Source organism: Rhinoraja longicauda, chromosome 10, assembly GCF_053455715.1.
Source record: "Rhinoraja longicauda isolate Sanriku21f chromosome 10, sRhiLon1.1, whole genome shotgun sequence".
NCBI classification, from domain to species: domain Eukaryota; kingdom Metazoa; phylum Chordata; class Chondrichthyes; order Rajiformes; family Arhynchobatidae; genus Rhinoraja; species Rhinoraja longicauda.
In genome coordinates, this window is record NC_135962.1 from 40,675,649 (window position 1) to 40,747,737 (window position 72,089).

Sequence of the window (72,089 nt, forward strand, 5' to 3'; positions counted from 1 at the left end):
GGGGAGGGAGAGTGGAGAAATCAGTGCAAGTCTAGGTGGGTCATGGGGAGGAGGGGAAAAGAGGGGGAGTGTGGGAGAGAAAGGGGAGGAGGGTTTGTTAGAGATTAACTAACATTGGAGAATTCAATGTTCATAACGCTGAGTTGTAAGCTACCCAGGTGAAATATGAGGTTCTGCTCCTGCAGTTTGCTTGTGACCTCTGTCAGGAAGTGGAGAAGGCCCAGGACAATAAGGTCAGTATGGTAATGGGAAGGGGAGTTAAAGTGGCTAGCAACAGGGAGATCCGGTAAGCCTAGGTGGATCGAGCCAAAGTGTTCAGCGAAACAGTTCGTTGAGTCTACACTTGGTGTCGCCAATGTACAGAGGCCACATCAGGAACACCCGATGCAGGAGATGGGGTTAGAGGAGGCACAGGTGAACATTTATCACACCTGGAAGGACTGCTGGGGACCGTGGATGGAGGTGAGGGAGGAGGTATAGGAACAGGCGTTGCATCTCTTGTGGTTGCAGAGGAAAGTAACTGGGGAGGGGGTGGTTTGGGTGGGAAGGGATGAGTGAACAAAGGAGTTGTAGAGGGAGTGGTCTCTGCACAAGGCAGAAAGGGGTGTAGATGGGAAGATGTGATTAGTCGTGGGATCACGTTGGAGGTGACGGAAAGGTCGGAGGATGATGCGTTGGATGCGGAGGCTGGTGGGGTGAAAGGTGAGGACCAGGGAAACTCTATCTTTGTTCCGTCTGCAGGAATGGGGGAGCGAAAGGAGAATTACAGGACACATCGGAAACAGGGGTGAGAGATTCATCTACAACAGCACAAGGGAAACCACATTTACTAAAGAAAGACATCTTGGGTGTCCTAGAATGGAAAGCCTCATATTGAGTCGGTAGTCCTGGCCTGGCTGTGAAGGTCAGTAGGCCCGGCCTGGAAATGGATGACTGCCTAGAACTTGAAATAGGATCCTGCAGGTTGGTTCAAGAAACTGATGACTCTGGAAAGTAGCTGTTCCTCAACCTGGTGATGTGCAACTTCAGGCTTCTGTACCTCGTGTCCGATGATTACTGCTTTAGAAATCAGAAAAATCATTAAATGTTCCCGTTGGCATTTCTCCCATTGTTGAGATAGCTGATTTAGGAACCTGAAAACTTCGAAGGAATATTGGTTTGGATTATAGATAAAAGGACAATAAGTGAACCCAAATCTTAATCTATATAATCTATCTCAAAAGTCTAATACTTCACCAATTTTAATATATATTAATATTTATACAAAGTCAAAGATGCTGCATCTATGAAAATGCATGAGTTGTACGTGTTGTAAATGAATATATATTGAAATGTGTATTAAGGTGTTTAAACTTTTGAGTCATATCTCACTGAGGTTGCAATAAATTCATAAAATAAAATGTAAAATGTGAATTCTATTTTTGTAAAAATTAAAGCTCATCTTTTAATGAATGCTCTCCTGTGAATTATTATATCATTTATTTTTATTTAATGGACGCTTTATTGAGAATAGTTTGTCAGGAAAGTTAATCATTGTCTATACATTTAGCCTGTAGTTTAGTGGTTCATCCGTGATTTGCAAATATCTGTGAGCACAATACATTCAGTTTAATGATTTTCTTTTGTGTAGGAAGGAACTGCAGATGCTTGTTTAAACTGAAGATGGAAACAAAAAGCTGGAGTAATTCAGTGGGACTGGCAGCATCTCTGTAGAGAAGGAATGGGTGACGTTTCGGGTCGAGATCCTTCTTCTGTTGGTTTTAAATCAAAGATGTCTTGCCTTGACTCCTGAGGTTTGCATTTAATTTAGTGGCATTTATCTGGACCGCTTTAAGGTGCATAGGAACTGTATGACAATTCTGTTTTTTTGTTTTTTTTGCTGCAGTGGTTAGTTCACTCCCTGCAGGCTGATACAGGAGCATGAGAGACACATTGGCTGATGTCACTGTGTTGGTGTCAAAGTGAATTAGCTTTGGGTAAAGATATGAATACTGCTCTACAGCACAGTTCCCTCAGCATGGTAAAGGCTGTTCATCAGAGGTGAAATTGGAAATAAGCAAGTCTTTTTCAAACAGTAAAATGCCAGCTCCCCAGTCTTTTTCAAACAGTAAAATGCCAGCTCCCCAGTCTTTTTCTACTGGTGTCTGCGTGCTTGGGAGTAGTTTTGCTGACGTAACTTCAAATTGTTAGCCAGGCTCACAACAGCTGGCATAGTAGAATTGTATTAGCGCAATGAACGAAAAAATGTAATTATTTTTGAGTAATCAGAAACATGAAAATCCAAACATGAGTTTTGTTCATTTTGTTAGATTATTCATAGGATTATTCATAGATTTTTCAATTTACATTTGGTCAAATATATTTGTTTCCTGGAACATTAATGTTAAAAATGCTATCTATGATATAGAACACCGAACATGGAACCACTGAATGGAAGGGAGGTGGGGAGGGGGTGTTAAACTAGAGAGGTGGGAGGTTGGAATCTCATCTTTCCATCTCATGAGTCATGTCCGGAGCAAAATGTCATACTGTCCATTTGCCTAGAATACGGCTTCAACAGTGATCAATCGGACACCATCCAAGCCAAAGCTGCCGACTTGAGCAATGCACTACCTACCACTTTAAATATCTCCCCACCATCAGTACAAGACACATTTAGTTTGAACCAGTTAGATGGTGCACTACAACAACTCATCAAGCACCTTCGAAAACTACAATGTCTTCCACATAGGACAAAGATAACATGAATATGGTAATGCAATCATCTGTAAAATTATGACCATAAGGCATAGGAGCAGAAATAGGCCAATCGCCCCAAGCAGTTTACTCTACCATTCAATCATGGCTGGTCTATTTGCTCTCTCTCAACCCCATTCTCCTCCCTTCTCCCCGTAATCTTTGATGCCTTTACTGATCAAGAACTTGTCAATCTCCCCTTTACAAATACCCAAAGACTTGGCCTCCACTGCCATCTGTGGCAATGAACTCCACAGACTCTCCACCCTCTGGCTAAAGAGATTCCTCCTCGTCTCCATTCTAAAAGTATGGCCATTTATTCTGAGGCTGTGCCCTCCAAGCCATGTGCCTTTCTGACTTTGAGGGATATCGCTCACCATTCAGTCATCACTGGCTCACTGGAATTCTCTGCCTACCTGCCCCTTGGGACTGCCTTCACTATAAAGCAGTGGTTTATGAAGTAAGTTCATTACCTCAACAGCAACAATAAATTCTAGCCTTGCCAGCAATGATCGCATCCCACAAAAGAATTTAGATAGAAATATTACTTCCAGCAGTGCCATCTGGATATCTATTCCAATATTGCATGTCTAAAGAAATGCACACGAAAATAAACGGGTAGACAGCATGTACCTTTATCTACATGCCTTGTGAAGTCAGCACAGCTTTGTTGATGGTTCCCTCCAGGCAGAACCAGATGGACAATTTCAGCTCCGTTGTTCCAGATGTTTTAAATTATCTGATTTCCCCATTATCTGGTTCCCTTGAAATGTGTTGGGTTCTTCCTTTAATAATCATAACAATCTCTAGATAACATTCTCGACTTCACAAAAAAGATCTCGGGTCCCAGAAGAAGTTGAGGGATTTCCCTACCACACTCTCCAAGAGCCACTTGCTTCCACTTTTTCCTCAAGTGAGATAAAGCTCCATCTGATGCTAGCCATGCCTCCACATGGACTTTCGAGATGTTCAGCGACACTAATTTTTTGCACACACTGCTGGATCCATAAGAGACTGGTACCTACTTGAGGAGATATTCCATCATTTATTCTCTTGTTGCCAGTTCACAAAAATGAGTTAAATCCTACCACAGTTTAACTGTTGCCAACTAAATATATAAACCATTACGGCTGCCTCATGATATACTTTATCACAGCAGAATGCACGCATTATTACTTTCAGCAGGTATACGACAACTTTAGATATTCTATCCAGCAATTCTTTCTAAAGCTTGTACAACAACTAAACTTAGTTGTCGTACAGTCTGAAGAAGGGTCTCGTCCCGAAACATCACCCATTCCTTCTCTCAATAGACAATAGACAATAGACAATAGGTGCAGGAGGAGGCCATTTGGCCCTTCGAGCCAGCACCGCCATTCAATGTGATCATGGCTGATCATTCTCATTCAGTACCACGTTCCTGCCTTCTCCCCATACCCCCTGACTCCGCTATCCTTAAGAGCTCTATCTAGCTCTCTCTTGAATGCATTCAGAGAATTGGCCTCCACTGTCTTCTGAGGCAGAGAATTCCGCAGATTCACAACTCTCTGACTGAAAAAGGTTTTCCTCATCTCAGTTCTAAATGGTCTACCCCTTATTCGTAAACTGTGGCACCTTGTTCTGGACTCCCCCAACATTGGGAACATGTTTCCTGCCTCTAACGTGTCCAACCCCTTAATAATCTTATACGTTTCGATAAGATCCCCTCTCATCCTTCTAAATTCCAGTGTATACAAGCCCAGTCGCTCCAGTCTTTCAACATATGACAGTCCCGCCATTCCGGAGATGCTGCCTGTCCTGCTGAGTGACTCCAGCATTTTGTGTCTAGCTTCAGTGTAAACCAGCATCTGCCGTTCTTCCTATACAACTAAACTTAATTGTTGGGTTAACTGATAAATTCAAGCCTTGCCAGCAATGATTGTGACCCACAAAATAATTTAAATTGCATTACATATGATTACGGCAGCAGAAATATTACTGAGGGGTGGCACAGTGGCGCAGAGACTGTAGACAGTAGACAGTAGACAGTAGACCTGGTGCCTCACAGCACCAGAGACCCGGGTTTGACCCTGACCATGTCAATGTGAAGTTTTCTCCAGGTGCTCTGGTTTCCACCTACATGCCAAGATGTGCAAGTTTATAGGTTAATTGGCTTCAGTAAATTCCCCTTGGTGTATAGGATGCAAAAGTGGGATAACATAGAATTAATATACAGGTGATCAATGATCGGCATGGATTCGGTGGGCCAAAGGGCTTATTTCTACACTGTATCTCTAAACTTAAGGAGGACATTATTTCATGACATATATGGGATTGGAATACAAAAGGGGAAAAAACACTTTACACCTTGCACCCAGGAAATATAGTTTATCTTACCACTGGTCATTCTTACTGATTTGAACAAAAGAGAAGATGTTAACATTATTCTTTATCACAAAGTAATTTAATCAGCAGGTGGAATCATTAGCTATTTGAAGGAATTATTAGCGCAGAATTGGAAACTTAACAATGCCTACCTTGTTATTGGTGTATATATACGCTAAAATATGCCAAGGGAAGGATATATCATGAGCTATGAATCAGTAGATCTTCCCAAACAACCATAAACTTTCAACAACCATCAACCATGTAACGAGTGCTAGATTCACATGGAGAAATAAAACTCATGGCAATATCCATTGATTCATTGTCAACTTCAGAGATCAATTGAAACTGTGGTGTCTACCTGGCCAGTGGACACCCTTTCCTAATTTTTTTTTATTATTAAAAATTATAAATATTTCTTATCTACATGCTATTCCTTTAAGCTTCATTTTGCTCTATTAATCCAATTTATTTCCCTTTTCACTTCATTGGTGCTTCATTTGGCACATCTCACTGTTCTTCCATCTTCATTGTTCCTTACGTTTCTTCTTCCATTGGTATTGTTTAGGGAGATGGAGTGTTGGCCCTGTCATTCACTAGGCTGCCAGGTGACTTGTTGAGCTTACGACACCATTATTATCTCACAGCACCAACAGCTTGTGGTAGAAACTTTCTCGGGGGCGATTGGAAAGGGGAGAAGAAAATCTAACATAAGCATCATGGAGAAATGTCTCACACCATTGAATTCAGACCAAGGCAACATCATCTCTTTGGGTTTCCACTACAGGTGCATGAGCGAGATAAACTTCATTCTGCTTTCTCGGACCCACTGCAATGGGAGATGATAGTGCAGCAACACATTCGGTATCGTTCCCTTCCCTTTTTACAGCCATTCAGCTTATGGTTGAAACATGTTCCTTAAAGCAAAAGTTAATTTGCTCTGCATAATGAAAGCAGCGTTTTTTTATCAACTTGGGGATCCCACTTACGTTGAGGGACTTCATTTGAATTAAAGAACAATCTTGAAAATGCTGCACTCTTCTCTAAGATGAAACCTCTAAACAGAATAATATTAAAAGGTATCTACTGTACTGTAGATTGTCTCTTTGAAACTCGAGGCAAATCCCAGAAGGATCTCAAGCAAATTCAGTCCAAAGAATACAATCCAATATTTTACTTTGCTGGCATATAATTCTGTTAAAAATGATTTGCACATGATGTTGGAAAATCCGTCAGTATTCTCCCATGCTGTTGATTTTCCTGTCTTGAATGCTAATGATAGTATGGATCTTTCATTTCTTTCCACTGTTTCGGTGCCTTGGGGAGGGGGTAATTTAATGGATTTTTGTGTGTGGTTTTAGAAATGCATCTGCTTTATTATCATACCGTATATATTAAACCACTTAGGGGTTTTGTATTTTCACTGAAGCTTACAAAATGCACTTGATTAAATAATTTCTGAGGCTTCAGAATGGACAATTCCTTTTAAACAAATTTTTCCAGCAAACATGCATTTATCAATTATTAATAATTATCTGATCTTTTATAGATACAGTGGTCACCGGATTCGCAGATACGTAGAATCTTGTAGGTGATAGAACCATCTCTAATAAAGGAGCAGGCAGGGTACCAGCCTTGGAAGTCCTGCACAGGTCAGCTTCTCAATCGCACCCAACACATGGAGGACGGCTTTCACGAAGGTGTTATCACAGGCGCTGTTTTTGTAGACCATTCAGCCGCCTATGATACAGTAAACCATCGCTGACTGTTACACAAAGTACTTAATTTGACACACAACTTGCATCTAACCAACCTGGTGAAGACTCTGGTCGAAAGCAGACGCTTCTTTGTTGAGCTGTCAGGAAAGAAAAGTCGCTGGCACAGGCAGAAACACAGCCTCCCTCAAGGAAGTGTCCTGGCGCCCACCTTGTTCAATATCTATGTTAACGACCAGCCTATCCATCCCAACACCAGGAGTTTCATTTATGCAGATGACCTGGGTATTACAACCCAAAGTGCTGACTTCCTTGAGGCAGAAGCTACTCTGTGTGAGGCTTCCTCATACTACAGAATCACCTGAGAGCCGATCCATCCAAAACCCATCTGTGCCTTCCACTTGTAGAACAAGTATGCAAATCGAAGGTTGAAGATCATATGGAATGAATCAGATTGGAGCACTGTGACAGTCATATCATATCATATCATATATATACAGCCGGAAACAGGCCTTTTCGGCCCACCAAGTCCGCGCCGCCCAGCGATCCCCGCACACCAACTAGGGACAATTTTTACATTTACCCAGCCAATTAACCTACATACCTACAGTCCAGTCTACCTCGGTGTGACTCTTGATCGATCTTTGACCTACAAAGCACATATCACCAAGCTTAAAGGAAAAGTCAGTTCCAGAAATGCTCTTCTTAGCAAACTGAGCACCTCAAAATGGGGAACAAATTCTAAAACCATTCGATCAACACCTCTGGCTCTCTGCTTCTCCATTGCCAAGTATGCCTGCGCAGTATGGGAGCACTCAGCTCATGCAAGGAAGATTGATCCTGTGCTAAACACAAGCTGTCGCTGCATCAGTGGATGCATGAAACCTACCAAGACTGACAACATCTACCTACTCTCTGGCATTGCACCTCCTGGAATCAGAAGAACTGTAGCCAGTCAAAAAGAACGCCTCAGACAATCAGAGGATGATAGACACCCCCTACATGACCACCCTTTGCGTCTGAAATCACACAGAAGTTTCTTCTCTTCTGTCCATCCCCTGGACTGCAGTGCATCATTCAGAAGGCTCAAACTCTGGGAAGAGAGACTAGAGAAATCTCCGGAAGACATTCACATGGCAATCGATCCCTCTGAGAAACTCCCACCAGCTTCCGGCCAAACATGAATAACCTGGCGCAGTCTCAACGGACTGCGGACAGGCATGGGGAGGAGCAAATCGAACATGCTGAAGTGGGGATGTACTGAAGATGCGGCAGACTGTGAGTGCGGACGGGGCCTCCAGACTATGGAACACCTCCTGAGCTGTGACATATAATGCATGACACATGCACTGTAAAGGATCTTGCAGAGCCCAACGACGTGGCGCTAAAATTTGCTCGCTATTGGCAAACGGATGTTGTGCTGACACAGATAAATAAATAAATCTTATCTTTTAATTTTGGATTCGACTCCATTACAATTTTGTATTCTAGTGGAAAGGTGATTCAAAAATTTAATCCATCACCTACTTAACCAGAAAGGCTGTTATGGACACATTCCATAAATGATAAAATACTCCTGAAGAATGCTTGAAATAAGTGCTTTCAAAATATTCTCAACTGAGGTACAGGCAGTAGATATTTTGACAAAATTTATTTCTGAAAGTTTTGAATTGTTGCACATTAATTATTGTACCTCCTAGTAATTAGGAGCACCACATTATTGCAAGCCGACAAGCTATCATTAAAAGTGTTTGGCCAGAAGAGCTAAGACTCAAATTATTCTTAACATACTGCTACCCTTTCATCATGAATTTTTCCTCTTGCTTTCTCATGGGCAATCAGAAGACACTTAATTGTCTACATTTTTGTAGTCCAGAGCCCAACCATGTTATGATTAATTCAGCTAATTAGAACGTACCTGAAATAAAGCAGTTTAACAATCCACGAATGTCTTAATAAAGCCCTATATTAGCTAAATATATCAGTGACTGCAGCCTGAGAAAAAAAATCATTGGACGTGAAAGCTATTGAGATGTTCTGGAATTTTTTTGTGCAATAATGTTGTGTTGTTAATTCTCCAAGTACCCGTCCACCATAGTGGTGGAGCTCCATCTATGTTGCTGAGCTTATATATATGATATGATGATATGATAATTGTAAAAGTTATTGCCTGTTCTGCTAATCCCTCAATTCTGCCCAGCTGCTCACGTTCCTTCTCTGCATCTCAGGACAATGTTAAATTAATGCAAGATGTGAACCAATCAAAGCTTGTGTAAATCTGCACATCAACTGCTCTTTCCTGTTTCCGACTAGTCAGGTCAGAATGTCGCTCAGAGTTACATGTAATACCTCCCAGGATCTCACACACACAACACCAGGAGAAAGGTTACTGTGAAGTCCGCAAATGCTAATTGAAAACCAAAAGTAAAACTAACTATTTAACGACCAAAGGAAACGTGAATGAGCATGCAACTTCTGTCACAGACTTCATCAGCGAGTGTGTAGAGGAATGCGCACAAAGAAGATAATACAAGTGTGTTCCCCACCTGGAAACCATGGATGAACCATGAAGTGCACTCCCGGGTGATGTCCAAGTCTGCCGTGTTCAAGTCAAATGATCATGAGCTCTACAAGAAATCTATGTACGACCTTTGTAAAGCTATCAAGGATGCCAAGAGGTAATTCCAGACCAAGGTACAGTCCCAGAATAACTACATGGACACCCGTTGATTGTGGCAAGGCTTGCATCTTATAACGGGCTACAAAGTGAAGTCGGGCATCGGTGCCGACGATGCATCCCTTCCCATCATGCTCAATGCATTCCATGTGTTGGAAAGAACTGCAGATGCTGGTTTAAATCGAAGGTAGACACAAACTGCTGGAGTAACTCAGTGGGACAGGCAGCATCTCTGGGGAGAAGGAATGGGTGAAGCAGGGTCTCGACCCGAAATGTCACCCATTCCTTCTCTCCTGAGACGCTGCCTGTCCCGCTGAGCTACTCAATGCATTCCCTGTTCTGTTTGAATGAAAGTCCCGTGGAATGATGTCATCTGGCCCCAAACCCCATGGTGAACCTGCACAACAGTCACCGTTGCAGAAGTCTGAGTGAACCCATGGAAAACAACTTGTCCAGATAGAGTCCCCAGTGACATCCTCAGAACCCATGCAGACCAGCTGGCATGAGCATTCATGGACATCTTTAATCTCTCCCTATTCCATTCTGAGGTTCCCACATGCTTTAAGAAGACCACTATAATCACGGTACCACAGAAAAGAAAAGCAGCATGCCTTAATGACAACTGTCCAGTTTACATCCTGAATGAAAAACAGATTATTACCTTAGAGGGTGATTAATCTGTGGATTGAGTTTCACAAGTCCATTTCCAAATTCCATTGGAAAATGCTTTCTGCACGATAAGAATAAACTCAACTTATTATATTGAGAATCAGTTATTAGTTATATAGTGTCATATGTGTAATCTCTAATGATAAGATAAGAAGGCATTGCTGACACTTTCACAATTCACTCTTCAGCTTCAGGGAAAAAATATAATGTGAAAAAATAGAAAACAAAGCATAATGAGATTTATATTCATTCCTCGAATCTAAAATATTTCTCAGGGACACTATCGTAAATTGATATGTCTTCTGACTTTGGTCTTTGTAGTGTTTTGTATTCATACAATAAATAAGTTAAGGTTAACAGATTGTTATTGTCCATTGCCAGAATAATTGAATAATTGATTCATGCAGCATAGAAACAGGCCATTCAGCACAACCCGCTCACACCAATATCATGCAAGTGTTAAACATGAAGCCTAAAAGTTACATTAGTTTCCTTAGCTAAGGGAGGATTGTCTGTGGAAAAGGAAAAAAAAAACAACAGAAAGTAAGGCATCACGTAACCAAATATAGTCAGCCACAAAAGTTCACCTTAATGGCTGTATGGTCAAGTTCAAATTACACAGAAGGCATTTTCTGGCATTTGTGTTACTAGTCGTCCAAATGTAGTTTCACCTTTATTATGAATGTTGATGATGGACTTTAGGCTTTTTTGCACTAATATTGAGGTTACTAATTTATTGATGTTTTTGCTTATTGCATGTTATCTATGTGTATTGTGAGAGCGGGGCCTGGGGTATAGGGGGAGTGGGGGGGGAGAGCGGGGCCTGGGGTATAGGGGGAGTGGGGGGGAGAGCGGGGCCTGGGGTGTAGGGGGAGAGTGGGGCCTGGGGTATAGGGGGAGAGTGGGGCCTGGGGTATAGGGGGAGAGCGGGGCTTGGGGTATAGGGGGAGAGTGGGGCCTGGGGTATAGGGGGAGAGTGGGGCCTGGGGTATAGGGGGAGAGCGGGGCTTGGGGTATAGGGGGAGAGCGGGGCCTGGGGTCTAGGGGGAGTGGGGGGAGAGCGGGGCCTGGGGTATAGGGTGAGAGCGGGGCCTGGGGTATAGGGGGAGAGCGGGGCTTGGGGTATAGGGGGAGAGCGGGGCCTGGGGTCTAGGAGGAGTGGGGGGAGAGCGGGGCCTGGGGTATAGGGCGAGAGCGGGGCCTGGGGTATAGGGGGAGAGCGGGGCCTGGGGTATAGGGGAGAGCGGGGCGTGGGGTCGGGGCAGTGGACTGGGACAGTGGGCAAGTCCTAAATGGGACTTGTACGGGAGTTGGACGACCCCGCCCCCACGATGTCTCCACTATCTTGTGTGCATGCCACAAGTACAGTCGGCAAGTCGTTGGTTCCAGCGGCTTTGGGGCTTATCTACCTAGCATGTGAAGCCTGGGTTCGGCAGATTGCGCGGAGGAAACCACCAGAAGGTTCAACGGGCAGAAAGACATTCCCAGCAAAGCGTTGTGGAGCGCAAACAGGGCAGAGTGAGATACGTAGGACACTTCTGACCATCCACTGCATTATGACCTGTCCCCAGCCGTCTCGACTATGTCTTGCTGCTGGAACCCGATAGGCCAGGACGAGAGAGTGAGGCCGATGATCTGCGCAACTCCCCCTCACTTAAATCCAAGTCAAGCGCAAGTCATGACTTCAACCTCGGCCAGCGTACCACGGCTGGCGGGGATCCCAATCAGCGGTCGAAAAGTGAAGTCATGGTCATCTACGAACCCGAAGGATGAACAACAACAACAACAACATGTGTATTGTGTTACAAGCCTTTTATACTGTTGCAAGTAACAATTTCCTTGTTTCATTGTCCTTTTTGTCTCTTTTTGTTATTATTAGTGAGTTTTAAAAGTATGCGTTAATGTTCTCTGGTTTGTTTTATGTGGGGGGTGGGCGGGGGGGGGGAGTGCAGGGAAATTCTTTTTTCAATCTCTTACCTTGCCGGAGATGCGATTGTTTTCCGGATCGTATCTCCGGCCGCTCTGCGGCCTAACATCGTGGAGCTGGAGGCTTTGCTCTGGACTGACTTTTAGCCATCAGAGCGTACGATCCCTTGCCTGGTGTCGACGCTCCAACTGCGGCCTGTGGACTTACACATCAAGGAGCTAGCAGTCTCGGGTTGAGACCAACGTCGGGAAGCTCCAAAAGTCGCACGACGTTCGATAGCCCCGACCCAGGGTCAGAGCGCCCAGAGCGGGGAAGCTGAGATTTCCCCCCCCCCGATGCAGGAGCTTGATCGCCCGGATGAGTAAGGCCCGCCTCCAGCTACGGGTGTATGATCGTCCTGCCAACGGAAGGTTAGAGGCCCCCGACTGTTGGAGGACAAAGAAGGGAGAGGTTGAACTTCTTTTCGCCTTCCATCACAGTGAGGAATGTGGAGGAGTCACTGTGGTGGATGTTCATGTTAAAATGTATTTTGTGTGTTCTGTTGCTTTTTATTGGTATGACTGTATGGCAAATGAAATTCCTCGTATGTTGCAAAACATACTTAGCTAATAAAGTATGATTATGATTATGATGATGATTGTCGGTACATATGACAATTAAACACTGTCTTAACTTAAACACTGCCTTAGCTTAAACACTGCCTTAACTCTTTTCACACCTAGTCAAACTGTGGACCTGATTTGAGATCAATGTGTGCTTTGGACCAGTGCATGGCATCAGGTCTCAGTCACACCATTGACTCCACACCATTTCACAATCAGGTCAAAACAGAGCTCTGCACAGGCATGTGGCCAAATGCTCTGAAGTGCAATGTGAGGAGTCTCTTGCGATCAGAAATAGTGAAGTATAAGACAGAGTACTGAATGGGAGCATATAAAAGTGGTTTTATGGAGGAAAAAAAAATTCTCACAGTTGCTCTTATATCGAGGTGTTGTCATTGTTCTCTCCAAGAGTGTGTTATGTATCGGCCACAAATTTAATGATGGTTCCTCATGAATTTCACGTTAAGCTGCAGTAAAATCTTTTGTGCGGATGACGCAATAAGGTCAGCATTGAAACCTTCCTGAGTTAATGGAATATGTAAATCTGCTTTCTAACATATGCAGTGATAGAAGGAAGTGGAGCAAATGCAATGGATTCTGAAATTTATGGTAATTTCTGAATGAAGTAGCTATTAATTTCCTTCATAGAGTTTTAATGGCTCCCAAGCAACTGATCAATGGCCAAGATATTGCAGGGAAATGCTGGCAGTTCCACACACAGATGCTGGCATTTTTCCATATAAATGCCCAGTAAGTTTGGCATTCCCATGTGAACAAAAGTGGAAATCAAAAACTCAACTCCGGCTTTCTGGAGTTTTGCAAGGGAGCACAAAGCTGGAGACATTCTCAAGGATTTACACTGGATATCTGCCTGAAAACATGCTGCCTCTTCTGGGAACATTGTCTTTGTTTGTTTGAACGCAGGGGAATGGTTCAGAAGGAATAGGTACTAGTTAATACTATTTAGTTTAGTTTAGTTTAGTTTAGAGATAAAGCTCGGAAACAGGCCCTTCAGCCCACTGGGTCCGCGCCGACCAGCGATCCCCGCACATTAACACTATCCTACACACACGAGAGACAGGTTTTTTTTACATTTACCAAGCCAATTTACCTACATACCTGTACGTCTTTGGAGTGTGGGAGGAAACCGAAGATCTCAGAGAAAACCCACGCAGTCACAGAGAGAACGTACAAACTCCATACAAACAGCACCCGTAGTCGGGATCGAACCTGGGTCTCCGGCACTGTAAGCGCTGTGAGGCAGCAACTCTACCGCTACACCACTTTGGAATGAATTCAATGTTGTTAAATGGATTTGTTTTTATTTAAATACTTCAATAGATTTTAAAGACATTGTAACTGATTAATTTTTAATAGCTTTTGCATATGTTCTAATATTTATGAATGCCAGAGACAGTCAGAAATGCTTTCGTTTGATAGGTACGGCAGCTAGGGACATGTTTACTCATAATGTCCGAAGCAGGATAATGTTTCACAAAGACTACTGCTACGTCCACAGTTAGTCAATGTTAACACAAACAACTTGGGTTCAGGAATCAGAAGCATCATATCTAAATTTTCAGATGACACCAAATTGGGACTATGCTTAATACTGAGGAAGGCTACTTCAAAGAAAATCAAGTAGACATTAGAAATTAAAAAGAGACACAGAAGTAGACTCCATGGAGTTTCAAGCCAACACCTCATTCAATAAAGTCACAATTGAAAGTCCCACTATCCAGTCGTTTTTTTATATCCACTGTTTCTCTTAATATCCAAATATTTACTGATCTCCACCTTAAATGACTTCATTGCCCCCAGGGTGGACATCTATAGTTCTCGGCATCAGGGAGAGCATCTACATCACCCTGGGGCGGAAAATTCCCAAGATTTTCAATTCTCTAATCCTAAATGGCTGTTCCTTAATTCTGAGACAGTGCCACCTAGTGCTAGGCTCATCGGCAAGGGGAAACGGTTTTCAGCATCTAGTCAATCATATCCTCCAAGACAATAGACAATAGACATAGGTGCAGGAGTAGGCCATTCGGCCCTCGGAGCCAGCACCGCCATTCAATGTGATCATGGCTGATCATTCACAATCAGTACCCCGTTCCTGTCTTCTCCCCATATCCCTTGACTCTGCTATCTTTAAGAACTCTATCTAGCTCTCTCTTGAAAGAATCCAGAGAATTGGCCTCCACTGCCTCCTGAGGCAGAGAATTCCACAGATTTGCAACTCTCTGACTGAAAAGTTTTTCCTCATCTCTGTTCTAAATGGCCTACCCTTTATTCTTAATCTGTGGCCCCTGGTTCTGGACACCCCCAACATTGGGAACATGTTTCCTGCCTCTAACATGTCCAATCCCTTAATAATCTTATATGTTTCCATAAGATCCCCTCTCATCCTTCCAAATTCCAGCGTATACAAGCCTAGTCGCTCCAATCTTTCAACATACGACAGGCCCGCCATTCCGTGAATTAACCTAGTGAACCTACGCTGCACGCCCTCAATAGCAAGAATGGCCTTCCTCAAATTTGGAGACCAAAACTCCACACAGTACTCCAGGTTCAGTCTCACTAGGGCCCTGTACAACTGCAGAAGAACCTCTTTGCTCCTATACTCAACTCCTCTTGTCATAAAGGCCAACAAACCATTAGCAAAGAGTTTTGTGGTCAGATCATGAGAGAATATCAGCCTATTCTACCTGATTTCACCCAATAGTGCTACAATCTTATCCTAAGATTCATCCAGGTACATTTTCTTTGCACCTTTTTGGTGGATAAAAAACAACTCAAAGCATATTAGGTGTATTCTCACAATACTCAATATCATTGTTGCAAGACTTCATTCTTCTTTGTGAATTTGTGGAATTCTCTGCCACAGAGGGCAGTGGAAGCCAAATCATTGGATGGGAGGAAACCAGAGCACCTGGAGAAAACCCAGGCAGTCACAAGGAGAACTAACAAACTCTATACAGACAACAACCGTAGTCAGGATTGAATCTGGCTCTATTGCAGCAACACTATTGCTGTGCCGCCTGTTTTTAATTTTTAAAATAGTCAATTTCACACCTCCTGGCTCTCGTGACTTTTTAGTCTCACATTACTGGAAATATTTTGCTTTTCCATTCTTCCACATAAATTGGATAATTTCACATTTCCCAACATTACATCCCATACAGTATCTTCTTGCTGAAACAAGTAATTGGTGACACTCAACTCTGTCTACATCTTCCACACAGCTTATTTTATATATTTTTCTGAAAACTTGGATATATTGTACATAGTCTCTCCATCTAAAACATTGATATAGGTTGTAAATAACTGAGGTCCAGGTATTGGTCCTAGTGGCATCGTAAATGGTTATCCTGACAATAACTCCATTATTCCAACACTTTGATTTCTGTCTGTTAACTAATAATTGGTTTATGTTAATATATTATCACCTAATTCTTTGAGCTCTAATCTTGAGTTTTAACATCTTGTCGGGCACATTGTCAAAAATCTTCTGAAATTATATTAATAAAACATTTATCAATTGACCCCTATTCTCATAAAACACACAATCTTTTTTCATAAAAACTTGTTGACTTGTTTAGGTGTCACAAGTCCTGTTGTCCTTAAAACGAATGCTAACAACTTGAATTCCAGCCTACTTCTGATGTCAGGATAGCTGGGCTACAGTCCCTGTTTTATCACTTGTTCTCTTCTCAAGCAACAGCCTATGATCCTTGGTGACTCTTTTAGAATCCATGAAATTTCAGAAAATCAAAATTACTGCAAATCTTATGACCACCTCTTCTAAAAACACCAGTATCCTGATGATTTGATCCCAATGATCCAGTTGGCATTTAATCACATTAATTTCTACCATACTACTCTCATCTTATTTTATTTAACTTCCTCATTTCAGTAGTTCTGTGATTACGCACAATTTCCAACATATTTTTATGGTTTTCTATTATGATGACAATCACAATCATAATCATAATCATAATCAAATCATACTTTATTAGCCAAGTATGCTTTGCAACATATGAGGAATTTCATTTTCCATACAGTCATACCAATAAAAAGCAACAGAACACACAAAATACATTTTAACATGAACATCCACCACAGTGACTCCTCCGCATTCCTCACAGTGATGGAAGGCAAATAAAGTTCAATCTCTTCCCTTTTTTGTCCTCCAGCGGTCGGGGGCCTCTAACCTTCCGTTGCCGGGTCAATCTTGACTCCCGTAGCCTTCCTCGTCGGGGCGATCAAGTTCCTGCATCGGGGGGTGAATCTTAGCTCCCCAGCGCCGGACGATCTATCCAGGGTCGGGGCTTGTCGAACCTCGTGCGGCTTTGGAGCTTCCCGATCTCGGTCTCAACCCGAGACTGTGAGCTCCTTGATGTTAAAGTCCGCACGCCCCGCGAGGGAGGCTCAAAGTCAGTCCCGAGCAAGGCCTCCAGCTCCACAATGTTAGGCCGCAGAGTGACCGGAGATACGATCCGAAAAACAATTGCATCTCCAGCAAGGTAAAAGATTGAAAAAAAGTTTCCCCCGACCCCCACATAAAACAAACCAGAGAACATTAACACATACTTTTTAAACACACCAAAAATAACAAAAAAAAAGACGAAAAGGACAGACAGACTGTAGGCAAGGCTGCCATCGAAGCGCCACCCTGTGGAATGAACAGTTTACTAGATACTCCATTGAAATTTCTGTTATCTCTACTTCCTTTTAAATCAATAGACAATAGACAATAGACAATAGGTGCAGGAGTAGGCCATTCAGCCCTACGAGCCAGCACCGCCATTCAATGCGATCACGGCTGACCACTCTCAATCAGTACCCCGTTCCTGCCTTCTCCCCATACCCCCTCACTCCGCTATCCTTAAGAGCTCTATCCAGCTCTCTCTTGAAAGCATCCAACGAACTGGCCTCCACTGCCTTCTGAGGCAGAGAATTCCACACCTTCACCACTCTCTGACTGAAAAAGTTCTTCCTCATCTCCGTTCTAAATGGCCTACCCCTTATTCTTAAACTGTGGCCCCTTGTTCTGGACTCCCCCAACATTGGGAACATGTTTCCTGCCTCTAATGTGTCCAATCCCCTAATTATCTTATATGTTTCAATAAGATCCCCCCTCATCCTTCTAAATTCCAGTGTATACAAGCCTAATTGCTCCAGCCTTTCAACATACGACAGTCCCGCCATTCCGGGAATTAACCTATTGAACCTACGCTGCACGCCCTCAATAGCAAGAATATCCTTCCTCAAATTTGGAGACCAAAACTGCACACAGTACTCCAGGTGTGGTCTCACCAGGGCCCGGTACAACTGCAGAAGGACCTCTTTGCTCCTATACTCAACTCCTCTTGTTATGAAGGCCAACATTCCATTGGCTTTCTTCACTGCCTGCTGTACCTGCATGCTTCCTTTCAGTGACTGATGCACTAGGGCACCCAGATCTCATTGAACATCCCCTCTTCTTAACTTGACACCATTCAGATAATAATCTGCCTTTCTATTCTTACTTCCAAAGTGAATAACCTCACACTTATCTACATTAAACTGCATCTGCCATTTATCCGCCCACTCACACAACCTGTCCAAGTCACCCTGCAGCCTTATTGCATCTTCCTCACAATTCACACTACCCCCCAGCTTAGTATCATCTGCAAATTTGCTAATGGTACTTTTAATCCCTTCATCTAAGTCATTAATGTATATCGTAAATAGCTGGGGTCCCAGCACCGAACCTTGCGGTACCCCACTGGTCACTGCCTGCCATTCCGAAAGGGACCCATTTATCCCCACTCTTTGCTTTCTGTCTGTCAACCAATTTTCTATCCATGTCAGTACCCTACCCCCAATATCATGTGCTCTAATTTTGCCCACTAATCTCCTATGTGGGACCTTGTCGAAGGCTTTCTGAAAGTCGAGGTACACCACATCCACCGACTCTCCGCTGTCAATTTTCCTAGTTACATCCTCAAAAAATTCCAGTAGATTTGTCAAGCATGATTTCCCCTTCGTAAATCTATGCTGACTCGGAATGATCCTGTTACTGCTATCCAAATGCTCAGCAATTTCGTCTTTTATAATTGACTCCAGCATCTTCCCCACCACTGATGTCAGACTAACTGGTCTATAATTACCCGTTTTCTCTCTCCCTCCTTTCTTAAAAAGTGGGATAACATTTGCTATCCTCCAATCCACATGAACTGATCCTGAATCTATAGAACATTGAAAAATGATCTCCAATGCTTCCACTATTTCTAGAGCCACCTCCTTAAGTACCCTGGGATGCAGACCATCAGGCCCTGGGGATTTATCAGCCTTCAGTCCCATCAGTCTACCCAAAACCATTTCCTGCCTAATGTGGATTTCCTTCAGTTCCTCCATCACCCTAGGTTCTCCGGCCCCTAGAACATTTGGGAGATTGTGTGTATCTTCCTCAGTGAAGACAGATCCAAAGTAACGATTTAACTCGTCTGCCATTTCTTTGTTCCCCATAATAAATTCCCCTGCTTCTGTCTTCAAGGGACCCATATTTGCCTTGACTATTTTTTTCCTCTTCACGTACCTAAAAAAACTTTTGCTATCCTCCTTTATATTATTGGCTAGTTTACCCTCGTACCTCATCTTTTCTCCCCGTATTGCCTTTTTAGTTAACTTTTGTTGCTCTTTAAAAGAGTCCCAATCCTCTGTCTTCCCACTCTTCTTTGCTATGTTATACTTCCTCTCCTTAATTTTTATGCTGTCCTTGACTTCCCTCGACAGCCACAGGTGTCTCTTACTCCCCTTAGAGCCTTTCCGCCTCTTTGGGATAAATTGATCCTGCAACCTCTGCATTATTCCCAGGAATACCTGCCTTTGCTGTTCTACCGTCTTCCCTGCTAGGGCCTCCTTCCAGTCAATTTTGGCCAGCTCCCGCCTCATGCCTCTGTAATCCCCTTTGCTATACTGTAATACTGACACTTCCGATTTTCCCTTCTGCCTTTCCATTTGCAGAGTAAAACTTATCATGTTGTGATCACTGCCTCCTAATGGCTCTTTTACCTCTAGTCCCCTTGTCAGATCAGGATCATTACACAATACTAAATCCAGAATTGCCTTCTCCCTGGTAGGCTCCAGTACAAGCTGTTCTAAGAATCCATCTCGAAGGCACTCTACAAACTCTCTTTCCTGGGGTCCATTTCCAACCTGATTTTCCCAGTCTACCTGCATGTTGAAATCTCCCATAACCACCGTAGCATTACATTTGTGACACGCCAATTTTATCTCCTGATTCAACTTGCACCCTATGTCGAGGCTACTGTTTGGGGGCCTATAGATAACTCCCATTAGGGTCTTTTTACCCTTACAATTCCTCATTTCTATCCATACTGATTCAACATCTCCTGATTCTATGTCACCCCTTGCAAGGGAATTAATATCATTCCTTACCAGCAGAGCAACCCCACCCCCTCTGCCCACCTGTCTGTCTTTTCTATACGTTGTGTACCCCTGAATATTCAGTTCCCAGCCCTGGTCCTCTTGTAGCCATGTCTCAGTGATCCCTACAACATCATACTTGCCCATGACTAACTGAGCCTCAAGCTCATCCACTTTATTTTTTATACTACGTGCATTTAAGTACAACACTTTAACTTCTGTATTTACCTCCCCTCTCACATCGATCACAAATGGCCCTGCCCTTAATCTCTTTTCCCCTCTAGAACTTCTGTTCCCATTCTTCCGAGTCTTCTGCAATATCTCCTGTATTCCCTTTAACCTCATCTTCATATTCACAATTTGTTAACCCCTCCCCCCACTACTTAGTTTAAAGCCACAGGTGTCGCACTAGCAAACCTGCCTGCCAGAATGTTTGTCCCCCTGCTGTTAAGATGTAACCCGTCCCTTTTGTACAAGTCACCCCTAGCCCAGAAGAGATCCCAGTGGTCCAGAAATCTAAATCCCTGCTCTCTGCACCAGCCCCTCAGCCATAAATTCATACCCTCTATCTCTCTGTTCCTGGCCTCACTAGCACGAGGTACCGGTAGCAGTCCAGAGATAACCACCTTCGACGTCCTACTTCTCAGTCTTTTTCCTAACTCTCTAAACTCCCGCAGTAGCACCTCCTTCCTCTTCCGCCCGACGTCATTCGTGCCCACGTGCACCACGACTTCAGGTTGATCGCCTTCCCTCACTAGGATTTTCTGAAGCCGGTCCGTGAACCTTGTGCTGAATGATGTGCTGAACCTTGGCACCAGGGAGGCAACAGACCTTTGTTAATTATCTAAATTCGTACAAATCCTCAGTTCAATAACAATAATCTTCTTATCAACTGTAGCATCTTATGTACTTACTTCATTTACGGTACCCTCCATAATGTTTGGGACAAAGATCCATCATTTATTTATTTGCCTCTGTACCCCACAACTTGAGATTTGTAATAGAAAAAAATCACATGTGGTTGATGTGCACATTGTCAGATTTTAATAAAGGTCATTTTTATACATTTTTGGTTTCACCATGTAGAAATTACAGCAGTGTTTATACATAGTCCTCCCATTTCAGGGCGCCATCATGATTGGGACATGGAAAATGTCATGTAAATGAAAATAGTCATGTTTAGTATTTGCATGCAATGGCTGCTTGACGTCTGAGATTCATGGACATCACCAGTTGCTGGGTGTCTTCTCTGGTGATGCTCTGCCAGGCCTGTATTGCACCCATCTTTAGCTTATGCTTGTTTTGGGGGCTGGTCCTCTTCAGTTTTTTCTTCAGCGTATAAAAGCTCAATTGGGTTCAGATCTGGTGATTGACTTGGCCACTCAAGAATTTACCATTTTTTAGCTTTGAAATATTCCTTTGTTGCGTTAGCAGTATGTTTGGGATCATTATCTTGCTGTAGAATAAACTGCCGGCCAATGAGTTTTGAGGCATTTGTTTGAACTTGAGCAGATAAGAAGTGTCTATTACTTCAGAATTCATTATGCTACTACCATCAGCAGTTGTATCATCATAAGTGAGCCAGTATCTTCAGCAGCCATACATTCCCAGGCCATAACACCCCCACCACCGTGTTTCGCAGATGAGGTGATATGCTTTGGATCTTGGACAGTTACTCTCTCCTCCATACTTTGCTCTTACCATCACTCTGAAAAAAGTTAATCCTCGTCTCATCTACCCACAAGACCTTTTTCCAGAACTGTGGTTGCACTTTTAAGTACTTCTTGGCAAACTGTAAGCTGGCCATCCTATTTTTACGGCTAACCAGTGGTTTGCATCTTGCAGTGTAGCCTCTGTATTTCTGTTCATGAAGTCTTCTGCGGACAGTGGTCATTGACAAATTCACACCTGACTCCTGGAGAGTGCTTTTGATCTGTTGGACAGGTGGTTGGGGATATTTCTTTATTAAGAGAGAATTCTTCTGTCATCAGCTGTGGAGGTCTTCCTTGGTCTGCCAGTCCCTTTGCGATTAGTAAGCTCACCAGTGCTATCTTTCTTCTTAATGATGAGATAAAGGTGCAATTTATTTGTGGAATTCTCTGCCACAGAAGGCAGTAGAGACCAATTCACTGGATGAATTTAAAAGAGAGTTAGATAGAGCTCTAGGGGCTAGCGGAATCAAAGGATATGGGGTTAGTAATTGTGGATGATCAGCCATGATCACAATGAATGACTTTGCTGGTTCAAAGGGCCAAATGGCCTCCTCCTACACCTATTTTCTATGTTCCAAACATTTGATTTTGGTAAGCCTAAGGTTTGGCTGATGTCTCTAACAGTTTTATTCTTGTTTCTCAGTCTCATAATGGCTTCTTTGACTTTCCTTGGCAAACTTTGGTCCTCATGTTGATAAACAGCAATAAAAGTTTCCAACGGTGATGGAAAGACTGGAGGAAAGACTAGGTGCTGAGAGCTCTCTTATACCTGCATTAAGGAGGCATTTAAACACACCTGAACAATTACCTGTGAATCCATGCGTCCCAAACATTATGGTGCCTTAAAATGGGGGAGATTATGTATAAACACAGCTGTAATTTCTACATGGTGAAACCAAAATGTATAAAAATACCCTTTAATAAAATCTGACAATGTGCACTTTAACCACATGTGATTTTTTTTTCTATTACAAATCTCAAATTGTGGAGTACAGGGGCAAATAAATAAATGATGGGTCTTTGTCCCAAACATTACGGAGGGCACTGTAATATTCATGTTCTATTCTATCGGTTCTATTACTGTGTCACTATTTCAGTGGAATAATTATCCAGTGTTGGAGAAACACAAATAGGGCTCACAAGCCGAATTTTCCCTTTCAGCTCTCTGCTTCACCCACTAAAGAACTGCACTCTAGAAGGGAAGGCTCCAATATTCTAAACATGAACAGCACCTAGAGCAACACCTGTTTTAGAACACAAATTGCTGGACTACTAAATGGGTCAGGCAGCAACTCTGGATGACCTAGGTGACGTTTCAGTCAGGACCCTTCTTCAGATGGTCCGTAGAAGGGTTCCAACCTGAAACATTACCCGCCCCATCCATGTCCTCCAGAGATTCTGCCTGAACTACTGAATTATTCCAACACTTTGTGTTCTACACAAGTGGTAAAATGGTCCCTACATGCAATGGAACTACAGTGAAACTGAGTTGGCAGCAGGCAGAGTGGCGATTGAGGAGATGGAAGTTATTTCATTAAGAGTAATGAAGAGGCCATCTGGAAAATTAGAATCTTGATGAGATAAAGGTGCAATGAGCTTTATGGATGAGGATTCATGAAGTTTTATGATTGGGTCATCAAACTCACAAAGATGTTATAAAATATGAAGAGGAATAAAGAGGAATTCAAGATAAATAAAATTCTATAAAAGGAAAGTGGAATAAAGCAACTAAAATGTTGACTAGACTGCATCTGCAGTTCTTTGAATAGTTTGGGTTTCCATATTATAATGAAACTTCATTAATCTGGCACACTCAGGATTTTGATGGTGTCAGATGAACAGATTTTCCCGTCAATTGGATATTAATGCTCCTGCACACTTTTAATTCACTTTTGTTTATTTGTTACCAACTAAATAAATGCACTGGTGAACCTGGTCATTTAAAGGAAGAACTGGTACTAGGGAGTATGGGAACAGAACCAGGTGAGTTTCACGGAAGTGTGGAAAACCGAATCAAGTGTGTTTCAAGGGAGTATGGAAAACAGAACAGAGTGCATCGTAAATTAGCTCAAAAATTAGGTCTCCATTAAGTTTAAAGAGAGTGCAGAAACTGGTGACACATAGGTAACATGGTGGCGCAGTGGTAGTGTTGCTGCCTTACAGTGCCAGAGACTCGGGATCGATCCTGACTATGGGTGCTCTCTGTACGGAGTTTGTATGGTACATTCTCCCTGTGACCTGCGTGGGATTTCTCTGAGATCTTTGGTTTCCTCTCACACTTCATAGGCGTACAGCAGGTTTGTAGGTTAATTGGCTTAGTATAAATGTAAATTATCCCTGGTGTATGTAGGATACTATTAATGTGCGGGGATCGCTGGTCGGTGTGGACCCGGTGGGCCGAAGGGCCTGTTTCCACACTGTATCTCTAAGCAAATAAAATGTGAACATGGGGACCTGGACCTTTGTTAATTTAAGGGAGGCATAGAAACTGAATCCATCACCCTTGCAGCCAGAATGGAACATCGAAACAAGGCCTGGGTAAATGACAAGAAAGCACAGGAACCTCAGTGTCCTCAAAGGTTGAGCGGCAATTAGCGTTCCCGTGAGTTGGAAGTGACCGCAGCAAACATCAGCTGGTGAGCCAGAATCTGAACCTTTGGGATTTCTGAACAGTTGGTTAGCGTGTTATCAAAGTTTTATTGTATAACAAGGAACACAAGAGGAAATTAAAAAAAGGTTTGCAAGGCATATTATCTAGAATAAATGATAAGGATGTTAGACCTCATCGGGCATTTCATCTTAAATTTAAACATGGAATACTTATTGTTTCATTTGGGGCAGTATTTCACTGTGGTAAAACAGGTTATATTATGAATGAATGCTAGTGCCTTTACTTCAACATTTTAACATTAATTAAAGTAGGAATGATGATATTGTTGCACTGGTATTCAAAACCACTGCTTTTGAACAAAATGGGAGGAAAATAATAAATCCTACCTTATATAAGGAATAAGATTAGAAATATCATTACTGATAACTAAGGTTGTTTGGAAAGATCTTAAGAAATTGATGTGATTGAAAATATGCAATATGAAATAGGCATTCATAATAACATCTCCCAGTATCTTAATTCTGATATCCTTAATGATAAACATTCACCTTAGAAGAAGACTCTGCACAAAACTTTCTATATATGAAAAAAATCAGGCATTAAAAATTGTCATTAAAAATTCAGATCCAACTCTGAAAGTAAAGATAGAATAGAACATGAATATTAAATGAAGTGAATGCATAAACCAGCTGGCTGTTGGAAGCAACTTGTCAAAGCTGCTTAGACACAGGAAAGATGCCAGAGGAAAGGAAAGGAACTAATGTAATTACAATCTTTTAGAAAAGAAGATTAGAGAAATGATGTTGTGAACATAGCCCTGTGAGTTTGGTACATGAAAAAGGGGAAAATATTGGATTAAGATTGGAATCTGTTTTATGATGGAAATTCTGAATTGAGCTAAATCAACAGCAGATGGTGATAGTTGAGATAAATAAAGAAAGAAAGATATCTTACCACTAGCTCAATGGCATCAACGTAACAGTAAAAGTAAATATGTTCCATTGTGTTCTCATTTGAAGATGACAGGCAGAAGAGAGTGACTGATTCACTGAGATACCCTATACACACAATAGTTGGACCTCATATCATATCATATATATACAGCCGGAAACAGGCCTTTTCGGCCCTCCAAGTCCGTGCCGCCCAGTGATCCCTTTCTACACCCACTAGGGACAATTTTTTACATTTACCCAGCCAATTAACCTACATACCTGTACGTCTTTGGAGAGTGGGAGGAAACCGAAGATCTCGGAGTAAACCCACGCAGGTCACGGGGAGAACGTACAAACTCCTTACAGTGCAGCACCCGTAGTCAGGATCGAACCTGAGTCTCCGGCGCTGCATTCGCTGTAAAGCAGCAACTCTACCGCTGCGCTACCGTGCCGCCCCGCATGACCAAAGTTTGCCATTCATCCACCTCAGTGGTTTCCATGGCTGCATCAAACGGTTATTTCAAAAGGATTTGATCCAAATCCCCTTAAGATAACCAAGGCAAGGAGAAAATTCATCAGAAAATGTTAGTTTGAAAGTAATGACCAAGAAATTCAGCCTTGGCCAGGACCACTGAGCTCATGAAGGCAGAGTTCAGTGCTACCAATATTATACAACACAAGACCAAGTGGACCCGTTGGGCCCAAACCTCTCCTGCATTGATGAAGCACCCTCTCCTCCCCCCTACACCTCCCCCTCCCCCTCCCCCCCCTCCCCCTCCCCCTCCCCCTCCCCCTCCCCCTCCCCCTCCCCCTCCCCCTCCCCCTCCCCCTCCCCCTCCCCCTCCCCCTCCCCCTCCCCCTCCCCCTCCCCCTCCCCCTCCCCCTCCCCCTCCCCCTCCCCCTCCCCCTCCCCCTCCCCTCCCCCTCCCCCTCCCCCTCCCCCTCCCCCTCCCCCTCCCCCTCCCCCTCCCCCTCCCCCTCCCCTTCCCCCTCCCCCTCCCCCTCCCTCCCCTCAACCTCTCCTCCCCCTCTCCCTCCCCCTCCCTCTCCCCCTCCCTTTCCCCCCAGCACCCTCCTCCCTTCCTCCCCCTCCTCCATCCCCCCTCCTCCCCTTCCTTCCTCTCCCCTTCCTTCCTCTCCCCTCCATCCTCTCCCCTCCCTCTCCCCCTCCATCCTCTCCCCTCCCTCTCCCCCTCTCCACCCAGCTCCCCCTTCCTTCCTCCCCCCTCCCTTCCTCCCCCTCAGCCCTGCCCCCCTCTCTCCCTCCCCCTTTCCCCCTCTCCTCCCACCCCCCCCCCCCCCATCCCTCCCCCCAGCTCCCTCCGGAGTGGGCCGGAGACAGATTACAGGAAGGAGATAATGAGAAACCTCCCCCTCAATGTCATCAAAGCAAAAGAGCTGGTCATTACCTTCAAGGGTGACTTTCATGCCCCAGTGTGTATTAATGCTATGGGACTGAAGATGATTAAGAGCTACAGGTTCTTAGTTGTAAATATCACCAACAATTTGTCCAGGTCTAACCATATTGACGCTACTGCCAACAAACACACCAATCCTTTTATATCCTCAGAAGGCTAAGGAAATTCAGCATGTCTCCAATTACGTTTAGCAATTTCCACAGAAACACCATAGAAAGCATCCCATCGGATCCATCCATGCTTCATGCAGCCTCAGCGAAGCAGCCAACATAATCAAGGACAATTCACAATTACAATGAAAAAAACTTACGCTTTGGACATTTGTTGGTTTCATCTTTCAAAGTGATCCAGTTCATTGCTGTTGGCAGCATTACAGGCGTAGTACAGCTAATGACCCAGTTTTGTTGCAGTTACTGCCAGATAAAAACCGTGAAAACTGACCAAAGTATCCATTGCTTTCAGATTGAACAGCACGCTGTCTTTCCCCACAAAGTTCAGTGGCTGCAAGAATACAAATCATGTGGTTTTCCACTCAAAGAAGATTCTCCACGAGATTAGGAGTTTTCTGAAGATTAAAGTTACATAGATCAGAAAATTTTATCTCCCTTATGGGATAATCCTTCAGCTTAAATCATGAAGAAGCCTTTTCTTGGCTCTAGGCAAAGAAAGGAAATAACACCCTCGAGATCTGTTTGAAGCTAACAGATGTTCTTCAGCTGAAGAAGGAAAAATATTGCATTTGCATCAACTTTTGAGATCCATAGCTACAGTATGTCCTTGAAAAGCCATAGGCAAAGACTTTGTACTTAGCAGTTCAAATGCTCCTTGCATAATCTTCTACAAGTGCGCTAATTCTGTGCAAAGTGAATGGCTTGCCAAGCACTAAAGCGTTACATGCTGTTTAGGAATACATGAGATTCAATGCAGTGGGGTTTTATTATGAAGCAAAGACTGAGTCAAGGAGAGCATTCGTATGAATTGTCAAATTTGAGAAGTAGTAAAACTTGCATTAAAGATCTACTTGCGCAGATAAAGGGAGGGAAAGAGATAAGATTAGAAAGACTACCTGCACATAGAGGCCAGCTAATTTTACTTTCAACCAGACTCATTGAACCTGATATCAAGATATTGTCTATAAAAATCATCAAAAATCCGTGTTAGATGTGATTGATTTGTATCAGATAATTTTCTGACTACAACGCCTCTCAGGAACTGTTTGAACTGAGAAGTTTACATTTCTGCTTGTGCTCAGAAGTGGCAAAGATTTAGGCGGGGTTCTTACAAAAGGTCTTTGACCAGAACCTGTTCTAATACAGATGCTGGCTGACCTGTTGAGTGTTTTTGTTTTTGAGATTTCCAGTAACTTTATGAATCAAGGTTTAGGGAATGTTTTTTTTTGTTTCCTGAATAAAACTGAAAATGGTGGAAACACTCAGCAGTTCAGGCAGCGGTTGCAGAAAGAGGATGGATAATGTAGACAATCAATATCCTTTTTCCAGGGTGGAAATTCCAACTACTAGAGGGAATAAAGTGAGAGAGGGACAGTTTAAAAGAGATGTGCGGGGCAAGTTTTTTACACAGATTGGTAGAATGCACTGTCAGGGGTGGAGGGATAAGCAGATAAGATAACGGCATTTAGGAGGCTTTTAGACAAAGACATGAATATGCAGGGAATGGAGAAATATGGCTCATGTGCAGGCAGAAGAGATTCATTTTATTTGGCATCATGTTCAGCACACACATTGTGGGCCAAAGGGCCTGTTCCTGTGTTGTATTGTTCCATGTTGCATAGTAGTTTAATGTCATGCAGCAAATACACAGATCTCTGGATTTTGTTCATCAAATGTAGGCACTGGTTTGAGATCATTCAACCAGAGAACGCACTGTTTTTTAGGTCAAAAGTGAACAACTCTTGTCTGAACGTTACCGTAATTATTGCAGCATCAACATTTTACACATTCGAAAACTTACCCTGCCCAATCCTAACATAACAGAACAATTAACTGATAGTAATCTTGACAGGTTTGTATTATCCAATAATAATTGCTATCAGATAAAAAAAATAAACAGAAATTATTTATTCTAAATTGAAACATGAGAAGGGGGAATACATGATTCGGCCCCTCTGTAAGATTGTGGCTGTTCAGCAGTCTGACTCCCATCTTCCCTCCAGATACTTCAATACCAAAGCTGAGCAAAAACGTATTAATTTCAGATTTGAATTTATTAATTATGCTATTGTTTATTTCTTATTTGGGGAATATTCCATTTGTTTATCATTCCCGCAGAATAATTTTCCTCTCTTTGCTCATGAATGTGGCTCAGATTATTAGATTAACTCTTCTTATCCTAGATCACCCAACCAATGGATAAAATATATTATTTTTAAAAAGCACTAAAACATTCCAATAAACAAAATTTGTTTTAAAAAAAATGCAAGTTCAGTCTCCACTTGGGGACTCCACGAACAGTTCAACCTTCATGCAAAGTTATCCAGTACAGAGAGGCCAGATGGAGGAAACGGCCTCTTTTAATTCTGCTGGTGGTAGATGTCCAGTTTGGTCACCTTTCTGCTCATGAAGTGGGATCTCTTGAATTAAAGATTATCTGGAATCTAGATATATAATAAATTAAATGTAATCCAAAAGATTTTTTTTAAAGGCTCCAACAAGATATTTTAAATATCTGTGGACCTGACACATCTGGACATTGGCATTCCAAACAACATAGGATAGGTTTTATCATGGGAAATGGCACAATAAAAAAGCGCTGATAAAGAAGTTCAAAATAGCTAACTATACACTAAAGGACACAAAGTGCTGGAGTAACTCACCAGATTAGTCAACATCTCTGGGGAACACTCAGCAGGTCAGGCAACAACTCTGGAGAACAACAGGTCAGGCAGGCGGCATCTATGGAGAACAGAGATGCCACAGAACATCTCTGTAAACATTATTCCACCACGTTGCGTCCTTTTGTGTAAACTAGCATCTGCAGTTCCTTGTTTCTACATTTTAATTATACACTAACTCTGGTGAATGAATTTAAATATTTTTCTGGACTTTTCATATGATAGTTACAAATAAAATGCAGCCTCTGGATTTTTGTACACTTCAATAATAACAATAATAATAATAATAATGTATTTTATTTATATAGCGCTTTTCATATACTCAAAGACGCTTTACAGAGATTTAGAGAACATAGGGAAATGAATAAATAGATAAATAAGTAAATAAATAAACAAACAGAGAAAGGAGACAGAAGGTGAGGTGACCTTCAGTGGTTGAAGGCAGTACTGAACAGGTGAGACAATGGAACAGAGCTCGGGGCCTGTCACCCTGATGTTACTCAGATTCCCAAATGTTCTGCAGTTAGTTAACCATGGTCTGTCTACAAGGTCGAACTCACCAACCAAGATGCTTATGAACCCAACAGGGAGTCCTGCCCTGTCTCGGTCTTGAGCAACATAGCTGCATCATTGTTGAATAAGTAAAAGTACACAAAATACAGAGTAAACCTTTGACAAACAGCTTTCCCACCTGTCAATCCCCAGCATTCACAAGCTGTTAATAATGGAAGAGATTGTTTTTAAAAAACAAAAATACTTTTAAAAGTGAAAAATAAGTCACCTGACAATACATAAAAATGTTTTTAAATAATTAAAAACATTGCAGCCCAGTCAAATAATTTAAAAAAATCTATAATTTACTTTATTCCTACCTTTCTTCGTTGTGGTAGAGAAATCTGTCTTAAAGTGAATGGCCTGTGTCGATTTTGTACCGATATTAACTTGGTGTAATATCCGTGACTAGGTCTCCCAGTGTAACTGCTGCTTCAGTCCCTCGAGTCCACGAGGGGTCCAACGAATAGAACGCACCGAGAGAGTCAATGACTGGAACGTGCTGGAGTCCCAAACTTCATGAAATTTCCCAGCAAGTATCACCTCAAATAAATTCCCACAAATTATTGCTTTATATATGCACACATTGCATTTCGTAACAGTTTCTGTCCCAGGGAATGTACGTGGAACAGTTACCTGTAATTTATTAAACCATCAATATGAGATAAAGACAATGAAACCGCACATTAAATATTTTGGGCACTTTAACTGAAATCTTACAAAACGAGGGCCTCTTGATTTACTGACATCTTCTGTGGAAATCCGTACCAACTGATTGGCAGGTCGGGGAGAGGCTTATTTATGAATACAATTTATGCAGAAATGAAATCAGTCTGAATGATGGAAAGCTAGACTAACAAAAAGTGTCAGAATGATATTATCTAAATTGGACTTGGATCTACACGGTATAACAGTGGCATATTCTGTTCCAGCTTCATTAGAAATTAATGAATTTTATTCCAAAAATAGAAGATGCTGCCATCTACCAACTGCTTAGCATAAAAACCATGTGTAATTCATAAGTTTTAAAATGTAAAGTATTCATTATAACCTGATAGATCAGAACTGCAAACTGTTTTCTGCAGGTGTATTTATTGGTCTTATCTTCTATAATTTACTTTGTCTATCATTTTGTGTCAGCAAACACTTGCAATTTGCCTCATTTTTCAGACACTCCTCCATGAATGGCTTTCAAAAAACCTTGGGGACCACATGTTAAATAAGGGGTTTATTGGTTTACAGCCTCCAGCCAGCATATAATTTACTTCAGTTGTTCATGTTTAATTCGTAGTGATGGATACTTTGCAGGGTGTTGGCAACCTTAGTTGTTGCATTAATGACAAGATCATTGTAGGTTTAGTCTCTCTACTGAGGTTTGTTGATGTATTGTGCCCTACAGATCAAACACTTTTCCTTTTAGCTTAAGATAGATACAAAATGCTAGAGTAACTCAGCGGGATGGGCAGCATCTCTGGAGAGGAACTCAACTGCAACTCTAACTGCCTTTGGTAAACAGATCCCCAAAAATGGAAACTAAATCCTATGTGAAGTCCAGCAGGACTAAAGTAACTGCTAGCCTCCATCATCTCACCACACCCAACCCCCAGTTCCCTGCGCCCTTCCCACATTCTCTCAAATATGAGAGCACTACTTTCTGTCCTATGCTCGTGTATCTGAAGCCTGAAACTGCAAATTAAACTGAAGCCTTAAATGTCTGCAAATTAAACTGGGTTCCAGCAGCTTGCCCCTTTACTGACATGGCATTTCCAGGGATAAGTGAGCCTTCCTGTGATTGTGATTGAGTAAATAACCAACGGGTGTTGGTAAAGGAAATATTTCTTCCACTTTGAGATTAGGGGTTGGAGATGTCAAAAGAACTAGATTGCTCAACAGTCCTATTGATTAAACTCAGTAATACACTGGTGTACAAGACAATATCTCATTTATAGAGGACCCGAGTTGATTGAGCAAGCAGAGGATATCCTCCATTCACTTATTGCAATGACGTTGATGAGGCCTCATTTGCAGTTTTGTGTTCAGTTTTGGTCACCCAGCAATAGGAAAGGTGTTGGTAAGCTGAAAAGAGTGCAGAGAAGATTTACGAGGATGTTACGAGGACTTGTGGGCCTGAGCTACAAGAAGAGGTTGGGCAGGCCAGGACTTTGGAGTGCAGGAGGATGAGGCGCGATCTTACAGAGATTATGAGGGGAATGGATAGGGTAAACATGCATAGTTTTTTGACCCGAGGAGGGGAATCAAGAACCAGGGGACTTAGGTTTAAGGAGAGAGGGAAAAGATTTAATAGGAACCAGAGAGGCGACTTTTTCACACAGAGAGTGGTGGGTATATGGAACGAGATGTCAAAGGAGGTAGTTAAGACATTTAAAACACATTTCGACCGGTACGTGGATAGGATAGATTTAGATGGATATGGGCCAAACACGGGCAGGTGGGACTAGGGTAGATTGAACTTCTTGGTTGGCATGGGTAAATTGGGCCTGTTTCCATTCTGTATGAATCTATGATTCCATGACAGAAATGTTGGCTTAATATAGCCATAACATGGGAACATTGGAATAGAGGTGGCTAAAGCCCTGGAGGAATGATCCAGCGGCGTGAGTTCAAAGTCCTACCACTAACTGACATTTATTCCTCATCTTCCTTCAAATAAAAGCCAGCTTTCCATTCGCCTCCCCATTGATGTGCAGCAGCTGCATGCTGGCGTCTCACAAATGAGAAGCCCCAGATCCCTTTGTGCTGCACCTTCAGCAGTCTTTCTCCATTAAAATAATAACCTGTTTTATCCTTCACATTTTTCCGCATCATGTTCAATCTGCCAGCTTTTTCCGCACTCACTTAAACCTGTCAATGTCTCTCTGTAAACTGTCAGTATCCTTCCTACAGCTTTCTTTCCATCATACATTTGTGTCATCTGCAAATATGACTACAGACTATTTAATTCCTTCCTTTCAATCATTGATGTAAGTTGCACAAACAGACAATCCCAGCAGTAATACCTGTGTCACCCCACTGGGTACAGGTTTTCAACATTATAACGGTCCCATTTTCCTTACTGGTTTCTTCCTGCTAGTTACACATTCCTCTACCATATAAATGTATTACCTTCAAAACCACGAGCTCTCACCTTTTCTGTGACTCCTTTGTCAAATGCCTTTTGAAAACCCAACTATATCAACTCATCATCACATATCCATCCCAATGCTTTTGCAAAGAACTCTGCTGACAGTAGTTTGCCTGATTTGATGAACACCTCTCACAACAAACGGGATCAATCCTCAAATGCAGTTCACCAGACCTGGGCAGGAGCTCCAAAAGCAACTTCATTGTTCATGTTGACTCTTCTAAATACCGTTCAATTGACTGGATCAACTCTGAAAGCTATTTCACCAATAGGGTCAATTCCACCGACTGCCGTTCCATTGATTGGGTCAACTAAGGTTCCAATGACTGTCTCAGTTTGGTCCTCATCCCCATTGTCCATTGATGGAAGTGCACGACGAGGCCATGCTCATCACAGGTCTGGCCATCTACACATTGCTTCATTGTTGATATTTTGGGGCTTGAGTCATAGAATCATAAAATGTGGAAACAGACCCAACCTACCCACAATGACCAACAAATCCCATCTACACTAGTCCCACTTGCCTATGTTTCACCCATATTCCTCTAAACCTGACTTATCAATATATCTGTCTAATTGCTTCTTTAATGTTGCGATAATCCCTGCATCAACTATCTCCTCCGGCAGCTCGTTCCATGCACTCACCACCCTTTGCGTAAAAAAGTTACCCCTCAGACTCAAATCTTACCCCCTTCACCTTAAACCTGTGCCCTCTGGTTCTCGATTCCCCCACTCTGGGCAAGAGTGTGTGTCCACCCAATCTATTCCTCTCATGATTTTATACACAATATATATAATGTGACATAATATGATTTTATAAGACACCAGATCTTATGTGAGCAGTTTGTTGAAGTAGAGGTCATGACCAGGTTTGTCAACTCTTGTGAATTGTAGCTTGTCTTTTATTCCGATTCTGCAGCTTTCTGGTAGTATTTTTAGTTAACAATTGGAAACAGAAACACCGTACCACCTCTGCCATTCAACATGGTCTGTATCTTCAGCACAGTAGCTTTGCTGCTTTACAGAGCCAGAGCCCTGGTTCAATCCTGACTACAGGTGCTGTATGTATGGAGTCTTTACATTGTCCCTGTGACCACATGGGTTTTCTTTGGATGCTCCACTTTCCTCCCACACTCCAACACATACAGGTCTGTAGGTTAATTGGCTTTGGCAAAAATTGTAAATTGTCCCTAGTGTGTAGGATAGTGCGAGTGTGATTGCTGGTGGGCGGCTGGATGGGCCGAAGGGCCTGTTTCCACAATGTATCTGTATCTCTAATGTCTAAAGTTTAAATTGGTTCTCCTTTACTCTACCTATTATATTTGAGTTCGACTTGATTATATTTATGTACAGTGTTATTTAATCTGATTGAATAGGGTGCAAAACAGAGTTTTTAACTGTATCTTGGTGCACGTAACAATAATAAACCTAAACCTAAACTTATCATGGCTGATCCCCTCTCTTACTACATATCCCCACTCTCTACACGTGCCCTCTGGTGCCTTCTTAATTATATTCAGCGACTCAGCATCCACCGTTTTCTGTTGCATTCTGCAGGTTTACCAACCTTGAAGCGAAACGATGACAAAGGCTTTTGGCACGCTCGCCAAGACTCCCTGGGTTTAAGGTGAGAAGGGAAAGATTTAATAGCAATCTGAGTGACAATTTTTTCACACAACAGGTGGTGGCTAAATGGAACAAGCTGCTTGATGAAATGGCTGCGACAGGTACGATAAATACAGTATATAAAAGGAAATTTCAACAGGTACGTACAAAGGAAAGGTTTAGAGGGAAAGGTCAAATGCAGGAATATGGAATTAGTCTAGATGGACATCTCAGCAGGTTAAGCCATTTTAAGCCAAACAGCCTATTTCTAAGCTGTATTACTCAATGGAAAGATATGAATATTGAATTTGGAGATCGTTATCTTTGGTCCAGCTTTTTAACATTTTGCCTAACTCTTTATATTCACTCTGCAGGATATCATGCCTTTTCCATCCAGCCTGGATTTTCTACACTTCAAACAGCTCTCCTTTGTTGAGACCAGCACACATTTGCCTTCTTAAGTGCTTGCTACACCTACACTTGTATCTAATCCACTTTTGCATCAGCGTTTCCCAGTCTATCAATAAAACATTGCCTTTCTGTCTTTCCTACTAAATTAGATAACTTTGGAGATCAGGAGATAATTCCCCAATCCGTAGCAGGAAGACCTCCAGCTGGCATACACTGAATAGTACCAGAACATGCACTAGACTGACTGTCCACATAATTGTACCATAAATATGCAGGGACACTGCAAACAGCTTCTAGTTACTGATGATTACTCTTTGTTTTACAATGTCACTGTCTATTTTGAAAATGGTGAATGTAGATATAATAAACATTTGTATTCTCACATTAACACTCACAGGAAGAAACCCAGTTTTAAAATTAATTGCAATCTACTCAGCAAAGGTAGAATTTCACACATTCTAACAAAGGCATATTCAACAGATGGAAGAGGCACCTTTGATGTTTATACTGACAGAATGTCTTCGTAAGTCAAATTTCTGACTATTTTGTTTTAACCTAGTGTGTGTAGGATAGTGTTAATGTGCGGGGATCGCTGGGCGGTGCGGACTTGGTGGGCCGAAAAGGCCTGTTTCCGCGCTGTATCTGAAATATGAAATAAAATAAAAAATAATATTTCTGGCAATGGTGCAACCTAAACAGCAGCTGTTCATGAAAAATAACATTGTATAGAATTAGCAACTTAGCCAAGATCAATCTGTGTGTCCTGTGTTTTTTGTTGTCTACTGCCGGACCCTGACGTGAGAGGACGCTGGCGCTGTTTATTCGCCGCTTCTCCGTTAGGATAGTTTGTCTGTTTGTTTTTATGTTATGATTGTTTTTGTAAAGCGCTTTGAGCTTCTGGTAAGGCGCTATATAAAATAAATGCTTATTATTATTATTATTATAATATGATGCAAACAACTCTAACTTTTTTTCCTAATCCTTTTGGATTATCAAATTGCAAACGTAAACATAATTCGCTAAACGTTCCAATTTTTCGAGACTGACTAGATAAAGACATCTCACAATCGTTCATATTTGAGATGTAGGTCTATGTACAGAAACTGGATTTAGAGGGCAGATTTCATTATGAAATCAAATTTTCCTGTGCACTACCACTCCATTGTTGTTGCCTGCATCAATCACCAACGTTTTTGGTCTTGTGCTGTCCAAAGTTGAGCCCTGATCTGCTGGGCTTTTCCTGGCATCACACAAGGGACAGGCCTTTCCGATCCTTCTCCAGTTGGATGGGGTGCAGTTCCCTTTCATTCCAAAGGGAAAAGGTAGGTTATTTAATTTTTACTTAATTAATTTTATTTATTTTGATTATTTTTTTAACTATTTAAAATTGTCAGATATTTTAATTTTTTTAATCTTATCGGAAACATTTAAAATTTTAAACAATAAGCCTCCCAATATCGACAAGTTTAAAGATTCAAATGTTTCCAATGAGATTTAAAAAAGTTACCTGACAGACATTTTAAATCATCAAAATAATTAAAATAAAAATGAGTAAAAAATCAATAACCTACCTTAATTGAGGTTTACCCAATACTGAGTTGAATTTGGGTGGTACAGTGGCGTAGCGGTAGAGTTGCTGCCTTACATCGGGCTCGCTCCTGACTATGGGTGCTGTGTGTGCGGAGTTTGTACAGAGTTTTCGCTGTTTGTACAGTTCTCTCTTTGACGGCATGGGTTTTCTCCAGGTGCTCCGGTTTCCTCCCACATTCCAAAGAAGTGCAGGTTTGTAGACTAATTGGCTTCTGTAAATTATCCCTAGTGTGCAGGATAGAACTCTGTGTACAGGCGATCGTTGGTCGGCAGGGACTCCATGGGCTGAGCGCCTGTTTCCATGCTGTATCTCTAAACAAGATTTAACTAACCAAAACATATTCGCAATGGGATTATACCCAGTCCTATCTAAAGAACACAGCAAGATGTCAACAGCTATGTTTAATGATATGGTGGAGAGTGGGTTACCCTGTTTAACTCCACTCATAATAATTTCTCTCTCTCATTCTCCCTCATAGTTTCCATATTTTCATAGAATAGTTGGCCATTCAACCCATCAAATCAATTCCAACCTCATGCCCCTATAATGTACTCTTCTTACATTCCCAATCATTCTTTTACCCACCTGCACTCTCAGGGCAATTTACAGTTGCCAATTGACCTACCAACCCGTACATCTTTGGGATGTTCGGATGTGCAAACTCTACTCAGGTCTGGCGGCACAGTGACACGGTGGTAGAGCTGCTGCCTCACAGCAGCGGAGACCCAGACTATGGGTGGGGTGCTGTCTGCACGGAGTTTGTACATTCTCCCTGTGACAGTGTGGGTTTCCTCACACATTCCAAAGAAGTTAAATGGCTTCTATAAATTGTCCCTAATGTGTTGGATGAGAAACTGGGATAACATGGAACTAGTGACCAGGTGATCGATGGTCAGTCAGCATGGACTCGGTGGGCCGAAGGGTTTTCACACTGCATCTCTAAACTAAACTATAGGTCAGGATTGAACTAAATTCCTGTAGCTGTGAGGCAGTCAATCTACTTAGTATGTTACACCAGCTCATATAGTGATGGGGCCTTGCTCTTTCAGAGCTTGCTGAGCTATAAATACCTGTCAATATCTGGACTTTGGGCTAGAAACTACTTTTACTGTACAGCTGCCACACCTCTCAATCCTTGGACAAATAACCACTATTCCTGCAGTAATTGCTACGTAGCCCTTCACGTTTTAAAATTTCCATTTGTGTTGGTGAAGTGGCTATTACTGGGAAGGACAGCATTTATTGCTCATCCATAGCTGCCCTTGTGAAGTTGGTGGTGAGGTCCCTTCCTTGATCATTGGAGTTGTGTGGCTGTTCTATTGCCACTGAGCAGGTTGCTGTGACATCTCAGGAGCCCAACAGTCAAGCACGTTGTGGTAGATCTGGAGTCACATTTAGGATAAAGATTGTAGATTTCCCAGCGTGAAGGACATTATATAAGGTGTTACAGTAATGGGAACGTGAGACTATTGGATTTCCACCACAAGTTTATCTGGTTCATTAAAATTCCAGATTTACTTTGTTACTTGAATAGAAGTATTGCAGATACCACATGCAATGAGGCCTCTGTGTGAAAAACATACCCTTACATTTCCACCTTCTCATTTTAATCCTGTGCTTCTAGACTCCCCTGCCCTGCAAAAAAAGATTCTGAAAAAGATTCCAGTCCCAAAGAGTCTGCCCTGGGACTAAGATCTATCCTATCTATGCTCTCACAATTTCATAAACCTCTATAAGGTCAACCCTCGGCCTCCTATTTTCCCATATGAACAAACGCAACCCCTCCCAACACTCCTTATTGCAATATACCTCTGTTCTAGGCAACATCCTCATGAATCTCTTCGGTTTTCACTCAACTACTATCACATCACATCTATCGAGTGGTGTGGTAACCAGAACTGTACACAATATTGTAAGCAGTGTGTTGTCCAACCCCATATATTGCTGTAGCTCTGTTGGTTAGTATCATGGCTTGCATGCCACCATGAAGCAAACATAAGATGCAGTTGAATTTCCACGAGCAACTGAATTTGAGAGGAGGTACTACAGGCAGTTTTGCTGTAACGCAACAGTTGCATTCCTAAGAAACCTTCTGTTACAGGAAATGGTGTTATAATAACAACTGTGTCAATCAGAAAAAAAGAGGTTGAAGAGTTTCTGATTTACAATGATAAAGGTTGAGAGGTTGAGAGTTTCTGATTTACAATGATAAAGTTATTTTTGTTCAAGTTCAAGTTCAAAAACACTTTATTTGGCCCCATGGGGCAATTTACAAAGGTACGTAGAGTGGTACAAAAACTATTGGGGGGGGGGGAATTAGCAGGGTGAGCAGCGGGGCAGGGGTGGTTGGGAGTTGAGGAGCTGAGCAGCCTTGGGGACAAAGGTTACCCTTCTCCTCTGTGTCCTGAGGGGAGCCACTCAAACGCAGAGAATAGGACGTGTGAGGGGTCCTGTAAAATCCTGCCAGCTGACCTTAGCATCTGCTGGTCGCATAGGGTGGAGAGGGCTCTGACAGGGAGTCCAATAATTTTGGAACAGACTTTGGCTGGGCTCTGCAGGCGGTTTCTGTTCTGAAGGCTGATGGAATGGAACCAGCAGGTGAAGGAGAACGTGATGACGCTCTCAATGAAGGAGTAGTGAAACGTTATGAGGATGTCCTTGCTGACCCCAAAGGAGTGGAGCTTCCTCAGGAGATACTGCTGCTGGAATTTCCTGAGGATGTTGGAGGCAAATTTCAGCAGGTTGTCGAAGACTGTGCCAAGGTACTTGTATTCCTCAACAATCTCCACAGGTTTCCCGTGGATAGTGGTGATGACTGCCGCAGCCAGTTCCCTCTGCTTGTTGGAGAAGTTCATTACCATCTCCTTGGTCTTGTTTGCATTTAGTTCAAGACAAGGGTTGTTGCACGACTCCACAAACTCATGAAGAGCTGAGCTGTGGTGCTGTGAGGGGCCTGAGAGCAGAGATAGGAGAAATGTGTCATCAGCGTACTTGACCAAATCAGGTTTTCAAAAATATATATTTTTACAAGTAACTAAGTTTATCTTTGTAACTGCAAACCTAAAATACTAAAGGCTATATGTTACATTGTATAATAAAGGCTATCTGTTACATTGTATAATAGAATAACATTGCATGAGTGCCGATAGAACTGTTACTTATCAATTTCAATGAACAGCTGCAATGAAATTATTCATAAAATGATACAATGTGGAAACTTGCCCACACAGGCCAGCATGTCCCAGCTACACTAGTCCCACCTGCCAGCATTTGGTCCATATTCCTCCAAACCTATCAATGTACCTGTCCTATCCATGTACCTGTCTAACTGCTTCTTAAATGTCTTAACTACCTCCTCTGGCAGCTTGTTCCATACATCCACCACCCTGTGTGTGAAAAGGTTACACCTCAGATTCCTATTAAATCTTTTCCCCTTCACCTTAAACCTTTGTCCTCTATAAGATCAGCCCTCATCCTCCTGCGCTCCAAGGAATAGAGTCCCAGCCTACTCAATCGTCTTATAATCCATCTATCTCTGCATTAAACATATCAATTTACTTGTCCTCCAGATCCTTCTGTCGCAAAGAATTCAACAGATTCACCATCCTCTGACTAAAGAAATTCCTCATCAACTCCTTCCCAAAGCTCAACTCCTGCCTATAGCTCAGACCCTCTAGTCCTGGCAACATCCTCGTAAATCTTCTCTGTACCCTTTCCAGCTTGACAATATCGTTCCTATAACACGGTGCCCAGAACTGAACACAATACTCTAAATGTGGCCTCATCAACGTCTTATCCAACTGCAACATGACCTCCCAACTTCTATACTCAATACTCTGGCTGATGAAGGCCAATATGCCAAAAGTCTTGTGACCACACTTTAGTAGCTGCAGTTCTGAAGGGACGATGGTGTTCGATTGCTGCGGGGAGGTTATAAGGGAACAGTTTTTTTCCCTAGACTTTTGTTTTCCCTCGTAAGTTAACTTTTTTGTTTGACGTGTCAATGTCTAAAGTAACGTTTAAATGGTTCACTCATTACCGATCAAAATTGGGTCATAACCTGTTCAGCCCACATAATACAAATAGACTTCCATAATTCATGAGCCTCATGTTATCCAATTTGTGTTAAGGAAACCTGCGCTACAGCAGAACCATCTATTTTATAATCTATCCTGAGTGATGGAGACAAAAGCTTTTGTGAGGTCCATGTACCATAGTCAGTGCTGCCCCCACCCCCTCCACCCCACCCTGTATTTTCCTTGGAATTGTCATGCATTGAAGATAATATCCTCAGTGCCTGCAGATTGACAGACTCCTCTGTGAGAAATGGGGAACATATCAGGAATGGGCCAGGTTGACAAGTATGGATTGGTTATATCCTCAAAGAACTTTGGCTATTTAGTTTGGTTTAGTTTAGAGATACAACAGGAGTTGAGTATAGGAGCAAAGAGGTCCTTCTACAGTTGTACCGGGCCCTGGTGAGACCGCACCTGGAGTACTGTGTGCAGTTTTGGTCTCCAAATTTGAGGAAGGATATTCTTGCTATTGAGGGCGTGCAGCGTAGGTTCACTAGGTTAATTCCCGGAATGGCGGGACTGTCGTATGTTGAAAGGCTGGAGCAATTAGGCTTGTATACACTGGAATTTAGAAGGATGAGGGGGGATCTTATTGAAACATATAAGATAATTAGGGGATTGGACACATTAGAGGCAGGAAACATGTTCCCAATGTTGGGGGAGTCCAGAACAAGGGGCCACAGTTTAAGAATAAGGGGTAGGCCATTTAGAACGGAGATGAGGAAGAACTTTTTCAGAGAGTGGTGAAGGTGTGGAATTCTCTGCCTCAGAAGGCAGTGGAGGCCAGTTCGTTGGATGCTTTCAAGAGAGAGCTGGATAGAGCTGTTAAGGGTAGCAGAGTGAGGGGGTATGGGGAGAAGGCAGGAACGGGGTACTGATTGAGAGTGATCAGCCATGATCGCATTGAATGGCGGTGCTGGCTCGAAGGGCTGAATGGCCTACCCCTGTACCTATTGTCTATTGTCTATTGTCTAACACGGAAACAGGCCCTTCAGCCCACTGAGTCTGCACCCACCAGCGATCCCCGCATACTAGCACTATCCTACACACTAGGAACAATTTATAATTTTACCGAAGCCAATTAACCTACAAACCTGCACAAGTCTGGAGTGTGGGAGGAAACCAGAGCACCCGGAAACAACCCATGCAATCAGAGGAAGAAGTCCAAACGCTGGACAGTCAGCACCCGTAGTCAGGATCAAAGCCGGCTCTCTGGTGCTGTAAGGCAGCAACTCTAGCACTGAGCCACCGTGCTGACCCTTAAGGTAGATAGTTGAAGAAGATTTTCTTTCATAAATCCATGTTGACTTTAAATCTAGACAACATGTAATTCTCAAAATAATCTACAAAATCTTGGTTATAATCAACAGGTTCCTAATGGAGTGAAGGTCCTTATTTCAAAGATTTGAGGAGAAAATTGATTTCTATATTCTCCACATCTCCTCTTGCATGGAAGGAGCAGAATATGAAGTCTGATGGATAAATAACCATTTTGTTTCCTTTGTCATTTATTCATGAAATGGGGGGATATTGTTGGCAAGGTGACTATTTACTGTCCATCCCAAAATGGCACCCTCAACTGAAGGACATTTGAAAGGTCAGCTAAGAATAATATACGTTGATGGATCAAGAATCACAAAAAGTGCAAACAAGGTAAGTATGGCACAGTTTTTTCTTCCTGGAAGCAAGAAAAAACACATAACAAGAGATCTCTGTAGAGAAAGGCAGAGGATGGAGAGAAAAGTCTCCATTTAAACCTTTTATTCTTTTGCCAAGTGTCTTTTATGGGCCTAAGTGCTTGCTTTAACATTCATTGTTTTTCAATGACTAACAAGAGAAACAGCGTAAGCTTTAATAATCCAATATTAAATTGTTCGGTGATTAAAGATGAAATAGGAACATTTTGAACTTAACTGAGACAAACTGGGGTTGAAATTAGAGTTGAGTGTTGCATGGAATGGACTGCAGTAAAATGACACATTTTTTTGCATGCAATCTGATTTTCTTTTCCATTGCCTTTATAAATATATAGTTTTATTATATTAAACTGAAAAAAAGCAGTATTCTGTGTTAAATAAGAACTCTGAACTAAATTCATCTGAGCAAAGTACATAAATTGCACTTTGCTAAAATCAAATCCCAGCCAAGTGAATTACATTGCAGCCAACAATCACATGCAGATTGCAGGCAAACCAAATTATCTAGCAAATAATTAACTGATTTTTATTCTTCATGCCACCTGTATTCTGATTAATTTGTAATGTCTATTTTAAACATTTTATTTGCTTTTTTAAGGTTTATTTTAAACAATGGAATGAGTGAAAATGAGGATAACATTTAAAGCTCAGCAACCTAACAGAATGAATAGAAAATTAGTGGAAATCTTTTTGTAAAGCTTGAAAATATTTTTAAGTTTCTGTAAAACAAACGAGAAACTTACAATTCAAAGTCATGCTATATGGAGTTATTAAATAACTATCGCTGTGCTGGAATTGAGAGATTTAAACTACCCCATTGCACTTAGAAACAAAAAACTGCAAAACCAAAGATAGACACAAAGTACTGAAGTAACTCAGCGGGTTGGGCAGCATCTCTGGAGACAAAAGATGGGTGACATTTTGCGTTGGGATTCTTCTTCAGATCCTGAAGAAGAGTCCCGATCACAAACATCACCTTGCCTTTTACACCAGAGATACTGCCTAACCCGCTGAATTACTTCAGTACTTCAGTCTATCTTACCCCATTATATTTATTCAATATGTGTCATTTCACATTGCCATAAACTCAATAACATCCAAGACTATTTAAAATGGTCATTTCTATGATTCAATAAATAGTCTGTATTCATTGAGGAACAACTGGATAATGGTTCAATTTAATATTAATTCCACGATTAAGACCAAATAATATGCTCACTGGAGTTGTTTCCCAAGATCTTCTTTATAGTTTAAAGATACAGCATGATATGTTGGCCCACCAAATCCACATCGACCAATGATCGACACTAGTTCTATCCTACATCATTAAGGACAATTAACAGAAACCTATTAATCTACCATACCTACATGTCTTTGGAATGTGGGGGGAAATCGGTGCACCTGGAAAAAACCCACGTGGTCACGGGGATAATGTACAAACTTCGTACAGACAGCACCCGATGTCAGGATCGAACCCGGGTCTCTGGCGCTGTAAGGCAGCAACCCTATCGCTGTGCCACTGTGCCACCTTCCGTTGAAGGAAAGGTTCTAGGGAATGTTGGGAGGTAATATATAACTTTGGGGTTTTGTACCATCTCAAGTTGCAATCTGAATGCAACCTCACTCTTTGTCATGAGACCATTGCCAGCCTGGCCTTGTAAAGCATAAATCTTCTGTTTGTGCGTTTTAATTGAGTTGCTTGGATCTCTTGTAGATTGTGGTAATGAGTCTGGATTAATTTATGGCAGTACAGATAGAGGGCTAATCTATGGCACGGGTGTGAGGAAATATTCATACTTTTCCTGGGAACAGAATTCAGGTTACTGGAAATTTATGGGAAATATTGAACACACAGACTCAAATTGATTCTTAAATCCATGGAGAATGCCATACAAATGCCAATTAATTTCTGTAAATGCTTGCCCATTTTAACATATTCCAGCCAAAATTGAATTGTCCAGATGCTATCTCAAGTCTGGACTTGTTCATTTACCATCTCCGTTTTGGGTATTATCTCTTGTCTTTATAAAAAAATTCAAAATAGACTTTATTCAAGTAATAAATATATACCATGAACCATGCAAAAAAAAATTGTCCAACATTCTCGGAGGCTATACATACATTCAATACATTTAACCCAAATCACAATTTTTACCCCCTACCCTTGCCACTCATGTGGCCCACTGGCGTGAAATCCCTTCCCTTATTTTGAGGGGCCTCTCCACCACACCCTGCCCCTCAAGTCCAGCAGCAGAAGGTCTGCATCTCTTGTGTTGGGAGGAGGTATCTAAACATTCAACTTATGTCCTTGTTCCCCTGGTTATCGAGCTCAGCCCTTCCCATATTGGCAAGCACGGGGACAGTAATTTGCACCTTATCCCAGACCATTTGCCACAATTCATGGGAGATATGCAAAGAGACCTTCCTTATGTTTAATGATCTGCTATCATCATTGGTAGGATCCCTGGAATCTACATATCCTGTAGCAGTACCCTGTTCTTTGTTCTTACTTTCAAACAAACAACTTCATATTTGTATACATTATATTCAAATTGCCAGCTTGTTTGCCGATTCATTTAGTTCTCTCTCTCTGTAAATCATTTGCATTCTCCTTGCATCTCACCTTTCCACATTTTTATGATGTCCATCAATTCACTTCTTTCCTCAAAGTCATTTTTATTGTACATTGTAAACAGTTGCAGTCCCAGCATGATTCCTGTCGTATCCCAGAGGTTTCCGATTGTCAACTTAAAAACAATCCCCTTGTCTCTACTTACTGCTTCCTGCCAGTTAGCCAATCTTCTATCAATGCCAATATATTACCTCTCGCACCATAAGCTCTTCTCTTGTGACGTCGCCTTTGTGGGTCATCTTGTTGCAAATGCCACACATCCACTGATTCCCTTCAATCCACTAGTTAAGAATTGTTCAAAAAGCATAAATACATTATCAGATAAAAGTTCCCCTTCATGAAATTACTTTGACCTTGTGTGATTAGATTATGATTTTCCAAATACACTGCTATCACTTTCTTAATTATAGATTCTGACATTTTGTCAGCAATCGCTGCTTGGCTCCTTGGCCAATGATTTATCTAAATTTTAACTCTGGCTTTTTTTTCGAGAAGGGATGTCACATTCCTCTGAAACCTTTCCACTATCTGTGGACTTTTGGAATATTCCAGCTGATCCATCCACTACTTCGGCAGTTACTTCTTTTAGGACAGGAGCCTCGGCGGCGGTGACACATCGAGATCAACCCGCGATTAGGAGTCGATGAGCGTGAGGGGGGGAGGGGAAGACAATGGGGACCCGGTGTGGGGGGGGAACGCCGTGAGAGACGGTGGGAGAATAAAGGGGAACCCGGAGTGGGGGAGGGGGAGGGGGAGGGGGAGGGGCACTCTAGATTTAGAATCCTCTGCCCAGGGGATGAGTCTGTGTTTGTTTGTTCATTCGTTAAGGCGTTGAGCACACGGCAGCCAGCCAACAGTCGCTTGTCTTTTTCTTATTTTTCACTTTTAATTTCAAGTTTTCGTGTACCTTGTTGTGTGTTGTGACTGTTGGCAGACCAATTTCCCTCCGGGGATGAATAAAGTTCTATCGTCTCGTGTCGTATCGTATCATAGGATGTATGACAGAAGCCTGTTGCTACCTCATTACTACAGTGATGGTGTTGGTGGTTACTTCCTCTCTGGCAACATGCCGTATTAGTGGGATGTTCATCTCTTCCATCTCCATCTGCTATCAACAGGATGACATGAACAGCTGCTGTTTCATGTGTATCACTGCCAGAACTTTGCATCTATCCCTTTTCAAGAGAAATAAAAGTACGTAAGATCATAAGGTTAAATTAAGATAGTCAGAAACTTGACTTTGAAAGACATTTTGTCAGCACAAACAGCAAAATCGCTTCTCCCATCTGTTGAGTATGTCTTCGCCAGATTGTGCATAACTCTGCCTTTGAAGAGTAGATTGCAATTAATTTTAAATCGGTATTTCCTTAAGCGAAGTTTAATATGAAAAGTAAATGTTTATGATACATATATCCACTAATTTTTAAGCAAATTGTAAAACAACTCAAAGATTAATCAACATCAGATCTGCAAAGACAAGCGTGGCATGAAAACTGGTAGATTGATTGGAAATAAAGATGACAGTATTCTAAGGTTATTGTGCAATACTAATGTACTTGTTTCTGCGCTGGTTTCATTAATATTAATGGGAATAATCATAATCTTTAAAATATCTTTAGTGAAGATTAATTTTAATTGTAATTTTAATCTTCATGGGAACAGTCTGATCAAACCACTTCAATTCCCATTTGTTATACAGTACTGGTATTAAGTGTGTTGCAAGTCTGAAATCAATACAATTACAATTACACCATCAAAAATCCTTTAAACTGTAATAGGAGCATGTTAACATATATAACTTTAGAATTTATGGCACAATTACAGTAGGTCAATCAATGGCAAACTCCTTTAATGCTCATTGTCTCTGCACCTCAATATCTTCTGTCTAAAGATTTATGAAATGGTATCATTTTTGCAGGTACATGAGGAAACCTACTCCACTGCATGATGATGGTGCTTGTGTTGTTGTAAACTGCAAATCAAAGTACTTGTTATCATATTACTACTTGCTACTTTCATTATACAATGATGGTATCATTATGAAGGTATCTGACAGCTTAACGTATGCAAGTCAATGGTAGGGCATTTGAATGCTTATTGACAACCTTATGACTTAACAGGTTTATAGACGCAAATAAAATGCCACAAACAAACCTAAATCTAAGCATAATGAAATATTAACATGTTGGAAAGAAGTAAAGACAATTCTTATTTTTGCAATGTTAAATTCATCCTGAAATCCTGCATAAATTGAGCAATTGCTGCCAGTGCTCATTGTGAGAACAGGCATGTATTTGAACTCTGACTGTACCTGATAAGAGCTATTTATTGATGGAAGGTGCAGAAAGAACCAGCCATTTGCTTCTTTTGAGATGAGGACATAACTTGCACAATTTCATCTTCCAACTTAACTTTAATGGAAATATGTCCAATTTCTAATGATTAGAATGCATTTGCATTTACAAAAATGTGAGTTGTCCCTTTGCTGAGTTGCATTCTGAATAACACGTTGAAGGGAAAAAAAGGGTTTTGGTTACAAATGATGCACGTTAGAATTATTTTTTCAAAGCACGGAGAAAATCATAAATTATAAAGCGACACATCAAAAATTCTGGAAATGGGGAAGAAGGCAAGATACTGCAATACACAGAGCTTATTTATATTGCAGCTCTAATGGTAGTTCAGGTTTCAGCCAAGCAAGCCGAAGTTGCTCGGCTCCAGTCTGGCTAGACTTCTGATCCTTTGGAGATAGTACTGCCCTAAATACACGGAGCTGCAACACTAATCTGGAAAGGTAAATGTCATATTATGTACATATGAACACAAAAAAGACACAGACTGGTGAAGTAAGTCAACAGACAGGCAGCATCTGTGGAGAACACCTCTCCTCGTCCCCTGTTCATCCTCTCCTCACCCAAATACCAATCCCGAGCTCCCTTTGTCACCTTTTCGCTCACATCTTGCTCCAACTTCTCACTCCCACCTTCCCTCTCATTCTAATCATCCCCCCCCCCCCCCCCCCCCATTACTTCCTATCCCATTCTTGGTCCCTTTCCTCCCCTGCTCACTCTCATTTGGTTTAGTTTAGTTTTGAGATACAGCATAAAAAAGACCTTCCAGCCCACAGGAATCCAAAGTGTGTCCATTGATCATCCTTTCACACTAGTACTGTTATCCCACTTTCTCATCTACTGCCCACACATTACAGAGCCCTACTAACCCACAAATCTTTGGGATGTGGGAAGAAACTGGAGCACCCAAGAGGAAACTTATTGGGAGAACATACAAGCTCCACACAGACAGCACCCAAGGTCAGGATTGAACCTGGGTCTCTCTGGCACTGTGAGACAGCGTGCAACGGTGCTGCCATTTATTCTTTCCAATCTGATGCTGAATGCCTGTGGCTGATTGTTCATAAGTCTGATTGCTCAATGTCGATGGGTTGATAATCGACTGATTTGATTGCCAATAGGTCTGATTGTCAACTGATTTGATTGTCCATAATTCTGATAGACGACTGATCTAGTGATCCTTGAGTTTTGTTGTTCACACTTCTGATTGTCAAATATCTGATTATTCACTGGATTTGTTTGAGCAGGAATCTAACCATTCAAAAAGGTAATGCCAATTGCTTTGATTGTTCATAAGTCTGTTTAGAAACTGATCTTATTTAACAAGGGCCTGATTATCAACTGATCTGATTTCTCTTGGGCTGGTTATCCATGGTCTTGTTTGTCAAGTGGTGGGTTGTCCATGGGGCTGACTGTTGTTTGGTCTGATTGTGAGCTGGTCTGATTGTGAGCTGGTCTGATTGTGAGCTGGTCTGATTGTGAGTTGGTCTGATTGTGAGCTGGTCTGATTGTGAGTTGGTCTGAATGTCAATGGGAGTGAGTGTCCGTGAGTTAGATTAACTAGTGTGAATAATGATGAGTCTCATTGTACATGTGCTTGTGTATCCATAGCTCTGTTTCTCAATTGCTCTAATAGCCCTTAGGTCTGATTTCTAACAGGGACTAGTTGTTGACTGGTCTGATTGTTTCAGGGGCTGATTGTTCAATGGTGCAGATTGACTGGGCTGATTTTCCAACTCTGGTTGTTCATGGGCCTCATTTTCAATTGGTTTCATCGCCCATGTATGATTGTCCACAAATCAAATTTGTTGGACATAGAACATGGAACAGTACAGCACAAGATCAGGCCCTTCGGCCCACAATGTTTGTGCCCATCGACCTGCACATAAACCCATATCCCTCCATTCCCTGCATTCCTCCTCTGCCTATCCAAAAGACTTTCAAAAGCCACTATACCATCTGCCTCGACCACCACCCCCGGCAACATGTTCCAGGCACTCGCCACCCTCTGCATAAAAAATTTGCCCCCCGCATCTCCTTTAAACTTTGACTCATCTGATTGTTGACTGACCTTGATTGACTAACTGACCTTGGTTGTAGCTGTCAACCAATCTATTGGCCATGGATCTGATCTAGTTATCCTTGTCCTGAAATTTGATAACAAACATCCTCAGCTTTTGTCATTTGAAATGAAGCTAAGGTGAGTTGCATATTTCTAGAATTTCAAAAGAATGTCTTAGGATTACACTCAAGCTTCAATCAAAATCAATGAAAATCAGTGCAGCCTGAAACAGTGTATTCTCATTTATTTGCTTCAACTTACTCATTTTCTGCATGGGCTGGATAATTAGTTCCTTCTGAAAAATAAATCTACTGCAACAAATATCTCAGTCTCACAATATATTTGGGAATTTGATTCTGAAGCAATGGCTTCACCAAACTAGATTACATTTTAAGTGGAAACAACTCCAGCATTAAGGCAATCAGACAATACCCTTCCTCGCAAATATAATCAACAACATTGATCAAAGGACATAAATCACATTATGTTAGGGGAGATATAATCAACAAAATAAAAGTTTGGATAAATATAGGAACAGAATTTTTTTTTAAACAGCTGAAAATAAACATTTACAATTAATAGCTGACAGTCTAGTTTATCCAGTGAATGGCGGAGGAGAGTTGATGGGCCAACTGGCCTAATTCATCCCCTATCTCTAAAAAAAAAATCACCCCCCAAGAATTCAATTAGTTGCTTCAGAGATTTTTGAACTGAACATTCTAGTCTTGCAGTTAGCACCCAGTAGATCGGAAACAACAATAATATATGCTCTTATTACAGCACTAAAAATATCCCTATGCAGTACACTTTGCATCATACCGAATCCCCAATTCGTCCTGCATGATGACATTAATTTACAAAGAAATATGTAGCTAGCAGGATCTCCTTTGTTAAAAGAAACTCTGACCAGATTAACATCTTCAACCACTGCTTACAGCAATATTGCACTACCTCCACTCTGTTATCTTTGTAGGTGCTATGGTTGATATGAACAAAGTGATGTTCCCTTTTCAGTTGGTCGACATGGAGTGCGTGGAATAGGAGGGGAGGTTAAGGTATCTAGAAAACCTAAAGAACTAAAAACACTGCAGGTATTTATAGGTATTTATAGACAGATCTGCAGATATTTCTAGATATTTCTAAATGACGAGTCAGAGTACTGGATGGAGATCGATAATCTGGGTGAGTGGTACCTGAAGATAAATCTTGCTCTCAACATTGCAAAACCAAAGAACTGATAGAACATGGAGAAACAAGAAACTGCAGACACTAGTTTACAAAAAAAGACCCAGAGTGCTAGAGCAATTCAGTGGGTCAGTCAACATCTCAGGAGAACATGGATAGGTGGCGTTTTGAATCGGGACTCTTCTTCAGACTGATAGAACATGATGAGTATATAAAATTGTGAGAGGCATAGATAGGGTAGATACACTGAACATATCTCTGAACGTGGAAATGTCAAAGACTAGAGGGCATAGCTTTAAAGTGAGAGTGGCATCATTTAAAGGAGATGTGCAGGACTATTTTTTTCACAAAGAGAGATGGGTGTTTGGAACGTGCTGCCAGTGCTGGTGGTGGAGGGAAATATGATTGTGACATTTAAGAGGCTCCTCTGCTTCCTGCCTCCCACCTCCCACTCCTAGCTGCACCAAGTCTAACGTTTGGATAGGCACATACGTATGGAAAGTATGGAGGGATATGGATCATATCCTCCCACCACCCCCAACACATCCTGTTATTTTCACTCATTACCTCTTCCATCATCCACCAGCCTCTGCCTCAACAATCATGCTCTCCTTCTCCCCTACCTGACTCCATCTACTGATCCTCCACTCCCTCATCTATTTCCACCCATCACCTATCAGCCTCCGTCTCACCCCTTGGTCTCACTTCTACATACTGGTTATTTTCCTCGTCCACTCTCAGTCATGAAGCAGGGTCTCAGGCTGAAATGTTGACGATCCCTTTGCCTGAACAGATGCTGCTCAACCCACTGAGTACTTCTTGCAGCTTATTTCTTGCTCCCCTGCTTCCTGCCTCCCACCTCCCACTCCTAGCTGCACCAAGTCTAACGTTAATGCTGGAAAAGTTAAAATAGGAATCCAATTTAAATATGTCAATGAAAGGTCTCGTATCTCCAGAACAAGCCCACAAATCCCCTACTGTTATGGTCTCATTTTCATTTCTAACCAACTCCAGTGTGGGGAATTGAGTCATATAAGTCGGCCTGTTTATTTTTAAATAATTCAGTAGTTTCGAGCCAAAATTGAAGCTGTGACCAGATCATATATTTTCAAATTCCAGTATGAAGTAAATTTAATAATGAATAGGCATTAAGTCGATCAATTATCATGCTGTATTCGCATCAGCTGAAGTGTCGAAGAACAGTCGCAATTAGGACATTGCTTCAATGTGCATTATGTGTATGGACTGTGAAATTATTAATTTTTATCAAATGATGCATGTAGCTGAGAGCTACACTAGTTATCAGACACTGAAACAAAAGCAGATGGTTCCAGCTTTGGAATTTTATTGTTGCGTATGAAGATTCATTGCAGAGTTTGGAAAGGTGAGTGTAGGAATTTTTAACTGGAGAATGTTTGCTTGAACACCAGATGAATGAAAAGATTTTGGAGGTTGAATAGTAAACTTGCTCACCCACAATCCACTGAGAATTTGGTAGCATTGTTTCAAACAAGGAAATTTCCACTTCATCGGTGTTATGATATGCCTTTCTGCTGGCTGTTCTACCTTTAAATAAATTACTCAAACCACATGTGTCAGGGATAGAGACACATGAGACTGCAGATGCTGGTCTAATGAAGTCTGAGAAAGGAACTAAAATGTCATCTTCCATTTTCCTCTACAGATACTGCTTGACCCATTGATTTCCTCCTTCACTTTGTGTTTTGTGTCAAAGAGTAGTTTATTCACGTAAAACTACTCACAAACCTGCATATGCTCATCTTTCAGTTTGGGCGGCTCGGTGGTGCTGCGGTAGAGTTGCTGCCTTACAGTGCCTGAGATGGTCTGTACGGAGTGCGTGCATTCTCCTCGTGACCGCGTGAGTTTTCTCCGGGATTTCCGGTTTCCTCCCACACTCCAAAGACTTGCAGGTTTGTAGGTTAATTGGATTTGATTTTGTAAAAATTGTAAATTATCCCTTGTGTGTAGGATAGTGCAAATGTACAGAGAAATTGCTGGGCAGTGCAGATCCCAAAAGGCCTGTTTCCGTGCTGTATCTCTAAACAAAACTAAACACTCTGCAGAGGAAATGCACTGCTTATGTTTATTGTATTACTTTAGGTCGACACTACAATCTGCAGTCCGGAGTTCACGGGTGCTGATAGAAGAGAGAAGAGAATGGGAAGCAGGCTAAAAACTTTGGAGTCATGGAGTCATTGAGTCATAGAGCCATACAACATGGAAACAGACCCTTCAGACTAACATGGCACAGCCAACCAATTTGTCATTTTAGGCTAGTCCCAGTTGCTGGCATTTGGCCCACGTCCCTCTAAATTCCTCATCTTCATATATCTATCTAAATCTTGTTGAAGTTGTAATTGTATCTGCATCTGCAACTTCCTCTGGCAGCTCATTCCAGATTCGGACTACTTCCTGAGTGAAAAGGGTGCCCCTGACATTTCTTTTATATCCTCCACTTTTCTGCAGTATACAATGGAAGAGAATGTGAGGAACTCGAACGTTGTTCGGTCAATTGTTACAAACATCAGGAGGTTTCATGTATCCATGCCTATGGCTGTCAAAGTTACTGCATCGCACAAACTTTGTGCTTCACAAAGAACTGTCTGAGGGCACAGCAATTGGCATTTACTACACCAGTCATTCAAATGAGCAGATCTGCATAGGGTGACAAGCAAGCTCTTTGGCAATGTCAATTCATTCATTTCCTTCTCTATAAATTCTACTGAGCAGCAAGATAGGATTCTGTTCTGAGTTCACACAAATACCATGAAGATGCTTCCAAGATGGCGCCCAACGCAAGCGATTATTTGCGTGCTAGCCACAGAGGCAGATCGACAAACTCACATTACAATCACTCCACACTCTTAAATCTGTCTTCACTGTAAATTGTTGATTATAATCATGTATTGTCTTTCTGCTGACTGGTTAGCGTGCAACAATTTTTTTTTCACTGTACCTGGGTACACATGACAATAAACTAAACTGAAAAACTGAAAGAAGCATCATGTGCACACAGATGCGGTCATTAATTACGAGAGCCATGATGGTGCAGAAGATTGGACCAGAAAGCTGGATATGCTGGTGAATGGGGTTCATCCATGCATTCATTAATATTGTGTGGTTCAATCCAGACCAAAATTAGCAACCATTCTATGAAAGGGAACTATTCTAAGAATGCCAGGCTGCAGCTCCTGAACACCTCCTCATTCCTACCTCTTGACCATGACCCCCACAGGCGAACACCAAGCCGTCATTACCAAGACTGTTTCCGATCTCATCACCTCAGGCTATCTCCCTTCCACAGCCTTCAACCTTATCATTTCCCCAGCCCCGCATTGCCTGCTTCTATCTCCTTCCCAAAATACACAAACAGAACTGCCGTGGCAGTCTCATTGTTTCTGCCTGCTCCACAGAACTCATCCCCAAATACTTTAATCCCATCCTTTCCTTCCCTGTCCAGTCCCTTATGACCTACATCCGGTACACCTCACACGCCCTTCAACTCTTCAATAACTTTCAATTTCTAACCCTCAAAGGTATCACAAAATGCTGGAGTAACTCAGCAGGTCAGGGAGCATCTCTGGAGAGAAGGAATGGGTGACGTTATGGGTTGAGACCCTTCTTCAGACTGATGTCACCCAATTTCTAACCCTCCATTACTTCATCTTTACCATGGACGTCCAGTTCCTTTACACTCCTCCCCCATCAAGAAGGTCTCTAGGCCCTCTGGTTCTTCCTTGAACTTAAACTTAATCAATTTCCCTCTATTAACACTCTCTTCTGTTTGCCAGAACTTGTCCTCACACTCAAAAATGTCTCTTTTAATTCCTCGCACATTCTTTAAGTTAAAGGTGTAGATATGAGCACTTGCATGGGTCCCAGTTCTGTTGGCCTTTCTGCCAGTTACTTTGAACAGTCCTTGTTTCAAAAATACACTGGAACCATCCCCAAATTCTTTCTCCACTACATCGATGACTGCATTGAGGCCGTCTCCAACATCGTGCAGAACTCATTGATTTAATTAGCTTTACCACTAACGTCCACCCTGCCCTCAAATTTACTTGGACTATCTTTGACACCTTTCTACCCTTTCTTGATCTCTCAGTCTCCATCATAGGAGGCAGACCATCAACTGAACAAATTCCTGTGCTGCTTCCAACCTCAATTCTAATAGCTACAAGTGTTAAAACCTTGGTCCATCATTCTTTAGCATTAGGGCAGGTGTACATCTCCCACACAATGGGAATAGAATTTTGAGGTATGCTTCTTTTCATTTTCTTCATCGAAGCCTCCAGGTTCTCTCCAAACTGGCTCAGTTTCCCTTCATGACGTTCTTTCCAAATTGGTTCTTCTTGCATCCCAATACATAAACAACACCGATTCTCATTTCTCCACCACTAACATCAGCATACCCTAAAATCCACTCCTGATCCCTCTGCAAAGAGCAAAATGGCCAAATACCAGCATGATTAAAAAAATAGACTTTGAAGTGATGAGAAAGGAAATGAGAGTATTGAATTCATAAACACCTGCAAGATAGCATCAGTGCAGAGAGTAAATTTTACAGAGATATAATTAGGGTAATTTTACCAAATAATTTTGGAAAGTGGAAGGAAATGAGAGTATTGAATTCTTCCACCGGGTGGCAACAGCAATGGCTGCCTTGCCAACAGTCTGCCTGTCCCTTTGTTGTTTTTTTCGTATTTGTTAAATGTATGTTTTTAGTGTTCTTTAGCTTGTTTTATGTGGGGGGGGGGGGTGGAGGGGGGGTTGGGGGAAACATTTTTTAATCTCTTACCTCGACGAAGATGCGATTTTTTTCTGAATCGTATCTCCGTCCGCGCTGCAGACTAACATCGAGCAGCTGGAGGCCTTTGCTGGAGACCAAGTTCGGGAGCTCCAACCACGGGAGCCTGCTGGACTTACCATCGCAGAGCTCGCGATCCCTTTGCCAGAGATTGACCTCTGAGCTCCAACCGCAGGAGCCTGTGGAGTTTAACATCATAGAGCTTGCAGTCTCTGGTTAGAGACCGACTTTGGTAACTCCAAGCCGCAGGAGCTTCGACCGCCCCGACGCGGGAGTTTCGATCGCTCCGATGCGGCGGTTTGACCACCGGCTGCAGGAGCTTCGATCGCCCCGACTACGGATGGTTCGACTGCCGCTATCACGGGAGAAAAATGAGGGAAGATTAGACTTTATTGCCTTCCATCACAGTGAGGAATGTGGGGAATCCACTGTGGTGGATGTTTATGTTAACTTTTATGCAGTTGTGTGTCTTGTTGCTTTTTTTTAGTATGGCTGTATGGTAATATGAATATCACTGTACCTTAATTGGTGCACGTGACAACAAAAGACCTTTGAAACCTTTGAATTCATGTACACTTGTGAGATAGTATAAATACAGCGAGGAAATTTTCAGATAAATAATTAGAGGCATTTTACTGAATAAAGTGTGTCAGAAAGTAGAAGGAAATTGTTTGAGCAGCAAAGAAAGGTTTATTATGAATGAGGAATTTTAAAAACAAAATCCCACAGTGATTGCATATCTAGATGAGCACAAGCAAAAGAACATAAATAAATAATGAGGTTAATGTTGCATCGTACAGTGAGAAGGTGAGTGCAAGAGAGTTCTGTAAACACATTAGAAGTAAATGCAAATAAGAAAGCAATGGGCCGCCTCAGGGAACTGGGGAAAACTTGTGGAAAAGTGATCACAAAACAGCAGATGTCGTTAATGACTTCTTTGTGTCAGCAATTACAAATGAGCTGGATTTTTGCCATCTTCATGCATAGTTCAAAATCAAAACATAAAAGGAATTGGTAAAAAGCACCATGAAGAACTCATCAAGGAGGAAATTGAAAGTGAGTAAAGCACCCCGGTCTCACCAACTTCAAAATGGAGCATTGAAGGAATAATAAATTATTGATATATCAAGGCAATCATTAAAAATGTAAATTCCAAAGGAATCTGGAGAAAGGAAAGCATGAGAAAAGATTCTGAATAGTAACCAAGGAAACTGTGGGTCTGTGTTTTTTTTGCAATAGTTTAGTTTAGTTTAGTTTAGCTTAGTTTGGAGATACAGCATGGAAACAGGCCCTGCAGCCACCCAGTCCACGCTGACCAACAATCAACCCATACACTAGTTCTATCCCATACTCTTGGGACAATTTACAGAAGCCAATCAACCTACAAACCTGCATGTCTTTGGAGTGTGGGAAGTAACTTGGAGGGAAAACGTGCAAACTCCACACAGACAGCATCTGTAGTCAGGATCAAACTCGGGTCTCTGTCGCTGTATGGCAGCATCTCTACCACTATGCCACTGTGCTGCTCACTAGTTGCAGAATAGATGGCAAATATTCTGAAAGGGAGAATCGTAAGAAATCAGGAAAAGCAACAAGATGATCATTAATCAGCATGGCCTTATTTTTACACGATGAATCAGTAAGATATAATTGCGGTCGTCGGTGAGGTGAAATCTGATTAAACTATACTGAAGCCACAACAAAGCATCTTACAAAATACCAAACTAAACTATCACAAAGAAGACATGACAATGAAGGAAGATATTGAAATGTATATCTTACTGATTGAATAGGACAATGGCTATTAATTGAACAGCATTAAACTGGAAAGTAATAACTACCAGGACAAGATGATAAAGAACATTGCCTCACTAAAATAGAATCTGCTTTGATGTTCAGCCATGGAAGTGAGTTCTTCCTTGACCGTTGAAGGGACAAGCAGAGGAGCCAGTAATAAGAGCATTGCACCACTGCCATGAGTCAGTGCAGTTAGTTCCTGAATGACTCTAATTAGTTAAGAAAAATGAGTACAATCACCTACAATTTTCTATGAGTATCATCTCACCATTACATTCTGCTATTTAACATTTACTTATCTTGTAAGTTCAACCATCCTTTCATTTCAATGACCCTGTGGTTCAATGGTTCTTCATTGTAACATGTATCGTACAGTGAATTTGCAGTTTGGTGACAATCCTGCTATACACGAGGCATAATTATACTAAGTATAAGAGTGCGAGACAGTAGACCATACTGAGCCCATACACAAGGTGCCATCTTGTACCCTTCAAGTCCGAAATCTCATACCCTTTAAAAAAGGGTATGGGGACTATGTCCTTGGATATATTCATTCCTCTCCTGAATGGTCAGTATTTGCATACACAAGCCATCTCGTTGAAGCAGAGAAGGTTCAAAACACTTTAAAGATTTATTGAATAGTTGCTATCCACAAATCTCACGACTGAAAGTTGCATTGAGGGGCTGTGAAAGATCTCTGGTCTCCTACCAGCTCTTTACTTCAGAGCTGGGGAGAACAAAGGATAATGGGGACCCAGCATGGGGGAACCGCTGTATGGGGGGGGAACAAAATAAGGAGTTGGCGTGCTTTGTAACTTTGTCAGTGACGTAGGTAGCTGCTATTTGTATACATTGGATATGCAAGCAAAGAATTTCACTGTGCCTAGTCACATATGACAATAAAATATTCCATTCCATAGCTTTCTTATCAGAATAAAATGTAAGATACACTTTGGTGTACAATGCTATGTTCATGTTAACTGGAATTCATCCGGAAGTGAAATATCATTATTGATGTAAATTTCGGTTGCCACATTCCTACTTTGCCAGTAATATTTCCTATCCTGGAAATCTGCAAGACAGCAGATACTGGAATCTAGAGCAAAAAACAAAGTGCTGGAGGTCAGGTAGCATCTTCAGTCTGAAGAAGGGTCCCAACTGGAAACATTGCTGTCCGATTCCCTACACAAAATGCTGCCTGTCCTGCTGAGTTCTTCCATCACTTTATTTTTTTGCTAATAATTCCTATCTTTCCTTATTAATGGAACTCTCACACTTACAACAGGAATCCATGGTATTAAAGATAATTATTTTGAGAGTGGCTTGATTATTTTATAACACTTCTTCTATTGTATTCAATGCTCAGCCTTCCAAACTAGTCAGATTCTGCTGGAAGGACTCAGTGAGTCAAGCAGCATCTGTGGAGCCAAAAGAATGGTCAACATTATGGGTCATGACCCTGCATCATGTCAAAATTATTGTCATATGCATCAGTACGGTGGTTGGGCACAGTGACAATGAAAATCCTGCTTGCAACGGCATCGCAGGTACAAAGACTCAAACAGCACACAAACACATATATCATTCATAAATTACCCCAAAAACTCGACAGGACAGTAAAACGAAAAAAAGATGGTGCAAAGGTGGGCAGCGCAGTGGCACAGCAGTAGAGTTGCTGCCTTACAGTACTTACAGCGCCAAAGATGCTGTAAGTTCGATCCCGACTACGGGTGCTGTCTGTGCAGAATTTGTACATTCACCCCGTGACTGCGTGGAGACCGTGTTTTTTCCAGGATGTTCGGTTTCCACCTACACTCCAAAGACGTACAGGTTTGTAGGTTAATTGGCTTGGTATAAATGTAAAATTGTCCCTCGTGTGTGTAGGATAGTGTTAACGTGCGGGGATCGCTGGTCGGTGCAGACTCGGTGGGCCAAACAGGCCTGTTTCCGCGCTGTATCTCAAAACTAAATGAAACTAAACAAAAATACAAGCCATTAAATGCAAAACGCATTTGGAGAAACAAAGATAGAGCGAGAGTGTCAAGGGAAGATAGCCAATATAAAAGCAGTGAGTCACCGGGGGGGGCTGGTGGGTGATAGGTGGATCCAGGTGAGGGAGGGAATGGGAAGGTTGACCCAATGGAGAAGAAGCCAATGTAGATAGGCACGTGTGCGATGGGCAGGTGGAATTAGGAAGAGGGGAGGGGGTGATGAGTCAAGGTAACGAGGGATGGAAAACATGGACAGAGACCATGGGTGGACTGCTGGGAGTGGGTTACCTGAAAGTGGAAAATTCAGCCTTCATATCATGCTCCCCGAGCAGAATGTGGGGTGCTGCTCACCCAGTTTGCATTTTGGCTCAAAGGAGCAGTGGAAAAGGGGGTGAAAAGGGAAGTGAAATCAAAAGTGGGAACGACATGCAACCGGAAGCTCAAAACAACCATTTGAACAGAGCAAAAGTGCCCTGCAAAATGGTCACTTAGTCTGCACTTGATCTCATTTGGAGCATGACTGCAATGGATCAGCTGCCTCCTTTTGAAGGGCTGTTTCGACTATTTACCTCCAGATTTCTTGTCTGCAGTCAGGCAGGGCTAAAATAAGAATGTTGACCACTGATCACATCACTTGCAGTAATCCCTGGCCAGCAGACCATATAGTATGTTCTGTTTCATAGTGTGATCAAAATACATCTAAACAGGTTTAGGGGCATGCCTCTAAAGAAGTAGAGAAAGTCCACAGAAGAAATATGTATATGCAGCACTGACAGGGAAGAACATTTGAAAGAGAAATTTCAAAGGGGAAAGAGACAGGAGTCTCAGCAATGGATGAACATCAGAAGTCTGGACTAGCCTGAGAGTAATATTAATCTGTTACCTGCTGATGTTCAGTCACTGTTCAAAGTCTTCATTTCTACAAGGGTTTGTTTGTCTTATATTTGTTTTCTGTCTCTTTTAAGTTTTATATGCTTGTTGTTCTGATGGCTTAGCATTTCCATTTTTAGCGTCCATGGCTTTGTATGGGGAATATCTTAAGGCACATCACAGGAGGCTTGGAAAACCACTATACAGAGTATCACAGCACCCGCTGAAGTGTTATACCAACATACAGAGTCACTTGGCTTGTGGAGAGCTGTGTGTGCAGTTAATAACACAGTACACCTGCAGTAAAACAATAAAAACATAATCATTCTCACCGTTCTCACTGAAAGCTTCATATTAATGGCCAGCCTGGTAAACAACGTATCAATCACCTGCCTCTTGTGCATTTGGGTACTGCTGACTGAGCAGTTCTGGAAATGATTCACACATTACATGAACATATCCTGCAACCAAATAATGGAGATTCACGGTCACCTTGCCAGCCACAGTCACAGATGATGCCAGGTATAGATAGCTAGTTTGCTTCCAAGAAAAATCAAATGGCAGCAATCAACACACCAAGAAAGCTCAGCCTTTTGTGACTGAGGAGGGTGTCTTCTACGAGCTGCGCTCTGCCGCTGAGCTCCCCTCTGCTATCGAGCTGCAGTCAGCAGACTATTCCTCATCACAGGCCTAAGACCACCAGCTCACCTCCTGTATCGACCTGGACCTGAGAATCTCCAAAATGGAGAAAGTAAGCTCACAGCAAAGATGTTGTTAACTTGTCACTTGCCAGTTGAAAGTAAGAAAATGACTGCATTATTTATTGGTGTATTTACCAGATGTTTAGAAAGCTACCTGAAATGCCATTGTGTTCTCAACCTTGGTTTCAATGGCAGGTTTCAAGAAACACAGGAAATGTGTGAATGCTTTTATTGCAGCTGATAAATGAACAATTAAATAGCTAAGCCATTTCTTCGGTTGGGTTATATGCATCAAGCCCAGTGAAATCAGGTTACCACCAACCATTAGTGAGTTACTAGATTGGCTCAAACTCTCAAGAAAGCAACAGGAAACAACTGTACAAGTTACTAAATTGCACGCCACTTTTCTTTCAGCATTTTGCAATTAAAAATCTAATTTTGCTGGACTGCAATGTAATCAGTCTCTGCGCCATTTGGCATTATTCGAATATTCAATCGGATGCTTCCCTGACTCATGGCTCTTCCTTGATTTCAGTGGAAGTTGCACACAGAATCACATCATTTGTTTTGAGCATTGAGAAAGTAGGCAGATGAAGATATCCTGCAAGTGACAATCATTGGCCAAGACCAGTGTTAGGGGTTACTCAGGAGTTATAAAAAATTTGTGGATGTAGCAGGCATCAATCTGGACAAGATCCAGTCTTCAGAAAACCTGTTCTCATGCACATTGTAAGCAGTAAGCAGTTTGAAACTAAAAGGATAGCTTTGTAAACATTTAGTGCCAACTACTAACATGACCAGGCCATGTTCTTCTATGGATCAGCCAAACAATAAGGCAATGGGGTATGTTAATTGAGCAAAAGACCAAGCGCTAGAGGAACTCAGCAAGTCAGGCAGCATCTGTGGAGGGATTGGGCAGACGGCATTTCAGATCAGGGGCCTTCTTCACACTGAGTATGTTAATTGGCCGAAAAGAACCAGATACATTCAGCACCAAACACAAACTCACAGTCCTTCAGGGAAGGCGGTTCATGTACCATGGGACACCCATGACGTGAAGTCGGAACTGGAGCCAGGGAACCCACCCGTGCCCGGAGAGATGCTAAAACTGATGGGACTGTAGGCAGCTGGTCTGAAGGGTCCGGAAACAAATCTCCGGGTACTCGAAGTGTCGAGCCATATACTAGCTCCGCGGACGACGCACCGAGATCTAGCTTAGGAGCAGTCCGGATGCCCAGAAGAACCCAGGGGAGCTGGTCTACCCAGTCCGGGCCTTCAAGCCTTGCACTGAGGGACGCCTTAAGTTGACGGTGGAACCTTTCTACAAGTCCATTTGCCTGGGGGTGATATGCAGTAGTGGGTTGTAACTTGGAACCGTACAGTTCTGCGAGCACGGCCCAGAGGGACGAAGAGAACTGCGGCCCCCTGTCAGTGGTAATAACTGCCGGGACCCCGAAACGAGCTACCCAATGGAGGGCCAAAGTCCTGGCACAAGACGCTGACGAAATATCAGACAATGGGAAAGCCTCTGGCCACCGGGTGAACCGATCCACCACCGTGAGGAGGTGGGTGTAGCCCCGGGAGGAAGGCAAAGGCCCGACTAAATCCACGTGGATGTGGAAAAAACGAACTGCTGGGACCTCGAACTCCTGTACGGGGGGGCTGGACATGGCGCTGGACTTTAGCGGTCTGACAGGGAACGCAGGAACGCGCCCAACCCGCTACCTGTTTCCGTAGGCCATGCCAGACAAACCGAGCTGCTACCAAAGCAGAGGTGGAGCGGATGGACGGGTGTGCCAGCCCATGAATGGCATCAAAAACCCGGCGCTGAAGGGAGGGCGGTACTACCGGCCTGGGACGGGGAAGAGAAACATCACACCAGACTTTCGTGCCTTCCGACCCGCAGGCTACCTGAGCCAACTTCAATCCCGAAGTGGTGGACTGGTATGCCGAAGCGGTATCCGCTAGAAGCTGTGCCTCCGCAAGCTCCTGGGGATCCACCTCGCAGTCTACCGCCGAAATAGGTGAAAAAGCAGGTCTAGACAGGGCGTCAGCAACGGCATTAAGCTTACCCGCGACATGACGGACATCAGTGGTAAATTCGGAGATAGCAGTCAGGTGCCGCTGCTGGCGGGCCGACCATGGGTCAGACAATTTCAAAAAAGCAAATGTTAATGGCTTGTGGTCCGTAAATGCCACAAATGGGCGGCCCTCGAGGAAGTACCTGAAATGACGAACAGCTAAATAGAGGGCCAGAAGCTCTCGGTCAAATGCGCTATACTTCAGCTCAGCCGAATTTAGTTGCCGGCTGAAAAACGCCAAGGGCTGCCAACGGCCACCGACCTGCTGCTCCAAGACCCCGCCCACCGCCACGTCAGAGGCGTCAACCGTCAGGGCCGTGGGGGCGGAGGGGCTCGGGTGGACCAACATGGTGACGTCTGCTAATGCTGCCTTAGCTGCTGTAAAAGCCGACTCTGCGGCCGGGGACCATATCAACTCTACTGGTTTTCCCGCAAGGCACTGGAAGAGCGGGCGCATGACCCGCGCAGCTGCTGGAACGAACCTATGGTAGAAGTTAACCATGCCTACGAACTCTTGTAGTCCTTTTACTGTGGTGGGCCTGGGAAATGCCCGGATAGCCTCCACCTTCTCGGGCAAAGGGGAGGCGCCGGCAGGGGTAATTCTGTGCCCTAGAAAATCAAGAGAAGGAAGGCCGAATTGACACTTGGAGGGTTGGATAATGAGCCCGTGGTCTTGGAGCCGCTGGAACACAGTCCGCAAGTGGACCTGGTGTTCCTGCACTGAGGGGCTGGCGACCAGGATGTCGTCTAAGTAAATAAACAAAAAGGGTAAGCCCCGACCCACACGGTCCATCAGTCGTTGGAAAGCCTGTACCGCGTTCTTTAAACCGAAAGGCATACACAACCATTCAAACAACCCGAACGGAGTAATCGTGGCGGTTTTCTGTATGTCCTCCGGCCGCACCGGAATCTGGTGGTATCCTCGCACCAAATCGATTTTGGAGAACACCACCGCTCCTTCCAGCCCAGACGAAAAGTCCTGTAGGTGCGGTATGGGGTAGCGATCAGCCGTGGTGACAGCATTGAGACGCCGATAATCGCCACATGGTCTCCACCCCCCAGATGCCTTGGAGACCATATGCAACGACGAGGCCCACGGGCTGTCGGACTGATCGACAATTCCCATTTCCTCCATCTTCCTAAATTCCGCCCGTGCCACCACCAGTTTGTCTGGCGGTAGTCTCCTGGCCCGAGCGAATACGGGAGGGCCCTCGGTGCGGATGTGATGGACCACGCCGTGCTTGGCCGAAGGCGTGTCAAAACGTTGGATGAGCAGCTCTGGAAACTCCGCCAGGATCTCAGCATACGAGTCAGGGGCCGCGACGACGGCCTGGACAGTAGGGCTGGGCGGGGAGGCAATTGTCGGAGCGACGGGCTCCTTGCCGGCGGAGGGTCGGAGGTCGTTACCACGGACATCAGGGACCAGTGAAAAAGCTCAGAGAAAATCTGCGCCCAGGATCGCTTGTCTGACGTCTGCTATGATGAATGGCCATTCGTACGTGCGGAGGCCTAACACAAGGGACATCTTCCGTATCCCGAAAGTGCGAATGGGGCTGCCATTAACCGCGATGAGGGTGGGACCTGTCTTACCCGTTCTGGTTTCGAGGTCGGTCGGCGGCACTATACTGACGATGGCTCCCGTGTCCACCAAAAATTCTGTGTCCGTGAATCGATCGTGGACGTAGAGGCGTCGGTTCTGGCCAATCGTAACTGCCCCTATGTACGATCGGCCGAGGCATTTCCCGCGAAGGTACAAGGTGAGCGGCAGTTGCGGGATTCGCTACCCCATCGTAGGTGATAATAGCACCAGCCGCGCTTGTGCGGATCTTTTTGGCGGGCTTCCGGAGAACTGGCGGGAGACACGGCGCCATCTTGATGTCGCTGTGGCGTGGTCACTGATGTCGAGACCTTGTTGATCGAACCGCTTGCCTTGTTTTTAGCCGCTATGAGCGCGTCCGCTTTCGCTGCATATGCTTCGGGGTCCTTAAAAGAACAATCCGTGAGCAGCAGTCGGACATCCTCAGGAAGCTTCTCTCGGAATGCCTGTTCGAACATAAGGCAATCCATATGCTCACCGGCTAGCATCATCATTTCGGCCATGAGAACGGACGGCCGTCGATCTCCGAGGTCCGGTAGGTGCAGAAGTCTTGCAGCGCAATCATGCCTATTAAACCCGAAGGTCCGCAGTAACACTTTCTTCATGGCCTCGTACTTGTTTTCTGCAGGCGGATTAACGATGAACCGCATCACGCGTGTGGTCGTCTCCGGTGATAGAGCGCTGACGAGGTAGTAGTACATCGTCGAGTCGTCCGATATCTTCTTAATATGAAATTGAGCTTCGGTGTGGACAAACCAAGATTGCGGTGAATGTGTCCAAAACAACGGAAGGTGAACGCTTACCACGCTTAACTCCGGTGTGCCAGGCGCGGCAATCAACAACGAGGCGTCGTGTCCCTGCATAGTCGGTGATCGTGCAGATCACGTCGGGGTCACCAATATGGCGAGTCCGAAAACTTGTTGGTTGTAGAAGAAGTTTATTGCAGCCGCAATATTCGAATACAGAGTTAAACAACAAGGTAAAGGACAACCATCAAAAACTTACTGTCTTCTTCGAAGACTTCGCCGAAAGAACATTTCGGGCGCCAAAAGCGCACATGACCACACTGGCCAATCAGCGATGTCGCTCTCTGGACCAATCCCCATGGTCGCGTTCACACGTGACCTCGCTGGCCAATCTGAGGGTTCGACGACCCGGACCATTCTCTATGGTCGCTACAAGACCATCTTTATGAATTACAATGTCCCAGCAAAGGTGTTAGAACCTTCAGTGGTGTATCATCAGTTACAATGTGCTCATCGTAGCTATTGGATCTGTATTGAATCACCTGCTGTTAACTTTGATCTTAAGACTACAAAAACCTGATGTGCTTTGAGTTTGGGGATTCTACTGAGAGTATCTCCAAGAGAGTGACTGCTTCTCCAGATGAATCCATTCCCCAAATCCACGACTCTTTGATCTTCCAACCCACATTATTGCAATCCCCAGGCTACCAAACTTGTGATCCTCCAATTCACCAATCTTTAAATCCTCAATCCCCACAACTCCAATCCCCCATGCCCTCTGACTCCCCACTCCCAACATCTGATGCTCTCCCTCTCACATCTAACATCTGACACTCTCGTCGCCAAAACTCCCTCAATCCCCACTTACCCTGATTCTTCTGGACTCCCTTTACTCCAACCACTGGCCCAGACTCTTCCCACCCTGACCACATCCCATGACCCTCAACCAAAATCCCTGATCCTTCCTAACTCCTCCATCCCCAGCTCCCATCTGCAATCCCAACCCCAGCAGATCTGATCATTATCTTTAACCGTCAATCCTCTCCCACCTCCCCTCAAACCTCCCAAGCAAAGTCTTGCCACGATGGAAATTTGCAGCAGAAGTGCGATTTTGAGGGAAGGTTTGTAGTTGTGCATGTTAAGCAGCAACACTATTCTATTCTCGTATGGCAAAGTCTAACATATCTGCAGATTACATATCAACAATTGAAGAAAGTTCAGCGCATCTTAAAAAGGAACTGCAGATGCTGATATATAGACGTGAAGTGCCAGAGTAACTCAGCGGGTCACGCAGCATTTCTGGAGACAAAGTATGGGTAACATTTCTGGTCATGACCCTTCTTCAGACTGAAAGTAGAAGGGAGCGAACTGTTCTTCAATTTTAAATCATGATGCCTCTTGTGCCATTTGAATGGGTTGGCCTTAAGTAGTAACACAAAATGTATTAGTGTATATGTTATCTTATTAACATCTATTAAAAATACGAGCCACAATGGGATCTGCCACAGCTGATTTAAAATTCCTACCACAACAATACAATGTTTAGCCAAATTGATTTTAAAAAAATCTATACTTATGTTATAATCAGATCAAGAAGCTTTTCTATAAATTATTCCACAGAATTGCATTGCACACAGTCATTAAGACAAGGACTGGGACAGAGACTGTTTGCTGGGCATCATCAGATTCTTGATTAGTATGGGTGTCAGAGGTTATGGGGAGAATGGGGTTAGGAGGGAGTGATAGATCAGCCACAATTGAATGGCGGAGTAGACTTGATGGGCCGAATGGCCTAATTCTGCTCCTATCACTTGTGATCTTATGATCAAGCAGGGATCACTCACTGTGTTCAGATTCAGCCCCGATTTCTGTCTGTCAAAGCACCAGCGAATTTAAACCAAAGACACACTCCTCTGTCACAGTCTCAGTTCTTGTCCTGCCCTGGCAGAAGTACAGTGCACAGTAGGGATGCTGAAGCCTTGGGGTTCCTTCACATTAACATGGTCAAACACAGTCAAGGAAACCTCCTGTTGATCACCTCTGCCACTCTCCCTTGGCTGAGGAATCAGTGCTTCATGGTAAGCACCACTTGGAAGAACCATTGATGGAAGCCTGGGGACAGAGCGTACATTGTATCCATCAGCAGGAGTGCTTGGATAACACCACCAGTGATCGCGCTAGTGAGGTCATGATGGGCATAGATTTCAGACTGGGTTTGAACAATTGAGAGGCAAACCAGTTTCCTTTTTAGCGATACATCATGAAACAGGACCTTCAGCCCATCAAATCCACACTGACCATTGATCACTTGTTCACAATAGTTCTATGTTATCCCACTTTCGCATCCCTGCCCACACACCTGCGGCAATTTGCAGAGACCAATTAACTACAAATCCGTACGTCTTTGGGATGTGGGAAGATACCGGAGCACCCAGAGCAAACCCACATGGTCACAGTGGGAATGTGAAAACTCCACACAGGCAGCATCCGAGGTCAGGTTCGAACCCAGATCTCTGGCCCTATGAGGCATCAGTTCTACCCGCTGTGCCACTGTGCCGCCCTGTTGCAGATGCATCTATTCTTGACAGCTATAACAAGGTCCCATTTTCATCATGTTAGGTATCACCAGCACTGTGTTACATAGGAGAGACCTGTGTATCCTATGTATAGGATAGATGGGACACACAAGGTCCAGTGGTTAAAACTGCACTTCCATACATTCTTTGGGTTTCCAGCATCAGGTGAATCTTATTCTATTGTAGCTTGTAATGTGGGATTTGGCAAATCCCGGCCTCTTTCAAGGCAGGATATCTACCCTGGTTCAGAACAGATTAGATGGGTTTTACACATCCATCCATTGGAAAATCCAACAGGATGTATAGAGAAGGCTAATTCCGCATTGCCAGGCTTATATCTCTCCCAGTGCTGAAGGCAATCCTTTAGAATGGGTCTCCGAATGGGAAATGAAGCATCGAAGGTTTGATCCACAAATCTCATTTATATACAGTGTGAAGTAATTCAAAACTCCCAATTTGCTCTGATGTTACAGGCTTGCAAGAATCCCAGTGAGAAGTAAAGGCTCATTTTTGGAGCTAAAAGATACTGCAAAAGGCAAATGAGAACATTCAAAGGTGTAGAAATAGGCATTATTGCTGCATAAATGTTGATTGTTATTAACCGTTTTCAAAGAGCAGTCCTTCAGTTCACAAGTGACTGTGGGCATCAAAGTCAGGGATTGATGTCTTAAAATGAAAGGAGAGACCTTGCTCAAAAAGATTTGCTTTCCTTTAACTGGGAAGAAAACCATTGTTGGCAACAAATGTTTAAAAAAGAGGGATGTTTTCTTTGTAAAGATGCTGCTGATTAAACGTCTGTTTCTGACACAGTACAAAGGGAGAGTACATTCATCTCAAGTGACTGAGTTGCAAATGTAGACCTGAAATGAGGCACAATGTAAAAGGATGCAGAACAAAGGAAATAAACGTATCATTCTGAAGTGTTTCTGTGATCATCTCTGTCAATTCAATTACATTTCTCTTTTTAAAGTGCAAGTGGGAATTATGCAGGATAAATGAATCAGAAGTTTGGTGGATGTGCAATGAAAGTGCTGAGAACATTGAAGCTCCCAAGGGTTGTTGGAGTAACGGTGCAATAATGTCACAGCCTCAAAGTATCTGATTCAGTAACATCTTTCAAACATGACAGTGAATGATACTAATGATATGCACCATCTCTATCAAATGATACTAATGCAACATCCTCCTACTGTCTGATTCCATTATATCTCCTGGATGCTCTTGCCTAATGATATATACAGCGTGCAGGGACGGGAGAAATAAAGCTTTCATGCAAGTCGAAGAACAGAGCTGAACCATTTACTCCAGGGGAGTACTCCATGAAACAGGAAGCAGCAAAACAATAATGAAATTTCTTCTTGCCTCTCAATTTATGCCACGTGGAAATTTATTCCTTAGAGGTTACCACAAAACTGTAAACTTCACAAGTGAAAAGAATAGGAAGTAATAGCATGACATTGGCATCTATCCAGCAAGAATCTTAAGTATGATAATTAGTTTAATTTGCCAGTGCACTATATTTTATTTTCAGTGTGCATACTTAAAAAATTCTCACTAATTAACAGTCATGAGGTAGCGAGTAAGCAATATCCTTGGTGTTGATTTAGTGGCTCAAGTAATGATTGAAGCCAATTAAAATAACATTGATGGATTTAAATTGGGCATGCCAGAACGACATTAAAAATGTCACTTTCGCAGAGTGACCTGAGGGATTAGGTTTAAATAATAGAATGCCTCTAGGGCAGAGCTTCCTCTTCCTCATATAGTTATACAGCTCAGAAATACAAGGCGGTAGAGTTGATGCCTTACTGCGCCAGGGACCCGGGTTCGATCCTGACTATGGGTGCTGTTTGTACGGAGTTTTACGTTTTCACTGTGACTGCATGTGTTTTCCCCAGGTGCTCCATTTCCACACACACTCCGACATACAAGTTTGTAGGTTAATTGGCTTCTGTAAATCGTAGATTATCCCTAGTGTGTAGGATAGTGCTAGTGAACAGGGTGATCGCTGGTCGGCGCAGACTCTGTGGGTCGAAGGGCCTGTTTCCATGCTGTATCTCTAAAGTCTATGGTAATGTCTAAATAGGCTCTTCAGCCCCACTAGTCCATGCAATCTGACATACCCATTTATACTAACCCCATTTTATTCTCCCCATATTTCCATTAACTCCCCCCAGATTCTGTAATACACCTACACAGTAGAGGCATTTGAGAATGATCAACTTGTGTGGATTTGGTAGGCGGGAGGAAACTTGATCACCTGCCGGAAACCTACCTAGTCACAGGGAGAACATGCAAACTCCACACAGACAGCACAGGAGGTTAGAATTGAATCCGAGTCACTGGAGCATGGATCAGCAGCTTCACCCCAAGCACCACTGTGCCGATGTGAAAAGGGAAATAAGGTGACATGTTGAGTAGATTCATCAGCACAGCATAAAGGCAGGTTAACATTTCAGATAGGAACTCACAAGTAGCACACTTAAACGCTGCCCTTTGTGTGAATATCCACAGTCCTGGTTTTCCATGTTTATGCTACATGCTGCTGTAATTAAATATGAAACAGTATTGAGGTGTTGATCTTTAAATTCAGAGATGATACCACTGTTGTTGGCCGGATAAACAACAATGATGATACGGAGTACAGGGAAGAGATTGGGAGCCTTGTGTCTTGGAGTCAGAACAGCAACCGAGCCCTTAGAGTCAACAAGACTGAAGACTTTGTGTTTGAACCAAGAAAGCAGAGGCTGATCACAACCCCGTCATCATCAACAAAACAGTTGTAGATGTGGTCGACAGCTTCAAGTTCAAGGCATCCTTATCATCAGCAACATCACCTGGTACATTCACACTGATGTGGTGACCAAGAAAGTGTTTCAGCGTATTTACTTTCTTAGGTGAATGAGAAAATATTGGCATGTCCACAAGGACTCCCTCAAACTCAAACAGATGTGCTATGGAAAGCATTCTAATGTATCTCAGCCTCGTAAGGCAACTGCTCTGTTCTTGACTGCCTGAGCTTACAATGACTGGTGAGCAGAGACCAGTTCATCACAGGCTCACCACTTCCTTCCATCCAGTCATTTTCACGATGCATTGCATCAGGAAGATTGACAGTACTTTCAAGGATGTCTGCCCTCTGGCCATTTCATTCTCTACCTTCTGGAAGATGCAGGGAATTGAAACCCCAAGTGTCCCTACTGAGGAATCAACTACTTCCCCACCGCTATCAGCTTATGTAAACAAGGAATTTCATTGCATCCTGGTACATATAGCAATAAACTAATCTGATTTAAAACATGAATAACCACTTTCTCAAAATCCACTATCTCAAAATCTACGTCTGCCCAAAGCAATGCAACAATGGCAAAAGTAAACTTTGAGTCAATACTGAATTAAAACAGAAAACTTAATTGAAACGAATGTTGAAAACTAGGTACTGCAAATCCTCTTCTTAAGAATGAATGAGCCCACGATGGTTCAAAGTTTTCCAGTCTACAAAACTGCAACAATGAACTTTCGTGGCCAATGCTCAAGCTGTGTACGGGACTGGCCTCTGTATTAAAACCTGTTTCAGGAAGTGCACTTTTCAGATTCTTCAGTTTCTTTAATGCCCACCAGAAGGTGCTAAAGGGCAGAAGTTCATCTGTGGCAATGTTGGGATGCTGTCAATGACACCTCACCAGTAGCCTTACGGTGAGCTGGCTGCAACTAACCCAGGCTGCCCATCCCTGCTCTGATGAGACCTCTGGTAGCTTCTGCAGCGTTTTCCTGTGATGTAAGCCTCCCATCCTTGGAACCATTCTAAGCCATTTATTCTGCGCCCTCTCCAGACCGTCACATGCTTCCTAAGGATTGATGGATCCTCCTCCTTCTTCTCCTCATCTCAGCAGGCCTCTGCTCTCTGGATCCTCAAGTCTCCTGGGGCACTGAGAACTTTTCCTCCCTCTTTC